The 69987-nt window shown below is 38.7% G+C and overlaps 8 protein-coding genes and 1 long non-coding RNA gene across 13 annotated transcripts; 6 read left to right on the plus strand and 3 right to left on the minus strand.

Moving 5' to 3' along the window:
• Positions 1-5421: 5421 nt before the first annotated feature.
• LOC129742524 (uncharacterized protein K02A2.6-like) lies at positions 5422-9576 on the minus strand. The gene has a single exon (XM_055734431.1). The coding sequence runs from the start codon at positions 9574-9576 to the stop codon at positions 5422-5424; it is 4155 nt and encodes a 1384-aa protein (XP_055590406.1).
• A 1857-nt stretch (positions 9577-11433) lies between these two features.
• Positions 11434-12128, plus strand: LOC129747964 (39S ribosomal protein L14, mitochondrial). Its single transcript, XM_055742396.1, has 2 exons — positions 11434-11567; positions 11626-12128. The coding sequence occupies exon 2, from the start codon at positions 11631-11633 to the stop codon at positions 12102-12104; it is 474 nt and encodes a 157-aa protein (XP_055598371.1). The 5' UTR covers positions 11434-11567; positions 11626-11630; the 3' UTR covers positions 12105-12128.
• A 1588-nt stretch (positions 12129-13716) lies between these two features.
• Positions 13717-15976, minus strand: LOC129745649 (probable ATP-dependent RNA helicase DDX56). The gene is made up of 6 exons (XM_055738869.1): positions 15808-15976; positions 14989-15737; positions 14680-14779; positions 14239-14579; positions 14038-14179; positions 13717-13983 (listed from the first exon to the last, which is right to left on the minus strand). The coding sequence occupies exons 1-6, from the start codon at positions 15895-15897 to the stop codon at positions 13735-13737; spliced, it is 1671 nt and encodes a 556-aa protein (XP_055594844.1). The 5' UTR covers positions 15898-15976; the 3' UTR covers positions 13717-13734.
• A 4396-nt stretch (positions 15977-20372) lies between these two features.
• Positions 20373-21604, plus strand: LOC129746422 (uncharacterized). Its single transcript, XM_055740071.1, has 2 exons — positions 20373-20800; positions 20863-21604. Exons 1-2 carry the CDS (start codon positions 20393-20395, stop codon positions 21580-21582), a joined length of 1128 nt encoding a protein of 375 aa, XP_055596046.1. The 5' UTR covers positions 20373-20392; the 3' UTR covers positions 21583-21604.
• A 1809-nt stretch (positions 21605-23413) lies between these two features.
• LOC129742525 (uncharacterized) lies at positions 23414-27484 on the plus strand. Its single transcript, XM_055734432.1, has 4 exons — positions 23414-24463; positions 24731-25334; positions 25683-25847; positions 27060-27484. Exons 1-4 carry the CDS (start codon positions 23414-23416, stop codon positions 27482-27484), a joined length of 2244 nt encoding a protein of 747 aa, XP_055590407.1.
• A 1716-nt stretch (positions 27485-29200) lies between these two features.
• LOC129746196 (putative pre-mRNA-splicing factor ATP-dependent RNA helicase PRP1) lies at positions 29201-32711 on the plus strand. Its single transcript, XM_055739744.1, has 8 exons — positions 29201-29387; positions 29500-29943; positions 30120-30940; positions 31002-31265; positions 31587-31709; positions 31773-31963; positions 32089-32251; positions 32317-32711. Exons 1-8 carry the CDS (start codon positions 29338-29340, stop codon positions 32442-32444), a joined length of 2184 nt encoding a protein of 727 aa, XP_055595719.1. The 5' UTR covers positions 29201-29337; the 3' UTR covers positions 32445-32711.
• On the minus strand, positions 32703-34758 carry LOC129746197 (grpE protein homolog, mitochondrial). The gene is made up of 5 exons (XM_055739746.1): positions 34558-34758; positions 34272-34461; positions 34049-34210; positions 33832-33987; positions 32703-33064 (listed from the first exon to the last, which is right to left on the minus strand). Exons 1-5 carry the CDS (start codon positions 34629-34631, stop codon positions 32957-32959), a joined length of 690 nt encoding a protein of 229 aa, XP_055595721.1. The 5' UTR covers positions 34632-34758; the 3' UTR covers positions 32703-32956.
• Positions 34759-34911: 153 nt separating this feature from the next.
• LOC129746198 (uncharacterized) lies at positions 34912-35673 on the plus strand. Its single transcript, XR_008737263.1, has 2 exons — positions 34912-35442; positions 35545-35673. It is a non-coding gene; the product is annotated as an uncharacterized LOC129746198 (long non-coding RNA).
• Positions 35674-36451: 778 nt separating this feature from the next.
• Positions 36452-46745, plus strand: LOC129746717 (1-phosphatidylinositol 4,5-bisphosphate phosphodiesterase gamma-1). 5 transcript variants are annotated; one of them, XM_055740571.1, is made up of 14 exons: positions 36452-36850; positions 38786-39228; positions 39288-39592; positions 39841-40042; positions 41134-41636; positions 42935-43635; positions 43756-44013; positions 44092-44206; positions 44282-44463; positions 44568-44751; positions 44808-45861; positions 45939-46078; positions 46139-46246; positions 46319-46743. In XM_055740571.1, the coding sequence occupies exons 3-14, from the start codon at positions 39446-39448 to the stop codon at positions 46352-46354; spliced, it is 3630 nt and encodes a 1209-aa protein (XP_055596546.1). In that variant the 5' UTR covers positions 36452-36850; positions 38786-39228; positions 39288-39445; the 3' UTR covers positions 46355-46743. The 5 variants fall into 5 exon arrangements, with proteins under 5 accessions (XP_055596546.1, XP_055596545.1, XP_055596544.1 ...); XM_055740572.1 differs by lacking the exon at positions 38786-39228 and having other exon boundaries at positions 36482-36590; positions 36665-36850; XM_055740570.1 differs by having other exon boundaries at positions 38786-39592.
• The last annotated feature ends 23242 nt before the right edge of the window (positions 46746-69987 follow it).

The following is a 69987-nucleotide window of genomic DNA, read 5'->3' on the forward strand; positions in this document are numbered from 1 at the left end:
CCTCAGTTTTAGAAACCACCTAGATCAAATAAGGAAGAATACTAAAAACAAAATCAAAATCCTCCGTATTCTCAGTAAAATTCCTAGCCTAGCCAATCGAGACTCCCTTCTACGATTTGTACACGGCTGGCTGCTTCCGTCCGTTCTCTACGGCCTAGGGTTCGTGAGTCGGGCTGGACCTCTGCTCCACCAAAAACTAGAACCTTTATACAATCGGTGCATTAGAACTGTCAGTTCCGCTTTTGTTACCAGTCCAATTTTGTCCCTGATGGCCGAAAGTGGTCAAATCCCCTTCCCACATCTGATTGCCAAACAACTCACTACCAAAACACTGCGCTGGCTTGCCATTGGCGGCAAGAGGGACTCTCCTATGGTAAACCGCCACGAAAAGCTTCTACACGACCTAGGCAACATTATTATCATACCTACCATCTGCGAAAGGAGAAGTTCTGCCTTCCGGTATTGGACCGAAAAAGTCCCTAACGTTGACTTCTCACTCTCTCAAAAAGTCAAAGCCGGCCAGCACTCAACAACAGTCTTACCCTATTATCATGACTTGATTGAGAACAAATACCCCACCCATCCCCACATTTTTACCGACGGCTCTAAATCCATCAATGGTTGCGTCGGATGCGGTATCTACAGCTCATTCGAAAATCGAAGTTTGGCCTTACCTCCCCAATGCTCCGTCTTTAGTGCTGAAGCTTTTGCCATCCTAACTGCCCTACAAAACCTACACACCACAACACCCCCAATTATTTTTTCCGACTCTGCAAGTGTCCTGAAAGCCGTTACTGGTGGTAATATCAAACATCCCTGGATCTCATCCATATCTGAAGAAGCCTTAAACCGTAAAGCCACCCTCGTATGGATTCCAGGACATGCCGGCATCGCAGGCAACGAGGCCGCCGATCGTCTGGCCAACAACGGCTCTACTACGACCCCACTGTGCATTCCGATCCCCCAACAAGACGCCCTCCGAGAAATTAAAAAAGAACTGGTCTATGCCTGGGAAAGGGAATGGGAATCTAATCGATCCGCAAAATTGCGTGAAATCAAAAATAGCCCTATTAAGTGGATTGATCGTAGCAACCCCCATGAAAGAACTGTTCTAACCAGACTCAGAATTGAGCATACCAGACTAACCCACTCATTTCTCCTCGACAAAGACAACCCTCCCACATGCCCCTCTTGTCACAGCACTATTACAGTCCGTCATATATTAATTGATTGCCCAATATACTCTGCTGTAAGATCAGCCTGTGGACTGGGAGATAGCCTTCGTCTAGTTCTCTCGAACTGTCCTTCAGAAGAAAGAAAGCTAATTAATTTCCTGAAAATGGCTAAATTATTTAAGGACATCCCGCATAATCAAATATCATACACCTTATCGTTGATATTATTCTGTTCTGATTACATGAATAGTGACTATTCGAGTAATCGTTCTAAAATCTTAAAACTTTTGAATAAATTTTCCTTTTTTTATGTGTCCTTGCTAGAAATGATACGAAAATATTTTTGAAAGATACCAGTAATAATCCTTAAAACAAAACTCAGAATGTATCAGAGTGTGTCTTCGCTGCCAACAAAGCAAATAAAAATGGCGCGTGTTTTGGTTTTGCTAAGCGCAAACGGCGGAATCTCTGTTTAATTTAGAAAATCCCCAGCTAATATGTAAGTTTCAAGCAGTATTGTTTTACATAAACTATTTTTTAACTGTTCCAATTATTTTTCAGTAATAAATAACCCTAAAATCCTGAGGTGCATCGTTTGATGGTCCGGAAGAGGAATTCGTCGGTCGAGACATTAGCGGCAACAGCAGCACCAAATGCAGCATCAGACTGCCGCCAGAAGCGTTCCTTGCATCACCACCCGCTTTCCGGTGGAAGAGGCCATCATCACGCAACGTTTACATCGAAACAAATATATGCGGAATCAATCGTTTCATTCACGGGAGATCCGAATCTCCGCAGGATCACAGAGAACGAATCGCATCTTGGACGAGAATTCCCCGACGTGAAATGATCCTAAGAATCGTGTCGGATAGAACGGGCTCCGAAAGCTGTATATAGAATTGGTAAGAGTTTAAATTTTTATATTATGGTTTGTGCTTATTTTGTTTTATTTAAGGAAAAGATCCAAAACATATCCGAAGGTTCTCACAACCTCGTCAATGGCATCGCTACCGCTGCCTGCTGGGATCCGGAGGTCCCCTCTAGTGTGGCTGGTGGAGAAATCGATGAATGGTGAAAAATGGCCAGGGGGCGATCGAAGCATTCGATAGCTACTATTCCGATAGCCAGCCCCCTGGAAGGTAGTGATCTGTCCACTTGTGGATTGACCCAGCCGAAGCGTCCAGTGTCAACAACAAAATCAAGCAAAACGACGCAGCGAGTAAAGATTCGGGCAATGAACGTGATGAGAACAAGAGCAAGGCAGAGAAACAAAATCACGCGTTTGGAGCATCCTGATAAGGAACCACTGGCAGAAGATGATGGTGCAATGATCGACTTGAATCATTCATCCGTGACGTTGCGCTTGTCCTGTATCTAGGTACAACCGAGGACACGGCCGCAGCATTCACGCATGAAAGGAATACCCTTGAAAGCTCGTACGTGGCAGCCACAAGTGCGGCAAAGTGCCTCTACGTGTGCTCCAAGTATGAGTAGAACGACACTTTTGAGTAATTGGGCTCGTTTTCCGACTCCCTTCATCCGTCTCACAAAGCTGCGAAGCAGTTCACGGGGCTGCTGAAATTTTTTCGGCTCGAACTGCTGAGATATAAACTTTCAATCTAGCAAAGGAATATTCACCGCAAGCTTACAGATAGCAGAACAAATACCTTTCGCCGCGTAAGTCGTACTAGGCAAACAAAACAAAGGATCTGGGTATGAATGCTTCTTGTTATTTATATTTTCAACTGAAAATAACGACATTTTTGTTTTCCAGGAAATTTTCGATGACCAAACGTACGGAAGCGGTGATGGATGGAAAACTTTGGAACATCGTTTCAATTTTCGTCGCAAGGAGCCTGCATGCGGAAACCAAGAAGCTTCAGAATCGGGAGTGTGATGAAGATTGTAGCGTTCAATTCATCGTCCTCATCGAAGGTGTCGAATCTGATTCAAGATTATTTCAACTTCCTGTCCAATGCCGTTGGTTTGGCCGTCTTGCCGGAGTTCCACAGACTCTGCTGGCGCCGATCTAATTCTTGGGAGTCAGCCTCCGAGCTTTATTCACCCGATCCTGCTGCTGCTACTGCGATCGATGCTTCAACTTTACGTCGCTGTAACACTCCGTTGTTCAAGCCGCTTGAGTAGGGCCATAACTATAATCATAACTTTATAATCAATTATTTCTTGAAACCAAGATCAAAACAATTTGGTTATTTGAACCAAAAATATCAAACAGAATCGAGCTGTGTGTTTACAATTGTTTGCTTGAGTTAAGATCATCACTTTTGAAGAGAACAGGAAATAGATAGGGGAATATGAACATAAAAAGAATTACTACAGCCAAAGAACAAAAGCTTTAAGGAAAAGTTATATTTCGAACATGTAGTCCAAATCCATCACAGCAAACACATCGCTCACTGGAATATTCTATTTATGTTATGTAGACCTAATCGAGCACATATGTATTATGTTTAATAATCATTTACAAATCTTGTAATCAAATCTGTAATGTAATAATGTAGTAATCGAATGTCATATGTTAGGAAATATAATTATCTGTAATAAATTATTACACGTTTTCTTTTATTTTGAGAATCGTAAAAAGATCTTTTAAAGATACGTAGTATCGTCTTAAAACTTCAAAAAAATGATAAGATAACGATTACATCTATCGTTCAGGTGCTCTCAGCTTAATTTTAATTTAGAAAAAAGCAAAAAAATGAATCGTTTATTTACTTAACAACCCGTTCCCTGTATCGTTATTTGTGTCTAAACGATTCCATTTGATGAAAAAACGATTAGTATAATCGTTCATTTATAATCCAAAAACCTTAAAGGGAATCTTTTGAGTGTCTTGTGAAGAAGATAATGGTGATCGTTATTGTATGATACTGCTCCATGCGGGATATAGCCACATATAGCCTCAATTGGTTGTCTTTCACAAATATCTGTCTCTTTCCTTCCTCGCCCTACTAATCCATAAACCTTCACTCTTCATTTTCATATACTAACAATATTATAAAAAAAAAAAAAAAAAAAAAAAAAAAAAAAAAAAAAAAAAAAAAAAAAAAACAGAAACAGCAGGAATAGGAAACAATGACAGCATGCTGTTAAACTCCCGGAAAAAAAAAGAAGAGCTCAGTCTGCAGAGGACCGGCGAACGGTCCAGATCGGGATTATCACATTGGCGACTGTGACAGGAGTGCTGCTCTCCCTTGGGAGAGATAGTGAAGAAACGTTGGCGAGAGCACGAAGACGTGTTTAGAGCGATGGTGCGAGGGCGATGACGCGAGAGCTATGGTGCGAGGAAGATGGAGCGAAGACGATGGTTCTAGGTGTGAGGGCGATGGCAATGGTTCGAAGATGACGCGATACGATACTATCAGGAACAGGACGAGATGCATTGCGGAGCTGTCCCAAAGCTTGCGTGGTGGAATGTTGGTGATGAGGGGCTCAAAGCGCTACAATACCCAAGATATTGCTGTGCCAAATGCTGGATGATGGGGTAACCAAGATGCCGTCGTCCGTTAAGTGCTGCGATGAGACGAGTTTTTAAAATGGTGAAGATCGCTTACAAACGTATTGACGGCGTTAAATTTAGAAAACCAGTGAGCAAATAAATTAAGTTTGCTCAAAAAAATTTACCACTAGTCCGAGTAAAGCTCATGGCAGTGAGTATTTATAATTGCAGTCGGGTCAAGTCCAAGGCGCAATTGATTGAAAGTACTATCCTGAATCCGAGTATCAACTCAAGATCAGGTAGATACAGCAAAATCCTGAATCTGAGTATTGGCTCAAGGTCAGGTAAACCAAATATTGACAAAATCCTGCATCCGAGTATAAGCTCATGGCCAGGTGAAGAATGAAAAACAAAGAAAGCTTAGTTCTGACTTGAGAGTACGTTCATGGTCAGGTGCAGTGATATAAAGTGTTGTGGAAGTGGCCGTAGGTTGGCCGCAATGTGGGTCACTAGGGAACGTCTGGAAGGCAGCAATGAAAACACGAGAACTTTTCAGAGGCTAAACGCGTGTATATTCTTTGCTCGGTTTTCTCTGACTAACGGAAGTACAAAAAGCGTGGGGCAGTTTGACAGCTGATAGCAAGATGTATATAATGCAAGGTGTGGCAAATCAAGGAATGTAATTTAAGGTGAAGCAATCTAAATTTATAACAGCTCTTCCCTCCTAACAAATGGAATTCAAATACATTTCAAAGTAATAAGTAAGCTAGGGTACAAATATCTCTTTCACAAATCCAGCTTCTTCGGTGGTCGGATGACCCGTCCCGAACGTCTTGGTGATTGGTGATCGTGGCTACGACCAGTGTTGGCAGCAGCTTCTCTTGGACCCAAGGCGACTTCGGTGACTTGATTCTCTGTAGACCTAGCTGGCATGGATGGTGGCTTGGTAGGAGACTTCGGACCCGACGGCAGTACTCTTGGAGTCACAGGTGTGTTCATGGTAGTTCGCTCGATGGCCACAGGTACTGTTGTCTCGGTAACAGGATCGTTCTCAATCAACACAGGTGTAGGTTGATCGTTTTTGTTCGGCAGATGTTGTCCTACTTCTCGGATTTGGTCTATGTGGCGTTTCCAGGTTCTCCCATCATCGAGTCGAATATGATAGTGCAGTTTTCCAAGTTTTTCAGAAACCACACCGTATTTCCATTTCTCCTTGTTGAGGTAATCTCTGGCCGCAACTCTCGCCCCCTCAGCGATGTCGCGCACCTTACCATCGATCTTCTTGGCTTCGGTTGTTGAATTTGGAATCAGCAAATCCAAACGAGATCGTATCTGTCGGTTGAACAGCATCATCGAAGGCGATTTACCAGTTGCTGGGTGTATCGTCTTCCGGTAGGCCAGCAAAATCTTGCACAACTCAGCATGTATCGATGATCTGTCACACTGCAAACTCTTCAACTTCGCTTTGAATGTCTGAACGAATCTTTCGACTTGACCGTTCGTCGCAGGATGATACGGTGCACCCATCTTGTGATAGACTCCATTCATTTTCAAAAACCTTTGAAACTCCTCGGACGTGAATTGAACTCCACGGTCGCTCACCAGGACGGATGGAATTCCGTACGTTGCGAAGTATTCACGACAGATTTGGATGGTAGTAGCAGTAGTAATGTTATTCAGTATACGCACCTCAGGCCATTTCGTGTAGGCGTCCACAAGCACAATAAAGTATGTGTTCATGAACGGACCAGCAAAATCGACGTGAACTCGTTCGAATGGTGCAGTCGGTGTTTCCCAGCAGTGCGTCGGCGCTTTGGTGGGTTCAGCCCTGGTGGACTGACAGTAGTTGCAGTTGCGCACGATCTCCTCGATGTCTTGGTCGATCTTTTCCCACCACACGTATCCTCGAGCGAGAGCCTTCAATCGATTTGTGCCGAAGTGTGTAGAGTGTAGTTCGGCAAGCACTTTCACTCGCAAGCACGGAGGAATGTAAACTCGAATCCCTCGCATGACGCAGCCTTTCTGCACCGTGAACTCCTGTTGATCTACGCCGAAACGGTCTCTAGGTTCGACGGTCTTCCCATTCCGCAAACCTTCCAGCAGTACTTTCACAGACTGGTCCGTAGCAGTAGCTTTAGCGAGCTCCTCTACGGTCAGTGGTAATGTTTCGATCATGTTGATTTCCAGGTAGTCCGTCTCTTCGATGACATTCTCCGGAGTTTTCTCCTTCAGCGGTAGACGTGAGAAAGCATCGGCATTGTAGTGTTGTCCGGTAGGCCTGAACTTGATTTCGTAGTTGAATGACTGAAGAAATGTAGCATAATGCTGCATTCTCAGGGCAGACATTTTCGGGAGACCTTTCGCGTCGGAGAAGATCTGCTTCAATGGCTGGTTATCTGTTAGCAGAGTAAATCTCCTCCCGTACAGGTACTGGTAAAACTTGCGAACTCCAAAAATGATTCCGTATGCCTCTCGGTCAACTTGCTTGTAGGCCTGTTGCGTAGCATTGAGCGTTTGAGACGCGTATTGGATTGGTCTTTCCGAACCATCGGAATAGACGTGGCTCAGTACCGCACCGACACCATAGGGTGAGGCATCAGTAGCGAGAACTAGCGGCAGGGTTGGGTCGTAGTGAACAAGGAACTTGTCGGACTGCATTTCTTGCTTGACTTTGCTGAATGCTTCTTCGCATTGCTTCGACCACTCGAAACGGACGTCATTCTTCAACAGGTTATTCAGCGGGTAAAGAGTCGTACTAAGGTTTGGGAAGAACCTTCCATAATAATTCACAAGTCCAACGAACGAGCGAATCTGTTCCTTATTCTCCGGTCTGGGCATGTTCTGAATGGCAGCGATCTTCTTGTCAACCTTGTGGATACCGTCTTTGTCGATTCTGTATCCACAGTATTCAATCTCGTTCGCGAAGAAATGGCACTTCTCCAGGTTGATGCGCATGTTGTACGAACTGAGGCGCTTCAGAACTTCTTCAAGCCGTTGCAAATGTACATGATCATTCGGACCAGTAACCCGAATATCGTCCAGGAACACGGTAACACCAGGTATTCCATTCAGTATTTGCTCGATCAATCTTTGCCAAATCGCAGGTGCAGACGCAATGCCGTACATCAGGCGCGTCGGCCGGTATAGACCCTTGTGTGTATTAAGAGTCAGCACTTCTCGATCATCCGGATCAACTTCCAGTTGCAGGTACGCTTGCGTCAAGTCGATCTTCGTGAACTTCTCGCCTCCAGCAACATTGGCGAAAAGCTCCTCAATTGTCGGCAGCGGATGATCGTCAACTACCAGATTTGGATTGACAGTAATCTTGTAGTCACCGCAGAGTCGCACTTTATTATTGGCCTTTGGGACTGGAACCACGGGAGTCGCCCATGCACTGTGGTTCACTTTTTCGAGCACTCCATCACTCACCAACTTGTCGAGCTCCTTCTCAACAGCACCACGTAAGGAGAAAGGCACTGTTCTGGCTTTGATGTAGACCGGATTCGTATTTGGCTTCAGGCATAGCTTGACGGACAACCCTTTTATCTTTCCAATCGACTCGTCGTAGAGAACAGCATACCTCTCAACAAGCGATTTCACAGCAGCAGGCGTTGTTTTCAGCGGCACAGCAGCAGCAGCAATCGTATGGACATCGTGGTAGGCGATCTTGTTCAAATCAACTCGCATCACCGACAACCACTGACGTCCCAGCAGCGGATGTTTCTTCACGTTCGAAACGTACAACGGCAACAGCATCGATTTTTCTTTGTAATTTACACTCACTTTCAGCATTCCTCGGATTTTAATTTTCGTATCACAAAAACTCACTAACTCCAAGTTAGACGGTAGCATCGCATTCTCAGGAAAGTACATTTCTTTGTCTTTCACACTTATTATTGTTACTGGAGCACCAGTGTCCACTTCAAACCGTATCGTAGCACTATTTACGTTCACATCCAACCAATACTTTGGGGATGGTGACACGGTGACACCGTCTAACTTGCACACTTCATCCAAGGATATAACCTCACTTGCACTTTCTTGTGATTCTTCGAGCAAATTTGCATCCGATTTTACGCTCTTGGCGTCACTTTTCGCGTTCTTCTTCATCTTTAGGCACACTTTTTGTAGATGTCCGGATACTTTGCAATGCCTGCACACCGCATTCTGGTACGGACACTTGTTTGCGAAATGATCTGGACTTCCGCAACGAAAACATTCACCTTTCTTCTTCCCGGCATCCATATTTTCACTTTTCTTCTTCTTGATTGTATTCGACCGGGTGGCTTTCGCAGAGCGAGAATGGTCCACGAAATTCATTTCACTTCTTCCTTGTTTCAATTGGATCTCTCTTCCGCCTTTGTTGGAGAGCTCCATTGAAACCGCAGTATCCCGGGCACGATCCAGAGTGAGATCCCGCACTTCAAGCAGCCGCGCTTGAATGGCACGATCCTTCAAACCAAAGACGAACTGGTTCCGCAAAGCAGTGTTGAGATAGTCGCCGAAATTGCATGTGATAGCAAGCTTTCGAAGTGCTACCAAGTACTCGTCGATTGTCTCTTCCGGTCGTTCATCTCCTTGTTTGCGGCACTTGAAGCGGAAATTTTCCAAAATCTCCAACGGCACAGGATTAAAATGCGCCTCCAGCAGGGCCACAATTTGAGCATACGTCTGCTCTTGCGGTCTTCGGGGTGATAATTTGTCACAAACGATATCGTAATTTTCTCCCCCCATATAGTGCAGCAACATAAACAATCGGAAATCCCCCCGAATGCCGAACAAGGTGAACGAAAATTCTAGTCGGTCCACCCATCTTGACCACTTCATTCGATTTCGGTCGAATGGTTCAATTGTGAAAGATGGCGGCACGGCAACTGGAACAGCAGCGGCAGCTGGGGCAGCAGCAACAGCACGATTAGCAGGCGGATCGTCCCGAAACATCCTTTCCAGCGTCCAAAACCACTCGTCGCCAAATTAACTGTTGTGGAAGTGGCCGTAGGTTGGCCGCAATGTGGGTCACTAGGGAACGTCTGGAAGGCAGCAATGAAAACACGAGAACTTTTCAGAGGCTAAACGCGTGTATATTCTTTGCTCGGTTTTCTCTGACTAACGGAAGTACAAAAAGCGTGGGGCAGTTTGACAGCTGATAGCAAGATGTATATAATGCAAGGTGTGGCAAATCAAGGAATGTAATTTAAGGTGAAGCAATCTAAATTTATAACATAAAGATTGAAAAATGAAATGTGGAATGAGATATGGTATAAAGATATCAGTAATTTGGATGGATATCAAAACGATGATGTATAAAAAAATATTTATATAATGATCTGAGAGAAGAGACAAAGAAAAGATGAGAGTATGGTGAAGGTAAAAAAAAGAATGAAAAAAATTGGAAGAAAAGAGAAAGTTAATGTAAATATACATTAAAGAGAAAGATGATGGATAGGAAGGTAATGCAAAAAGGAATATGACGGGAAGAGGAAGATGTTGGAGAAAAATATAAGATTATGGAAGTAGAAAGATAGCGAAAATCACCATGGAAAACTGGAGTAATGACTGAATGAGATAGTCGTTTACCTACAATAGAAAAAATAAATATAAAGAGAAAAAAATATACAATAACAACGGCTCTTAAGAAAGCAACTAAAAATTGCAGATGTGACGAAATATCTAGAAAATTTAAGTTGTAGAGAATAATGAAAATCAGATGGATACATTAAGAGGAGACGAAAAGAACTGATTGAATTTAGAAATTGGCTAAATATGGATTTACAAAAATGCCTGAATGCCATGATGCAGCTTTTTGTGCAACCGGAGGATGTGGTATCCTGACGCACGATGTAAACTGCCCGAGTATAAATGATTATAAAAGCAAGCATACTCGAGAGAAGAGCTCAGTTGTAGGGAAGAATGACAGCATGCTGTTAAACTCCCGGAAAAAAAAAGAAGAGCTCAGTCTGCAGAGGACCGGCGAACGGTCCAGATCGGGATTATCACAGGTTTCTCTATCTGGGCCTTTTTTTTTATTTATTTATCAATTATCATAAGATTACCTTCATTTCCTTCATAGAAAGTATTTATTTCGATAAAGCGAATGGTTTTTGAGATACACGCATTCGTAACTGTTCCATTTTTAAAAGAGCTAAGCATTAGTGATCGATACGTTTTAAATACAAGTTTTGTTAAAGCTTATGACAAACATTTCATCCGGAATTGTACCTTGATTAGAGTTCTAATAAAACAAAGATACAATGGTTTGAATATTACCTGAAATTTTAAGCGTTGACTCATCAAGTATGCAATATGTGTAATACGAAAATGTGCGCCTGAAAGACGCAATAAAAATACGAATATGAAACAATTTGTTCAATACGAACAAACAATTTGTTCCACAACACATTTTTTATGTCACATCGTTTCAACTGTTTTAAGTTCTTTATTTCTCAGACGATTTTAATTCTGTGAAACCCAAAATTATTAGAAATGAGCTTCAAACGCTTTGATATCCTGAAAGCAGTTGACAAGTCCAATTTGATTTTTTCGAAATGCAAAACAAAACTGAAGAATATACCCTGTGATATACCTTCGAATGGTGTACATGAATTCTACGAATATGAATAATTTAAAATTACTTTGAGGTTGACAGGCGCGTGGAATGGGTCCGGAATTTAAACGCCTCAATTTATGCTGGCCTGTACCGAAAATAATTATAGTTGCTAACTATTTTTGAAATGAGTACAAAATTGAAGCATTTTTAAAAATTAGTAAGGAATACTCACGGAGTCTTCAAGAAATAAGTAAACCTGGCACCGCTGGCGTCAAAGAAAAAATGTAAACAAATAGAAAAGGGCCAAGAAAATTTCAGCTTGTTTTTTATTCGATTTTAAAATGTGTTGTTGAATTTCCAATAGCAATTTTCTGATTCAACTAAGGTATTTTTTTAATTCTTAACTGAAAATTGTAAAACCAATCCTTATATTTGATTTTCAGCAAATATGTTTCCGCACAATCTGCTGCGCGCTATGCACCGTGTTCCACTGGTTACTTATGTAACCCAAAGTCAACAGCTACACACAACGCCGGCATGCAATGAAATCCGGAAGCTGGCTCGGCTCCGTGTTGTTGATAACAGTGAAATCGGTAAAAGGGCCATGGCGGAAGGCAAACCACCAAAATGCATACATGTCTACAACAAACAAATGGTGGGCAAAATTGGCGACAAGGTGTTGGTAGCCATCAAGGGTCAGAAGAAGAAAGCAATTCTGGTTGGATGTCGGCAGCGCCAGCAGCCCAAGATTCCCAAGTTCGACAGCAACAATATTGTGCTCATCGATGACAACGGCACTCCGCTTGGGACACGTATTCATGTTCCTATTCCGACTCTTCTAAGAACAATCCTGAAAGAGAAAACTCAGGCGAAGGGTGCAGATTACACTAAACTGTTGGGAATTGCCAGTAGATTTGTCTAACAGAAAATATACAATGTTTAATTAGTTTTTTATTTTATTTAATCCATAAATCATTTCAATAAGGAATTGCACATAGCAATCAGGTATAACCGTCTTATTTACGCTATATTTTAGTTGTTGTTTTTCAGGAATTTAAGCCCAATGAATTAATTCATCCCAATTAAGCTGTATTGTAGGAATCCACTAAAGATTTATTATATGTAGCGTTGTTTTCCTCCTATTTCTAAATTAACTATTTGTTAATTCAGTATGATGCACGATGAAGATGCTTAAATAATTTGGGTTAACTCAACCTGCAACAGGAAACTACTTCTTTTTTCTTTTTTGATAGGAGTTTAAACCGTTAGAGTCATTCTTCCTCGAACAGGAAACTACCACAAATGAACTATTTCAAAATTTCACAAGCAATCGACAGCATTTGTGATTTAACTGTTGAACGCAAAACTTTGGCCCTTATTCTGCGCCTCGAGTGACGTGACGATAGTCGAGTCACCCAAGTCACTCTATTCTAGCAGTCGGTTTAGGTGAGAAACGTCACTTCGGATGAACGTTGTGAGTTCTTACCCTATTCTCGTAGTCACCTTGAGTGAGAATCGTCGCATTTGCGTGACCATTTTAGGTGACAATTGTCGGTACCTTTTCAGGTGGTGACGAGATAGAAATTTAAAAGAAATTTTATTGAAAACGGAGAAGTTAGGCTGTAAATACCGAATTTCACTACAGTATGATGGTTTAAGAATCAATTAAGAAAAAATCACTTTCATATTTGTATTTTTAAATTTATTCATACAGCGAAACATTTTTTTTACAAGACGTTATTAATAAAAAGCATATAAAATTGGGCGACGGTTAACTTTATTTCACTGTTAATATTCAACATGAAGAAAAAAACACACTTATATAGCACTTCACTCCATTTTATTCGATTCCCGTCGCTGGAGGAAAATTTCCCTTGCACCGAGTAGTGGTTATTTCGGACAAATTTAAGGTTCGGCTTCGAAGTCCTGCCCTAAACTATTCTTCCTCACTCGCAGTATCCCACGTCTTTCGCCATGTCCCGCGATGAAATCCGCCTTTTGTGACCTGGCTGGTTGAAGCAGCAGCCATCAATTGTTGTGCTTTTTTTTGTTCTATTCGATGCGAATTCCGGATTCATCGTTTTCACTTAGGGCGCACAATAATGCCCGTTTTTTTTCTTTTGTTGCTTGCTGTCACCTTACGACCCGTTGATGGCCAGTTACGAACCGAAATTATCACAAAAAACTTGGAAAATCAGCTCGGAAAATTCGAATTGCGAGCCAAAAAAAAACAATACAGAACAAATTCTACCATTTTGACAGATGCGTTCATTCGGCCACTCACCCAGAATGAACCTCTGTCACTTTACCCACGTCGACTACGGGAATAAGGTGACAAATCTCACGGTGACTTCGAGGTGAGGTGACAATCATCACGTCACGCGCGGCGCAGAATAAGGGCCTTTATTTTTTTCTCCCGGGGTAAAATGGCAAGATTATCAGATTCAATTTTTTTTATCAAACTGGTTGAGGATATGGTTGTTTAATTCTGATTTCAATCAAGATAACTTAAATACAAAGAAAACTACAGCTCATTTATTTTAAACAATTTATTACACACGCCTTTGTTTGCCGTAGTCCATTCCTTCGACCATCAGTGGATTATCGGCTTTACTATCCGATTTACGTTTTCGCGGAACGAAGGACTTCTTTTTCTTTGTAACTATTCCGGTGACGTGCTTTAAAGAATACGGTACAATGTATTCGGGAACATCGGCTAGATGTTCTTGTAATTTGACGGTGTGCAGGGTACGATCATGCCGAAGAGCCTGCAAATCTCTGGGGTTTTCCTCGAAGAAACCCTGTAAGTTAAACGTTAGTGTATATTAAAGGGGAAATATTTTCTTTATTCCTACCTTGAGTTTTTCTGAGTTGAACATTTCCATTTTTATTTCCTTTATTCGAGCTTCTCGAATAGATAGTTTTGTGACTGCCCGCCATGCATCGCGTGCTCTGTATCTGAAAGGCTCAACTTCTTCCATTTTGAACTGATAGTTCCTGTAAAAGAGGCGAATAAAATTATATTTTGTCATCAATGAAGAACATCAAAGACTTACTTGAGAACTTTTTCATCGCTTTCTGATCCTATGCTCAAATGCTCATTCACACAGTCCATGAGTTCTTTCTCCTCCATGCTTACAAACGACAACACGCTACCGGTATTGTTACCTCGAGCTGTCCGCCCAGCACGGTGAATGTAAGAATTTATGTCTTTTGGAAAGTCAAAATTTATCACATTAGAAACATGTTGGAAATCAATGCCACGGGCCACTCCGGATTCCGATTCAATTTGTTTACTAAGCTGTTTGAGTTGTTTCTTTTTGTTGGCGCGTTTCTCGATAACTGTGGGATCCAGCACATGTAACTCGTCCGATGCGATGATAATATCATACAAGCCCTGGATTCAAACATAAATAGAGAAAGTTTAGTTAATCGTAATTCATTTTTGTTGAAAAAATGGGTTTTTATTAAACAGTAATTTATAAAACGCCATCTACCTGATTAAACTGGTTTACGGTGTGGCACCGGATCTTGGCGGGGAGTTCTGAATTAAGAATGCATGATCGTATACTGAATTGTTCTAAGAACAATTTCAACCTACAAAAAATGACAAAGTTTAGTAACGTGTTATAGTTTTAATAAATAGCTTTCGTAGAACAACGTTCAGAGAGAAGATTAGATGTTGTTCATGCTCAAGCCAGAAAATAATCTTCAGAGAAGATCATTTAATGCCTGATCAATTTGATATGAAATTCATCATGGGTATGTTATGTTCTATTTACTCAGTGTTTTTTAGTATTCATTACCTGTAACACCGATCGATGGAATTTACAAAAACGATGCTTTTTCCTTTGATGAGCAGCAATTTGAACAATGTATATAAAACGGCAGCTTTATCTGCTTCTTCTGCGAGAATGTGAAAGTGGGCCAGCTGTGAGGCAGGGGCCATTTCTGGTTCTTCCAATTTCAAAATAACAGGATTGTGGAGGACTATTTTCTTTAGCTCCACTACATCTTTTTCAAGTGTGGCTGATGCGAGGATCGATTGATGTACGCTAGGTAAAAAATCGAGCACCGTCTTCAAGTCGTTTTCAAACCCAAATGAGAACATTAAATCCGCTTCATCAATTATCAAAGTTTTTAAACTATCCTTCACGTTCAGCGTTCCTTCTCGAAGCTGTGCTAGCAATTTTGCAGGAGTCGAAACCACAATATCGGGTCTTTCAGCTAGCATGTGTTTAAGGGCTGCTTTTTCAACTTTGGTCGATAGATCCACACACCGTACCAGTCGGCCACATTTCACTGTCAAGTTCTCGATTACTTTAGTAATCTGATGACACAAATCTTTGCTGGGAGCCAATATAATTACCGATGTTTGCTGCTCCTCAGCAGCCTGTTTTCCGGTTAGAATCTTCTGTATTATTGGAACTGAAAAAGCAGCTGTTTTCCCAGAACCGGTGCGGGCTCGGACCAATACATCTTTTCCTTCCAGCAGAAGGGGAATAGCTTTTTCTTGAATTAGAGTTGGCTGTAGCCATCCAAGCTTTGCGATTGCCTGCAATTGTTTAAGGTTAGGAAAATAAAATAATGTTTCCGTTTCTCATTTACGTTTAAAGCAATTTTACCTTTAATATCCGATCGTCTAATTCCATCTGATGGAAATTGAGTGTTTTATTTTCGTCACTGTTAGGCATATTTGATAAATCTTTTAACATTTAATTTATAAAATAATAAATTGACTCGATACTTCAGTAGAACCACATGCAGAATTTCTTGTGATGAAAATAAGCCCAGTAGGAATCGAGGTGTACTGTATATCGACAATGTACCATTTAGTAGGCTACACGCTAAGTTTTAACTATCGGGAACCCTTTGAATGTAGGTTCTCTCTCATATTTCACATTCGAGTTTATTACGCAAAATAAATAATCTGAAGAAAAAATTTCACTTCTAGAAAAAATACAAAAGTGTCTGAACACATTTTTTGAATTTTGCATCAATTTTTTTTTACGAGTTTCCACTGAGGGGATTAACTGTTCTCGAAGCAGCTGCAAGACCATAAAGCGGATTTATTATCGGGAATGAATTTTTAGGGTTGAATGGATTAAAATTTTTAGATCTTCATATAGATATTTACACGGCTGATTCACACACATCACCCCCATGGTGCCCATGATGGTATTACCAAATATTTCTGTGCTATCTTAAATTATTAATAGTATCTAAGTAGGTTTTGAGAAGAGGTTTGAGGAAAATATAGATTACATTATACAGCTGACAAGTAAAGCTGTGTTTTCTTCATCCGGAAATTGAGGGCAAGTTACCACATCTGGCGACGAGGATAAACCGGAAAATCCGGAAACTGGTAAGAAATAAGTTTTTCTAAAATATAAAAAAAGAAAACGAAAAAGTCTGCTATTAGCAGAGATTGGCGTAAGAGCCTGATTGGCGTAAGAGCCTGATAGGCGTAAGAGCCTGGTTGGTGTAAGAACCTGATTGGCGTAAGAGCCTGATAGGCGTTAGAGCCTGGTTGGTGTAAGAACCTGATTGGCGTAATAGCCTGATTCAAAGATCCACTGCTTTATGCAGAATAATCCGCTGCTTTGCAGGGAAATGGCGTAAAAGCCTGAATTATTTAAATAACTAAAACCTGTAGCCAAAATTTCAGAAGTTGTTAGTGAAAAATAACAACATGTTTGGTTGGCAACTGTTACCATGATACATTTTTCTTTCAGAACGAAGAAAATGGAAGGATGGAACATAAACCCGTTTAAATTCGGCCATCTTCCAGAAACACTAATCCGGAAAGAATGGATAAGATGGAAGAGAAACTTCGAAGTGATTATTGCGGCAAGTGAGGAGAAAAATACAACCAAACTAAAAAACATTCTCTTGGCGAAAGGGGGTTTAGAGTTGCAAGATTTGTTTTATTCCATTGAAGGAGCTGATGTAGAGAACGAATCGAATGTCGACCCGTACAAATTAGCTATCGAAAAATTGGATCAATACTTTTCCCCAAAACAGCATGAGAGTTTCGAACGGAACGAGTTTTGCAAGTTATCTCCTACAACTGTTCAGGATGGTTCAGCAGAAACTTTATCTAAATTTCTTATGCGTTGCTCAGAACAGGCAAAACGTTGCGATTTTGGAAATTCGAATGCAGAAAGCCGGGAACTAAGAATAATCGATAAAGTTATCTACTTTGCACCGACGGAATTAAAGGAGAAACTATCCCAAGTAACAATTTTAGTTTTATACTTATCTGCAAGCCCGCTTGAAAACTTCGTTATAAAACATCGTCAAGCTTTATAAACTGCATTAAAACATCTATAAAACACTTATCAGTGTAAAAAGGCCCACCTACAGGAGGTTCTGAAGAACACATTTGAAGTACCTTATAAAACCTCGTAAGAGCAATTCAAGATGTCATTTTTTTTTTTTTGAGTGAACAATTGTTTGCGTGTATGTTTTATTTTTGATCAGCGGTTTTAAAATGGAATTGATCCAGAAAAAATATTCTGACCGAATGACATATACACCCTTATTCTCGTTTTCGATCGAATGACATTCGTTCGAAAGTTAAGCAATTTCGTATTCTTGTTTTCGTTCGAACGAATGAGAACAGTTCGATCTTTCGAACATCGTTCGTTCGAACAAAACTTTGCATTCTCGTTTTCGTTCGAACGTTTTTCCTCTATGGGCCGACAAACGCGAGTATGATGCTGCGAACAGGGTGCGTTTGTGAAGCTGAGTTCAGTTTTGAATCAAAATTAATGATATGTTGTGAGGTAAAATACTTTATTTTAAGTATCAAAAAGTAAAATTGTGTGGTTTGAAATAAAAAACAAATAGTTTGATTCAAAATGCACAACTTTATTTGTAAATTAACCTCGTCAGAACTATGCGCTTTTCAATCCTTTCAATCAGAGGCAAATCTACAAAGCAATAAAATAAAACGCAAGTCAAATGCTGCGAACGGCTTGCGTTTTAAACCAAAATAACGAATATTTTTCAAGAGCAAGAAGAAACTTCAAAATTGGGAGAAATGAAAAAAAGAGAGCCGGGGTTGAACGAACCATACAAAAATGGAGCAAATTTTAAATTTTACAGGGTTTGTTTTCAAAATTTTATATTTCCAAGTTTTTGGTGACTGAAAATTTCATCCTACATGTTAAATTTTGCTTTCAAATTCAGTCGTCATGTTTTCCTTCGTTTCTGAGGGGCTAAGATTTTTGGCAGCAGTAGTAGCGGCAACAACGACAGCAGCACCCACTGGCTCCGGCTCGTTCTGGGATTCTCATGCCATGATTTTACCCTTTTCCTCTTGTCGAGTAGATTTTTAGTATCGGGCAGCCTTTTTATCGTCTGACATCGCGCACAGCATTTTGTATCCGGCAACCTCCACTCCTGCTGTTTTCTATTACTGCTGCTGCTGCTGACTGTGGAATCGTCGACGGACCTGATTCGTTTCCTGGTGTTCTTGGCTTCTAGCACCTACCGGATATCGAATCAATCTTAGCACCACCTATCACCTAGGGAAGAAAGAAAAGATGTTCACCATGGTCTGGATGATTCTCAGTCGTTTTCCGAAAGAATGAAAATCGAAATATCTAAAACTTACCGGTATACCTCTGGTGAAAACAAAACCAAAACAGCTGATGTTCACATTTATTTTGCTGCGAGAAATGTCATTTGGTGTTCGAAAATTTGGGAGTTCATCAGGTAACACTAAAATCGAAAGTATCGCATTCGTTCGAAAACAAGAATACCTTTTTCGAATTCGTTCGAAAGTATCCGTTCGAACGAATGTTCGATACGCCGTAAACAAGAATAAGGGTGATAAAATAAAATGGTTAGATCTGGCCAAGAGTAAAAATGTTCACAAGACCAATCATACAATCAAACCAAAGAAAAATTCATGATCTAGTATTCTTTTAAGCACAAATTTTATGCGCTTCAAAAATTATCTGCTGATTTTTCGAGAAACTCGTATAAAATACGTGGGCCAGTCTAGTTTTGCAAAATAGAAGACCTAAATTCTGAAATTTATATTCATTTCCATCCCAAAATATATTTCATTTTCTTCATAGATGCTCATGTTGTATATTTATGTGTATTTTAAGCAATGTTTGTGCGCAATTCTAAATTTTTATGCAAAACAATGCTTTATGCATATAAATTTCAAGCGATTTTTTTTAAATTACAGCAGAAAATGGCGCTTTATACCGAACACCTATTTGACTTTCAGAAATTGTTTAAACACTTTCAGCTTGTCTCGAGGAATGGAGGAATAGGAAAATAATGAACTTTTCACGGAAAACCAATACGAGACAATTTTTCTTTTAAAAATTCAGATTCTATCAAATAATAATGAAAAAAAAAAATATTTGATTCACTTTTTATTGGTAATCAATTCATAAGGCTCACTTATTGAGAATCATTGTAGATTCTCTTTGCGGGATTGTGTGTAGGTGGACAATTTCGGTTTTCATCTTCACAGCTACGCAGCAGCTCCCACACCTAATTCGATGTTCCTTCCGGGTATTTTGATCGACAAAAGAACCATCTTCCGGTACCCAGCCACTGCTACAACACCCAATTAGACGGCACAAGCGGTTTTCCGGTGGATTGCACCTTCGATTCATGGAAAATCCTTGACATTGTTTAATTTTCTCATGTAACATCAAGGCTTCCGTTGGCCAGGCTAGGCAAGGGATGCACGTCTGCAAATTTCTGGAAATCATCTTCTGAAAGTTAAAAAAAAATGTATTAACTACAAGATACGGATTTTCAAGAGATGAAAAATTTACCTTTCGATAGTAGAAATCGAACGAAAAATTCTATTTTTTTTCTTCTTTTCTTTCTTCTTCTTCAAATGAGCTAGTTGACATTTGACGTTTTATGGCATTCTGACAGGGTTTTATAGCGAGGTTTTAAAATTGCTTTATAGCGGCTTCCAAAACCGCTATATACACGGAAGATAAAATTTCCTTAAAATCGGTTTTGATTTTTTAAACAGGTTTTATAATTGTCGTGTAGATATCCTAAAGCTAGTTTTTATAATGGTCCTGTCGAAATAATGTTCACGGCTATTCATTCTTGAGCAATTTCGTTATAAAACTTCCAAATTTTCCTATAAAACCAACAGGAGTTTAAAATGTTGCTTGGGTATTACAACAGGAAAAGCTTACTCTACCACAGCTTACAAGAATGGTCAACTCATTTGAATCCATAAAACAGCAGGCAAAAGCAATCACGGAAACTTCTTCTGATCGTATCAACAGACTTAATAATCCACTTAAACAAAATCTTAAGCTATGTTATCGCTGTGGGTTATCGGGTCATTTTGCAACCGACCTTGAATGTCCAGCTCGTAAAGAAAAATGTGAGAAGTGTCACAAATTGGGTCATTATGCGAAAGTATGTCAATCGAGATTGAATACCAAACGACGTTACGGAAGTCCAGCCGCGCATCATCCTGCTAAGAAATATAGGTATGGAAATGTACGCGCTATTGTGTCGAAAGAAAATGGTCACACTGAACCAGATAGTTTTATCTTCAACATCGGTGACGGTGACGAGTTTTTATGGACGAAAATTGGCGGAGTTTTAGTCCAGGTTTTGATTTACTTCATTCTAATTTTAGTTGAAGGGAAATATTCTACAACCACTTTTTCCAGGTTTTGATCGACTCTGGTAGTTCAAAAAACATAATTGACGATACTACCTGGGAGTATATGAGAAGACAAGATGTTAAAAGTTGGATTCCACGATATGTTCCCAATACTACACTGCGAGGGTACGGACGCGAAGCCAAACCTCTAAAAATTATACATGTGTTTGAAGCAATAATTTCAGTAGAATCTGGTACGAATAATTGCAAAACAACAGCTATGTTTTATGTTGTGGAAGGTGGATTACAGTCACTGCTAGGAAAGGAAACAGCGATTCGCCTGGGAGTGTTGAAACTCGGATTGGCCAATTTGGAAAACTCTATCAACGCAGTGGCACCGGAGTTAAAACGACCATTTCCAAAAATTAAGAACGTTCAAGTTAGGATTCCAGTAAATGTAAATATTCCTCCAGTTGTACAACGTGTACGTCGTCCTCCAATCGCTTTACTTAGTCGGATTGAAGAGAAATTAGAGCAACTTCTGACAACCGATATAATCGAACCTGTATCAGGACCATCACCTTGGGTTTCACCACTGGTAACTATTGTAAAAGATAACGGTGATTTGCGCCTTTGCGTAGATATGCGACGAGCTAATCAGGCCATCTTGAGAGAGCATCATATGATGCCTACATTCGAGGACTTCTTGCCACTTTTCAAATCATCTCGATACTTTAGCCGATTAGATATTAAAGATGCTTTTCATCAGGTAAGCAATCTAAAATAAAAATAAATGTAATTAGTAGACATTCCAATTTTTAAAAAAAAGTTTCAAATGTTTAGTTAAATAATGCTCCTAAACGAATTTATTTGATTTCTGTTCCTCTAGATTGAGTTAGAGGAATCATCCCGCTATATAACAACCTTCATTTGTCACAAAGGATTGTTCCGTTACAAACGTTTGATGTTTGGAATTTCTTGCGCTCCTGAAATGTTTCAAAAGATTTTAGAACATATTTTGGTTGATTGCAACAATGTTGTCAATTACTTGGACGACATAATTGTCTCGGGAGATAGTGAGGAAGAACATGATTTGGCATTGAAAAAAGTTCTTAAGGTTTTGGAAACCAGAAACATTCTGTTGAATAAGGACAAATGTATTTTTAAAGTCAAGCAACTTGAATTCCTTGGTCATCAGATTTCATCGGAAGGCATCAAGCCCACTGTGAGCAAAATTGAATCTCTTCAAAAATTTCGTGAACCAAAAACTCCTGAAGAAGTCAGAAGTTTCCTCGGTTTGGTTACTTACGTAGGAAAATTTATTCCAGACCTTGCTACAATAACTGAACCATTACGTCAACTTATTTGCAAAGACAATAGGTTCAAATGGGAAAACAAGCATCAGAAAAGTTTTGATCTTTTAAAAAGAATGATAGCTAATGTTGAAACCCTTTCGTTCTTCAACAATTCTCTGAGAACTCGGGTCGTTGCAGATGCCTCTCCGGTTGCCCTAGGAGCAGTTTTAATTCAATTTGAAGGAAAATCTGATGCTGATCCTCAGATAATAAGCTACGCGAGTAAAAGCCTTACGACCACAGAAAAACGATATTGCCAGACAGAAAAAGAGGCGCTGGCTTTGGTATGGGCAGTCGAGAGATTTGCTATATATTTGATTGGTAGAGAATTCGAATTAGAAACAGATCACAAACCGTTAGAAATTATATTCTCTCCGACTTCTACTCCATGCGCTCGGATAGAACGGTGGGTGTTAAGACTCCAATCTTTTAAATTTACTGTTAAATATCGGAAAGGAACCGGCAACATTGCGGACTCTTTGTCCCGGCTAGTATCATTGGAAGAACCTGTCGAATTTGAAACAGATAACCACTTTTTAGTCCTTGCAGTTCAAGAATCAGTAGCAGTTGATGTTACAGAAATTGAGACTGCTTCTAAAAGGGATCCTGAACTGAAAGCACTCAAAGATTCACTTATAAGTGGAAACTGGAATAATCCATTGGTAAAATTGTACGAGCCTTTTCGAAATGAGTTGGGCTTGATTGATGATACGATTGTGAGAGGAAATAAATTAGTTGTACCCCAAGAATTACGTTCACGTATGCTTCAATTAGCTCATGAAGGTCATCCGGGAGAATCGATCATGAAAAGACGATTACGGGATCGAGCTTGGTGGCCGTCTATGGACCGTGAAGCTAAAGCGCATGTTTCAAAATGTGAAGGTTGCCAACTTATTGGATTACCAAGCAAACCAATACCGATGAGTAGACGGGAGCTACCCACAAAACCGTGGGTTGATGTTGCAATTGACTTTTTGGGGCCACTTCCATCAGGAGAGTGTCATATCTACCGATTTGGCAGCACGGCCATCTTCATCACTCCTTTTGCAACAACAAACAAGAAAGCCACGTTTATATTTTCACTCCGTTTGTTAGTTTAAAATAAAGTAGTAAATCGTCTTGTAAACCTTCGGATATCTTTACTTCCATCCGGAAACTGTTCTTCTGACTCGGTCATAACAGTTTGGCGACGAGGACGGACGAAAACCTGCAGCTTACCGGAACCTTCTCCGAGATTAATAAAGCTAACCTCAAACTTTCGTCATGGGTCCCCCTACTGCCGGTACATCTTCTGCTGCTGCGGTGCCGGCAAGCTTTACATTCGAGCCGTTCAATGCCGCAACATCCAAATTCGATCGATGGTTGGAGCGGCTTGAGATTTCTTTCCGGATTTTCAAGGTGCAAGACAACGACCGGCGCGACTATTTGCTACATTATATGGGAGCTGCTACCTACGACATCCTTTGTAGCAAGCTCAAAACCGAAGCTGCCGAAACGAAAAGCTACAAGCAGATTGGAGACCTGCTGAAACGCCATTTCAATCCGGAACCATTGGAAATTCTGGAAAATTTCAAGTTCAGCCGTCGGAATCAGCACGACCAGGAATCACTTAGTGACTTCCTGACGGACCTCGAGAAGCTGGCCCAAACTTGCAACTTTGGGGATCATCTGGATACTGCTCTTCGCAACCAGTTCGTTTTCGGGTTGTCCAACCGGGTAATCCAGTCACGTCTTCTGGAAGTCCGTGACCTTACGCTTGCCAAAGCTAAAGACATTGCTTTTGGCATGGAAATGTCCCAACGGGGAACCAACGAGATGAAGGGTTTGGTTCCAACTTCTGCTGTCCAACAAATCGAGCACGGGAAGAGGAAATTCAAAAAGTCAAATGTTCCTCGCCAGCCGGTTTCCCCAACAACATCCAAGGACAAACCGTCAGCCAGCCTAGAAGGAGGTGCCAAATGCTACCGTTGTGGCGATTCGAAACATTTCGCCAACACTTGCAAATATCAGTCCACCAAATGTAGAGCTTGCGGCAAGAAGGGACACTTGGCCAAGGTGTGTCAATCATCGAAGCAAAGTTCCAGTAGAACCAAGACGGATGCACACCACATCGAAGAAACTGTGTTGGTTAAAGATATTCTCCACCTGCGAAGTACTCTGGGTTTCGCTGATAAGTTTCTGCTGGATCTGCTGGTCAACGGGAGGAAGTTGACATTCGAGTTGGACACTGGTTCACCTGTTTCTTTGATTAGTGCCCGGGATAAGAGATGTTATTTCAAGGACGTGACGCTACAACCGACAGATACTAAATTGGTGAGTTATTGCGATTCCGATATTAAGATTTTAGGAAAAATTGTTGTAAATACTATTTCGAACGGTGATGAGCTCACACTACCCCTCCATGTTGCCAATTCAAATCGACATCCACTAATGGGGCGCGATTGGATTCTTAAATTGAATCTAGATTTAAACAGCATTTGCAAGTCCAATTTACATTCTGTATCCTATGCTTCTAGTTTCAAACAGCCATCTCTTACTGCATTAAAAAACTTACTCGAAAAGCACCAATGTGTGTTCCAGGACGGTATCGGGAAAATTGTCGGAGTTCAAGCGTCGCTTAACATTCGTCCTGATTCAAGTGCAGTCTACATGAAGGCGCGTCCGGTTGCGTTCGCGGTACGTGATGCAATTGATCGAGAAATTGATAGGCTAGTAGCAGATGGGGTTTGGGAGAAAGTTGAGCGTTCCGAGTGGGCAACACCTGTTGTACCAGTACTCAAGACAGGTGGTAGAGTTAGACTTTGCGGTGATTATAAAATCACAATTAATCCTTGCTTATTGGTCGACGACCATCCGTTACCAACAGTAGAAGAACTGTTTGCTTCTGTAGCAGGAGGAGAAAAGTTTTCTAAGTTAGATTTATCACAAGCATACTTGCAGTTGGAGGTTCGCCCCGAGGATCGGGAACTTCTTACTCTTTCTACTCACAGGGGATTATTCCGCCCAACGCGTTTAATGTACGGTGTGGCCTCCGCGCCTGCTGTATTCCAAAGATTAATGGAGCAAATATTGCAAGGAATTCCGGGGGTGACCGTGTTTATTGATGATGTTCGCATTAGTGGTCCTGACGACAAAACGCATCTACTTAGATTGGGAGAAGTTCTTCAGCGTATTGAAAAGCATGGTATGCGTGTCAATCGTGACAAGTGCGATTTCTTTTCAGATAGGATTGAATATTGCGGTTATATGGTGGATAAGCACGGAGTGCATAAATTGCGTAAAAAGGTAGAGGCTATACAAAATATGCCAATTCCTAAGGACAAAGACCAAATTCGTAGTTTCGTAGGCCTAGTGGGATACTATGGCAGATTCTTTCCTAATTTGAGTACGGTTTTGTTTCCTTTAAATAATCTTTTGAAAAATGATGTTCCTTTCGTATGGTCGAAGGAGTGCGATAAATCGTTTAATCTCGTGAAAAAAGAAATGCAATCGGATAGATTTCTTGTACACTACGATCCTTCATTACCGCTAGTTTTAGCTACTGATGCATCGCCATACGGGGTCGGTGCGGTTCTCAGTCATCAGTTTCCTGATGGGACTGAGCGACCACTGCAATACGCGTCACAAACACTTACGCAAACACAACAGCGATACTCTCAAGTGGACAAGGAGGCGTATGCTATCATATTTGGCATTCGTAAGTTTTATCAATACGTTTTCGGTCGGAAATTTACCCTTATCACAGACAATAAACCGGTTAGTCAGATATTTTCAGAGAATAAGGGTTTACCAACAATGTCTGCCATGCGCATGCAGCATTATGCTGCATTCTTACAGTCGTTCGATTACAATATTCGTCACCGTCGTTCTTCGGATCATTGTAACGCGGATGCTTTATCTCGTTTGCCGGTTAGTATGACAAATCCTGATAATGAAATCGAGGAACCAGACGCGGTAGAAGTAAATATGATCCAAACGTTACCCTTGACTGTTGATGAGTTAGGAACCGCTACACTTTCGGATAGTAATGTTAAAATATTGCTTAACGGTTTAAAAGCTGGAAGAGTTGTCGAACCTAAGTTTCGTTTCGGAATCGGACAAGAAGAATTTACATTACAGAAAGATTGCCTTATGAGGGGAATACGCGTTTACATTCCACCTTCTTTACGTTCGAAGGTAATAGATGAGCTCCATTCAAGCCATTTCGGTGTTTCGCGAATGAAATCTCTCGCAAGATCCTACTGCTGGTGGGAAGGGATTGACAAAGACATCGAACGTCTTGTCAATGATTGCAGCTCGTGTCAGGCGACTAAGGCTAATCCCCCTAAAATATCTTTCCATTGTTGGGAGACTCCATCGGAACCGTTCCAAAGAGTACACGCAGATTATGCTGGTCCGTTTCTTGGACAGTATTTCCTTATTTTGATAGATGCTTATTCAAAGTGGCCCGATGTTCGCGTAGTAAATAATATGACCACTGATACCACCATTCGCGTTTGCAGGGAATTTTTTGCTACATACGGAATTCCGTCGGTGTTCGTTACGGATAACGGTACACAGTTTACCTCTGCAGAGTTCGGGAAATTTTTAAAGTTGAATGGAGTCATTCATAAATTTACCGCGCCTTATCACCCTGCTACGAACGGTCAAGCAGAGCGATTCGTACAAACAATGAAAAACAAGTTGAAAGCTTTAAATTGCAATCGTTCCGAAGTCCATGCTGAGTTGTGTTCGATACTACTCTCTTATCGAAAGATGATACATCCTGCGACAGGAAAATCTCCGTCTATGTTAGTCTTCGGAAGGCAGATTCGCTCGCGCTTAGATCTCATGATACCCTCAGACGATCCAAAGGGGAACGATATTCAAAGAAAAATCAGAGAACTTCAGGTAAATTCGCGTGTTTCAGCTAGGGAATACGTTAACGCGAACAAGTGGGAATTCGGTAGAATTATGCAACGTTTAGGCAAGCTACATTACTTAGTTGAGTTGGACGACGGTCGTAAATGGAAACGTCACATAGATCAGTTACGCAGCGTTGGTTCAGGGGTACAGAGCTCTTCAACGAACGAATTTTTTGATCGCGGTGAAAATGTTGATGATAATGTCGCAATAACAACCCATGCTAGTAAAAATGACCTTTATGACATTCCTGATCTTGATAATAACGTTGCTCATCCTGGACAATTTAGTAGTTCTGCAGCTGAACCAGTGACCGATCCGGGTGAACATACTGAGTCCAAGCGACTGGTGTTTCCTGCAGGTGCTTCAGCGGGCGAAGGATTGCGACGTTCGGTGAGGACTATCAAACCACCACAGCGACTGGATCTCTAGCGCCGAGGAGCAACTATTTTGAGCGGCGGGAGAGCTGTCATATCTACCGATTTGGCAGCACGGCCATCTTCATCACTCCTTTTGCAACAACAAACAAGAAAGCCACGTTTATATTTTCACTCCGTTTGTTAGTTTAAAATAAAGTAGTAAATCGTCTTGTAAACCTTCGGATATCTTTACTTCCATCCGGAAACTGTTCTTCTGACTCGGTCATAACAGAGAGTATTTGCTTGTTATTGTGGATTACTTCAGCAGATACAAAGAAGTTGAAATCATGGCAAGAATCAGTGCTCGGGACACTGTTGAAAGACTCACAAAAATATTTACTAGATTGGGTTATCCTCGAACTATTACACTTGACAACGCCAAACAGTTTGTTGGCAAAGAATTCGGTGAGTTTTGTAAAGTTCATGGCGTGGTTCTGAATCATACAGCACCATATTGGCCACAGGAGAATGGCCTAGTAGAACGGCAAAATAGGTCTCTTTTAAAAAGACTTCAAATAAGTAATGCATTAAACCGTGACTGGAAGAAAGATTTGAACGAATATTTGATAATGTATTATACAACACCTCATTCTACGACTGGGAAAACTCCAACAGAATTATGCCTAGGACGTACTATACGTTCAAAGTTACCGTCAATCGAAGATATTGAAACGACGCCGCAATCATCTGATTTTCGTGATCTTGATCGAATAAATAAACAAAAAGGAAAAGAAAGAGAGGATCGTAGAAGACATGCGCAGGAGTCCAATATCGAAACAGGTGATACTGTATTGATGGAAAATCTTCTACCATCCAACAAGCTTGCAACTACTTTCAACAAAACTAAATATAAAGTCGTTGATCGAACAGGACCTAGAGCGACAGTGGAAGATCCAGAGACAGGCCGAACAATTGAGAGAAATATCGCACACTTCAAAAAAATAAGACAAGATTCGCAACCAGATGCGTCTTTGGACGAGAGAAATTCTAGAGAAGATTCAACTAACAGTTCTGATATTCCTGTATTCCAACAACCTGCAAATTCAACAGATCCCAATAACTCATCAATTGAAGCCGAAGACATTTTCCGTGGTTTTGAAGACGAACAAGTAACTAATAATCAACGAACTAGAAGATTACCTCAAAGATTTAATGATTTCGTTTTGTAAATGTAATTGTACCATAATTTTAAAAAAATCTATTCAATTTTAAAAATTATACAAAAAACGAGATGTGCTATCTTAAATTATTAATAGTATCTAAGTAGGTTTTGAGAAGAGGTTTGAGGAAAATATAGATTACATTATACAGCTGACAAGTAAAGTTGTGTTTTCTTCATCCGGAAATTGAGGGCAAGTTACCACAATTTCTAATAGCGTATTTGTTTATGCCGAGTGATGCACTAGTGTTGCACTGGTGTACCACTAGGTGCTGTCAAACTGTTTGTTTATTCGGACGGTGTTGCACTGGTTTTGACCTGGTGGAGTTTTGCTTACGGACGGTGGCCCACCGATAATTTTGCCAGTGTTGCGAGGGAGCGTGTGAGTGAGTGAGGTAGCAATACACTGGCGACGAGTTGTGTTTGTTTTTGTCGGGTACGGTGGAACACTGATCGAGGGGAGAAAACAAATACGGTATAAATAAAGCTATATTTTTCGAAAGAAATTTGATGACGTTTAGAAAAATCTCTCGAATTGGCAACTCTGACAATAAATGACATTGCCAGAAAAAAATTAATTCGGATCGCAGTTTCAGGTAACGGGAAAACGCGTGTAAAGTTGCTTCTCGAATTATTTTTTGGTGGTTAAACAGTGAACTGTTGTTAATTTCCTGTTTCTAATATTTTCTAAACCTTCGGTTGTCCAAATGTCGAAGCGTCGAATCGAAGTTATGGACCCTTTCATCAAGAAAAGAAGGTAATTACTAATCGTTTTTACTGGAGAAAATTTTCGCTACCAATATGGCGACCAAGCTCAATGAAAAAATGTTTTTTTTTCTCTTGTTTTCAAATTTACTTGTATTTTGCAGACAGGAAAAAGGAATGCTGGACGCCGGTGCTTCTACGAGTGGTGCCGGCACCAGTGGATCAACGGGATCTAGCGCAGCTGCTTCGGGAAAAGTTAACCCCCTCAATGGAGTTCCTTATTCACAGAACTACTACAATTTGTATAAGAAACGGATCACACTTCCGGTGTTTGAATATCGAACAGATTTCATGAGACTGCTTTCTGATCATCAATGCATTGTACTGGTCGGTGAAACAGGATCCGGTAAAACAACACAAATTCCCCAATGGTGTGTCGATTATGCCCGTTCAGTCGGAGCGAAAGGAGTGGCCTGTACCCAACCCCGTCGAGTAGCCGCAATGTCCGTGGCTCAGCGCGTTTCGGAAGAAATGGATTGCGTGCTTGGTCAAGAAGTTGGTTACAGTATTCGTTTTGAAGATTGCTCTTCACCACGAACAATTTTAAAGTGAGTAATTGTAATAATCATAATAATAATAGTTTAAAAAAATTAGTTTTAAAAGTGATTGAACTTTCTGATATGAAACTTAGGTATAGAGCTTAACACTATCAATATTATAAACGGGAAAACTTCTGTAGTCAACTGTAGTCAACGTTTCGTTTTCATTTTGTGTTATTTTACAGGTACATGACAGATGGTATGTTGCTGCGCGAAGGTATGAGCGATCCCATGCTTGAGGCTTACCAGGTGATTTTACTCGACGAAGCTCACGAACGCACATTAGCAACGGATCTTTTAATGGGTGTCCTGAAAGAAGTTATCCGTCAACGCAAAGATCTGAAGTTGGTTATTATGTCTGCAACATTGGATGCTGGAAAGTTTCAGCAGTACTTCGACAATGCACCGTTGATGAATGTACCGGGTCGAACGCATCCAGTAGAAATATTCTACACCCCGGAGCCGGAGCGGGATTATCTGGAGGCGGCTATACGTACCGTCGTCCAAATTCACATGTGCGAAGAAGTTGAGGGCGACGTATTGATGTTCCTCACTGGTCAGGAAGAAATTGAAGAAGCATGCAAACGCGTAAAGCGTGACATTGACAATTTAGGACCAGATGTGGGTGAACTAAAATGCATTCCTTTGTACTCTACACTGCCACCCAACATGCAGCAAAAAATTTTCGAACCGGCTCCACCAAAGAAGGCAAACGGTGCCATCGGTCGAAAAGTTGTTATCTCGACCAACATTGCTGAAACATCACTAACTATTGACGGAGTGGTATTTGTGATCGATCCTGGATTTTCTAAGCAGAAGGTCTATAACCCTCGCATCAGAGTAGAAAGTTTATTAGTTTCTCCTATTAGTAAGGCTTCTGCCCAACAACGCGCTGGTCGTGCAGGACGTACTAGACCAGGTAAATGTTTCCGCCTGTACACTGAAAAAGCATATAAAACCGAAATGCAGGACAATACTTATCCCGAAATTTTAAGATCGAACCTAGGTATGTAAACCCTTTATCAGTGGTAAATGTTGTAGTCATCAATCTATTTTGTTTTGTGTAGGAACTGTTGTACTTCAGCTCAAAAAGCTAGGAATCGACGATTTGGTTCATTTTGATTTCATGGATCCCCCGGCTCCGGAAACACTAATGAGGGCTTTGGAACTTCTCAACTATTTGGCTGCGTTAGACGACGATGGAAATTTAACTGATTTGGGTGCAATTATGGCAGAATTTCCACTGGATCCACAGCTAGCCAAAATGTTGATTGCCAGTTGCCAGCACAACTGTTCTAACGAGATCCTATCCATCACTGCTATGTTGTCGGGTGAGATATACCGGGGTGTTTTTTTGGTTTATTTCGGTTCAGTTGTAGATAATTATTACTGGCGGAAAGGGGAATATTATCCAATCTATGCGAGTTGAATCCTTAACTAGACTGCCTCTAACAATTCAATTGAATAATTCAATTCATCTAATATTTATTTTATCACTGAGCCAACATTTATGAGGATTCAAGTCGCATAATTACCAACTAAATACTTAAAGTCTTAGGTTAATCGATTCATTGCCCAATGCAACTATATTTGATGGGACGCGCGCTCGGGATTTTCTTGTGGTGTGCCTCCCAAACCCTACTTGTGTTTAGTCCCGCAGTGTTTCGTACGTCCAAACGAGATGAAAAAGGCCGCCGATGATGCTAAAAAGCGCTTTGCCCATTTGGACGGAGACCATCTGACGCTGTTGAACGTCTATCATGCCTTCAAGCAGAGTAAGTAGTATCGGAAGTATATACGGATGACAATTTGATTCTCCTTTGTTTTTTAATTTTCAGATAATGAAGACCCAAGCTGGTGTTATGATAATTTCATCAACTATCGTTCGCTGAAATCTGCCGACAATGTACGTCAACAGTTGGCTCGTATCATGGATCGATTCAGTCTCAAACGCTCTAGCACAGACTTCAACACCAGCAATTACTACTTTAACATTCGTAAGGCACTTGTACAGGGTTTCTTTATGCAGGTGAGCATCTTAAGCAATATGTAATTGAAATTCACACTGATACGATAGCTTCGTAAAACTTATCAAGCAACAAACATAAGCCAAAGAACCAATGAAAAAGATATATTGATTTAATTTATTCATAGGTTGCATATTTGGAACAAACGAAGCATTATGTTACCATCAAGGATAACCAGATAGTGCAATTGCACCCTTCGACTTGTTTGAGCCACCGCCCTCAATGGGTCATGTACAATGAGTTTGTGCTCACAACAAAAAATTATATTCGTACAGTAACAGACGTCAAACGTAAGATAACTGTATAGATGGAAATGGATTAGGATATTAAGCAGCTGTCTCTTTTGTCTTTTCAGCTGAGTGGTTATTGACAATTGCACCACAATACTACGATATGAATAATTTCCCCGATTGTGAAGCCAGAAATCAATTGCAGCTGATGTCGAAGAAAATAGAAACCAAGCAGTTCCAGCAAGGATTTTAAAAACGGGAGTTGTCTTTCACTTATTCAATGTACCTTTCACACCTTTTTTCCGCTACAGAAACCTTTTTCTGTTTTTGTAAACCCGGATTCCACCTTCGCACTATCCGATAGTTGCTACAGATAGCTAAATAGTAGAAAAGTGAAAACAATACATACATATGTCAGAGAGTAACAGGTAACAGTTCTTCAAAGGATAACAGCTAGCTTGACAACATCAATCTTTAACAATAAATCATTGAAATAAAATAATCACTTTGGACAAACCTAGATGCATTTCTTTTTATTAGCTCAGAAAAGAAAAATGGATACAGTTTGGTTTTATTGATAACTATTATACACGTTTGAGAAACACATCTCTAACACTACGTTTGATAACGGTCCCTTTCTCTAAATTTGCACCGTTCATCAATGGAATATTGTTCAAGCTTTCGTCCAGCAAAAAGAAAACATTAACCGCAGTTTCATATAATAAATTTATGAGGGTGCATACTGTCTATAAGATACTGCTAAATTTATCCCTTAGACACTCCCACTAAAGCCGGTCGTATGCAGCGGTCGTGCAATTTGTATCCAATTTTACTGACCACAACGACCGTATTGGGCTCGACGTTTTGGACCTCCTGTAAAGTTTAAACAAAGTTGAGTCAGATATTTCTTCATTTCAGATTTCTGAAATCAATTCGAGAATTTTAAGTGGAAAAATGGCATTAACAACTGTTTAAGTTAGGGTTGGTACGAGAAATTAATAAAATAATGAGAGATATAATTTGGAATCACTACTCAATTAACTTTTTATGAGAACATACCAATATCGATTTTATTAAATGCGCCAACATCGATGTTTAGAAAACATCGCGTTTAAAGTTAAGTTTTGTTTTCTTAATAATTCGAAAACAAAACATTCTGATAGATGTGTTGAATAAAAATGTAGTCTTTAGATTGTTCAATTTACTTCTGCCAATAACACGATTCAAAAATCGATACCCAATATTCAAACTTAAACATCCTGTCATAAAAAAAATCGAAAAGCATAATATTAATTGTCCCAACATTTGAATTGAAATTTGATTATGTTTGAATAATTAAAGTGAAAAAATAAAGATCATGCATTCTTTATCTTTATAATTGAATCGTTCAATTAATTTGTAATTTTTTTCCAATTAAAAAAAAATAGGAATTCATGTATTTCACTAAAAACCAATATTTAGTGTAATCTCCAGACTTTTCAAGAAGAAGAATACGACCAGTGTAATACTAGCTAAATGGAGAGTGTGGTGATAAAATGTTCCCGAATACTCATTTTTCCTAATTCAGAGTTTCCAACGATATTCCCAAACCCAATGATCTCGTTCTTTACAGTAGTTATTAAGTAAAATGTTCTAAGTACCTGCTGGAAAAGTGCTTCATGTAAATTGGGATTGAACTTCTCGTTCAACGGATTGACTTGCTCCAAGCCATGCCGCTTGAAAACCTGACCCAGCTGGGCTTTCGTCATAGTCAATCCTTCGTAAAGATTTTTCAGATGGGGATTTTTATCGGAAATCTGGAAGAGAAAATTAGATTGATATTGTTTTTTTCAGAAACTTTCTATCAACTGTTCAAACCTCTTCTTTAGGGACGGCCTCGGTTGCATGGCCCAGTATATCAGCTACTTCCAAAAGATCTTTGCAGAAACCTTGAATAGCAAACAATTTAGCGTCCTCAATCTGTTTCGTCAGTCTTCGTCGAAGATTTTCTCCATCCGCGAGAGCACGTTTGTATTTGTCCTAAAGCGATATTTGAGTTCTTCAATTTAGTAAAAAATAGAGTAATATCGTTAAATGTTACATCTAGTTCTTTCGACTTCTCCAGTAATGAAGCGGACTCCTTTTTCAATCCTTCAATTTCAGCCACAAGTTTTCGCTCGTTTTCAGTATAATCTTCATCCTTTTTGGGGATAGCTTCTTCATTTGAATAGAATCGTCGTACATTGAACGTGGTGCTTTTAGGAGAAGTGGAAACCACTCCGGCTAGTGGACTACAGCAAGAAAAAAAACATTAATTTACAGTGCTGTTTCAAGGATTTCCTTTTTGAGGTTAACAATTACATCATACAGTGCGGTTGTATACTTACTTCAGAGAGTTTTTACCAACAAGTGAGGTCAATTTTACAAATCTGTTCAACATTTGTAGGTTGTTTATTGCCATCTTTAGCTTTTATGGTTACCGTTTATAGATTTAAAACAAGATTTTATAGAAAATATTAAAAAATTCGAAACTGACAAACACGAGCACTTCGCTACGAAAGAGATAAATAACAATGACAGATGCATAAACTCGAATGAATATTCCGTCAGCCTCGTGCTCAAAAAGGTCATGCATGGTTCAGACTAGTCCTGTTCAATGACTTGATTAATGAATGATTTTCCTTATTTTTTTATGGTTAAATAAATTTGAAGAAAGAAGAAAAAGAATTGGGTATGGTTTCAACAAAACGTTTTGTTATTTAATTTTGTATTTTAAAAGCAGATTTTTGAATAGCTTTCACAAAAAATTGGAATATAGATAATCGAAAAATTTTGTTATTTTCACACACTCATTTTTTATAACATGAAATTAAAATTTGTTTTTTTTAAAACCAATAATGAGTTTATGCGATAAATGTGTAACTGAAAAACGATAAGTAAAAAAAGTGTTGAAGTTTCAACACGTCACTGGCGAATTGACACTCAAGCCAAAACCCAGCAACAACAACAACATTTCTGCGTGTCTGCAGCTGGCGGAGCTCCGTTGGAAAAATTTAAATTCTATCACTAAAAGTATTAGTTTGATTGGTTTGAATTGTGCTTAAAATTGTTCCGGAACAGAAGGACAAGATCTGTGGCATTGAGGATGGAAATTTCAGCATGTCCGAACAAAACTTCATTGGAAAAAATCATCGGGATGACTCAGGCGAAGAATTTACGCCAACAGCAGCATTCTCATCAAAGATCAGCCAGCAAGGCTAGCAGCTTTCAAGGTAGGTGTTAAAGTTTCGGACTAGCCGGAAAACTGCTCAAACCCGGCTGGGGAAATAAAATTATTGTGAGCATACTTGTTTCATTTTATTTTTCAATTTTAGATGCAACGCCCCAAATTGTGCCGCCATTCTTTCGGGAATAAATTTAACTTCACTGTTATGTGTTGTGAGCCTATATTTTAAGGTTTTGTGAATCTTTCAATTGTTTGAGAATAAAGAAAACAACTAATAGATGATTATTTTAATAAATCCGAAAATCCTTTAAATAAAAATTTGAATTTGAAATTTCAAAATAAATATTTTCAGCACAAAGTTTAATTATTTTGAACACCTCCATGATTCATTTTTCCAAAAAAAAACAATTTTGTAATTCTCAATCAAATTTCGTTTTATTGTTTTGACAGAAATTTCGATTCATTTTTAAAAAAGGTGTATTTTAGTTTCCATCAAACGATAAGTTTAAATCGAATCGATATTTTTTATCAAGGTTATCATAAATATATTTGTGCTTTTTCCCAACCAAAATTTTTATTATTTTCGGCCCAAATCTTATTATTTCTAAAATAAATTTTTCTGCGTGTACATAAACTACTATAGTGTCTTTATTCGAATGTATTATTATTATGTATTTCGCTAAACTATTAACTAGATTTGTTAACATTTTGCGCATTCGCCTTGTTCAAAATTCATCGACGATATATCATTACGTTTTTCGGCTTTGATGACTTTGAAGATTTTCGTTTTTTATTGAATATTGATAAGTACGAGTAAAATATATATTTTTTAACTTGAATTACAATCGGCTTAAACCTGCCATAATTTTGATAAGTTAATTTCTCAGTAGTAGTAAATAGTTCATAATATGGTTTGATATAGAATTAAATTTCCAAAATTTCATACTTTAAATTGAAACAATAGTATTTCTTGAATACGACTTATTGGAATTTGATGTTCGTGAATGTAATTCATCTGATGAACTTGTTGCAGCATGAAGCGCATGAAGTTCTGTTTCGTACGTTTCGTCGGATCAGTTCGATACGCGTAACCTACGGAAGTTTTTCGGAAAAATTGTATCGCCTATAAATCTATGCAAACTGCGCCAAAATCGCCAATATAAACATTAATCAAAAGATAAACGTGTTTGTCAAGTAATGAAATAGAATGTGATCAAGTGGATTAACCATAAGAGTGAAAAAATCGATCGTTTTTTTTGTTTCCGCAGTGCAATCTGGTAGAGAACGTTTTCACTTTTTTTTTTCCTTTTTCTTCTACTCTTCGCACAACACGTGTGGGTGTATTCGTAATCTTCGTAATATGGTTGAATGAATCCTTCGAATTCATCGTGTTTGTTTGTGTTCATTTTTGGAAACACTGGAGAAGCCCAAGCCGAAAATAAACGTTCATCAGGGTAAGTGCTCGTTTTGTTGCACGGAAAATAATAAAAAGGTAAAATTTACCGAGACAGCAAAGGTGAATGCTCGCAAAAGCCAAAAAGGTAACTTCTACCTATTCGAGGTGAAACTCACCTCACAGCGAGGTAAAATATACCTGAAACGAAGAATGAAAAAAGGTACAATTCACCGAGAAAAAATGTGAATCCAAAAAAGGTAAATTTCACCTCGTAGCGAGGTGAAGTTCACCTGAATTGAGCTGAATCAAAAAGTATAATCCACCTAGAAAGAAAGGTAAATCCAAATAAGGTAAAACTTACCTCGTAGCGAGGTGAAGTTGACCTGGATTGATCTAAACGAAACGGTACAAATCATCTCGAAAAAAAGTAAATATTTGAGCTGAGGTTAAGCTGTTTTGCCGTTTAGGAACAAGTTCTGCTTCGTGCACAATATGTGAAACTCGGAACAAAATGGTAAGTGTTTTCTTAGATTTCATTTAGTTGTGCTGGTTCTCTTCACAATACTTTGCTTTTGTTTCAGATCGGCCCACAGAGCTTCGTGTTGTATTCCCGTCAGTATTCAGATATTATTCCGGACAAGCCGGACCTGACAAGCTTGGCGAACAAAGGACTTGCCTCAACAATTTTTAAAGAACACGGTGATATATCTCAAAAATAAATATAAGGTAACAGCACAGATGAACAGATGTACAAGCTCGAACAAAAAATCTTCAGAAACTTGTGTAAAATTTCCAGTGCTCTATTTTAAAGAAGCCGTTAAAAAATGACGAAAAACAGTGCCATCTATTGCTAGATTTCTAACTTTTGAACGGCGCAATAGATGGCACTGTTTCTAGATAGCTCTTTTAAATGTAACAATTTTTCGAAAGGACGCAATGGTATTTGAATTCAAAAATGAATAAATTTAAATACAATAAGACGAATTATTCTATACAATTAGATTAACCACGAATAATTTTAAGCTGGGGAAAATAGCATTATCATATTTTTTTTTCACTACAGAGATTGCCGAAATAACAAACAGATGTACAAGCTTGAATTATTATATTCGTATATGATCTCGTATATAATCTCAAAAATTGATAAATTAACATCGTAGTAGAATGGACGGCTTCAATATATTCACAGCAAGGTAAATTTGCCTGTTTCATTTTATCTTCATTCTTTTTACTAAAAAAGACTAACTAAGAACTTCGGACAAGCCAGACGAAAATTAAAAATCTCATGAAACAATACCGATTCTAGGCTATTCTGAGCGAGCATTTTATCGTATCATATCTGTTTCTAATTAGTGCTTCATGCTAGTTTGAAACAATTAGAAAAACAGCTTTAAGCTAATAAATTCCCATTACGCAAATCATAAATGTGTTGCGAATCTTCAAAACTCGTCAAATAGTAATTCGACATATTCATAACTGACTAATAGTTTGTTATTTTGTTTTGTTTACATTTCACTTTCTTCTTGACAGTTCTCTCTGGTGTCCTTGGAGACATCTGGTGGCTCAACCAAAACACATAAAATTGATTGAAAACGGTCGTTGGAACTTTACACACGTTTCAAGGCTTAGCTTGTACATCAGTTCATCAGTGGTAACAGTCCCTATTTATTTCAAATAAATGCCAATTTTTTCATGAATTGTGTTTTTTTTAAATTAATTATTATTGAAGAAACCAATCAGACAAACAAGCATTTACCTTTTAAATCAGTGAATGGGAAAACGGTATTATTTACTATTTTGCTAGGTGAATGAGAAAATGGTAAAATCTACCTTTTTGCTAGGTGAATGAAAAAAAGGTAAAATTTACCTCGAAAGAGGGGTGGAAAAAATTCACCTCGCAAAAAGGTACATTTTACCTTTTTTTTATTTTCCGTGTGAATTTAATTTAATAGTTAGCCGAAATTAATTTCAAAATCCCAAACATTTTATTCAGCCATTAAAGTCATTATTACAATTAATAACGAGCCAAGAAGAGCATAACAGGAGAAAAAAAACAAAGAAAATGGTTTAATCGTTTTTAAATACTCAGATAACTGCAAAGTCAATGATAGCGTTTTCGTTTATAGTACTGGACAAGTGGCACTTTTTCTTAATAAACAAACAAAATCGACACCCGATGCAAATATATGATTGCTACCCTCGCCCCACACTGGCAACTTTCTAGGGTTGCAACCATTGCAACCGCTTGCTGGAGGTTCAAAACTCGGGCAAAACTGGTGTACTTTATAAATGAATATACAATGACAACAGTTGAGGCAAAACTCTTGGAGAACTAGGTTGGCTTTGCTCATAAACAAAAAATGTTACTTCGTTATTTTGAAGTTATACGTAACTTATATAGGAGCGTTCACCTTTTTACAATTCAATATCCGATGAGTGAGCTCTATACAACTAAACAAACACCAACTGTTATCACATCACACTCTTTTCGACAGGAAAAATACCATCACTCTCAGTTGAGCTGTTAGTTGGATCGCACGCACGAAATCACTGCGAGTAGCATAACTTGATATCATTTGATCACCGCTTTGAATCTGGGCAGAGGGCCCATAGCTTTTTTTGTATCAGCAAATCACCATTGCCCACAACAGTGATGAGTTTCAGCAGCATCAGCCTTCCCGGGCTGGGTGAGATGGAGCAAATCATTTGCAGTCTGGAACGTGGCACTTTAATCCAGAAGTTCTATCCTCGTCGGAAACCGGAAAAGAAGACTCTTATGTTACGACGAGAAACGCGACAGGTGAGTGTTTAGCTTAGGCTGGTTTTACGTTGTATAATATTGAACACACAACTGTGTAATAATTGAAGCTTTCAGTGATCTATAGAGGGAGCGCGTGTAAGCGCATAATAAATTCTACACTTCCGCTAATTTATTCAATCTCTGTTTTGTGCCTATCTTCGCACGACCGGGTCCGTTTTTATTTTCCCTGCGTTTAGTACCAGGTATATAAATCTATTTATAATCGAATCGGAAATTTTCCTTTCCAGATAACATGGTCTTCTCCGTCGCAGAACAACCGGGCCAATTTTGAAGGAGCATTGGAGTTGCGAGAGGTTAAAGAAATACGTACCGGAAAAGGTTCGAAAGATTTCGAGAAATGGCCAGAGGAAATAAAAAAGATCGAGCAACGGAAATGTTTTGTCGTTTTCTACGGAAACGAATTCAAGTTGCGGTCACTGTCGGTCGTTGGTAAGTCTGAGAAAATCATATGTTTTTTCACAGCGTTATGAACAAAACACAAAATTTTGCAAAAATTTGCTCATTCAGTAATAAAATAAGCAGGAAGGAGTGCCTTTTCATAAGGAACGCTCGTCATATTAATAAGTAGTCTTTTTTCAATATTTTAAATACTTCATCAATGTTTCAATTTCTGTTACTTTTAGTCTTTGTTTTCTTTAATGTTGGTGCCTATTTTTTAAACGTGTATTTATCTAGATATTTTTTTTTTTCAAACAGATTCTTATTAATTTAATTATTTTGTTTCTCGTAGAATCATGGTACACTATCATTAGTATTATCTCAGACATATCATCACAATAAACAAGAGAGGACTTTCAAGTCAACCGTGGTATCTTCATCGTCATCATCGGCAATGCCATATCATTGTAAGCTCCTCACTTTTAGAATGACTTGACCATCGCTTCAAGTTACCACACTTTTCTTTAAAGTGTGCCCTTGCAATGTTTGCCCACACGTTTGTAAAAAGGTGGCTGCTATATTCGACATCATCCATATTATTAACATATCATCATATCGTACATCACATTTTCCTATAAGATCTAAAAGATCTAAATTTCCAAATTTATTGTTCCCAAAAGAATTTCGATCAAAACTTTGTAAAAACGATCAACTTTGTAGATGGAGTGAGAAAAATTCCATTGAACCAAAAACACTGATTATCAGTCAATACCTCTCGATAACATCAATTTTATAGTGTTGTAGGTATACTTTAACCGGCAAATCCCAGCGATAGCATGGTTCAAATCGAGGCTTAATTTGCACAGCGGGTTACCTGAGATAACTCAAAATATTTCCATTGTCAGACTCAACCTCCAGATGGGAAAAGACACTTCAGTTCGAAAATGAGTTTTGAAAATTATCCAAAGTTGACTTGGACAGGAGTGCCTACTGGCTGGAGTCAGATGAAATGAAACCCAGTATACTAAACGTGGCAGGGTTGATAGGAATAGGGTTGCAAAAATTGTGTTCTAACAATGTATTGTTTATATTATTTTGTATTTAACTTCATTGATACACAACTTTTTTTTTCATACTTCTAGCTTTATCGGAAAAAGAATGCGACATGTGGATCAAAGGGTTGAGATACATGGTATCGGACACAATCAACGCACCGTATTGGCTCCAGGTTGAACGGTGGTTGCGAAAAGAATTTTATGCAATGGAAAATCCCCGAGAGACTGTAACTCTTAAAGAGGTGAAATCTTTCCTGCCCAAAGTCAATTGTAAAATAACCACAGCCAAGCTGAACGAAACCTTCCACGACGTCGATTGTCGGCGTCGAAACGAGCTAGGTTTCGACGATTTTTCTCGTTTATATCAAAAACTGATGACGTCACCTAGCACTATTCAGGATTACTTTGACGGATCGATGCCTTATTCTAAAAATGGACAAACCGTTACCCTGAAGGAGTTTGAAAAATTTCTCCATGATGTACAGAATGATCCCATGGGAAACGATGATAATGCTGTCTCTAATTTCATACGAGAGTATGTTCAAGATCCTATTCGAGACGTACAAGAACCTTATCTGAAAATACAGGAGGTAAGTACAAACTGACCGACAAGAGTCCAGATAACGTTCAGAATTCTTCCACTGAGATAGTGTAATGATTCATAATTTCAAAAAAAAAAAAATCTTCTGATACTCTCTCCATAGCTCGATCGATATCGTTATCAGTTCAATTGAAGCACCAAGATACGAATTTGGCTAATAGCTTAGCTTGAAATGTGGTTAATTGATGCGAGTTAATGGCACACTTAGCTTCGCGTCTGTCTTCGTCAACTTGAAAGCATCAAGAGGAACAGTGTTGTCACCAAAATTCGGAAACCCTATACATAAAAAATATGAATCAAAAGCAAAACCTATTAACAGTTCAACATTAAAAAATCCGTTATTTCGTAACCGGTAAAATATGCACAAAAAATAGTTTTTTCTTGTTTTTTTTTATTAACAAATAGTTCTATTAGGGCATTTAACTCATGTTTTGTTGTGCCGAGTATTCAATTCACTTGTGTTGTGTTAGTAAGAAGGGGAGCTGTAATCGTCGGGGCGATTCAACTGTAAGCTACCGCAGGTATCGCTTTCCTGGTCAGCCTTTTTCCGGTATTATCGAACCGGTCGGAAGAGAGGTTGTTCTAATAAATAGACGAAACAATTTTTTTCTTGTATGTTGTATTATTTTCAACAAAAGATTGATAAATGTTGATTCCAGTTATTTGAACAGTAAACAAGCGCGCTTCAGCAGACACTAATAATTTTCTTTCTGCTAAACCAGAATTTTGAAGCACGTAATATAATTTTTGGATTAACGTTTTTTTTAAACACTTAACACTGATTTAGACATTGCCGTATTTTTTTTACACATTTATTCAATTCCAAAGAAAAATTGTCTAGCTTCGTTTATGACCACCTATAAATACGTGCGCTTTATTAATTAACGAAATGGAAAGTGATTACCCCATCCACCTTGACCTGTTTGGATTTAATATCTATCAACAGCGTTCTTTCTTGATTATGCCTAGCATGGAAGGTAGAAAAATTGTAGAAATCTACCCTACACCAACGCAGAAATAATTACCCCTCGATTTGGCATCCTTTTTAGCTGTAGGTATAAAAGTTTTTGCCACACGTGTGAACTCTCGTGTCTTTCAAATGAATCCGTTCAAAGAGTAATAAATGTATGCTTTTATTTTTGATTATTCAAATCCATTAAAAATATATAGACAGTGGTAAAGTGTTATAAAAAAAAGAAAAAACTTTAAAAATTAAAGACATTACACTATCCAGTAATAAATGTAATCATTTATCGATTTCGTTTTTAAACCTGTTATCTCTTTCAGTTCATAGATTTTTTATTTTCTCGGCAAAACGAGATATGGAATCGCAGTTTTGATACCGTGTATCAGGACATGAATCGACCCCTTGCTCACTATTGGATATCGTCGTCGCATAATACATATCTCACGGGAGATCAATTTTCTAGTGAATCGTCTGTAGAAGCTTACGCTCGGGCTTTGCGCATGGGTTGCCGCTGCATCGAGTTGGATTGTTGGGATGGGCCAGACAATATGCCTCTCATCTTCCACGGACACACTTTTACTACCAAGATAAAGTTTATGGACGTCATCCGGACGATCAAGGAGCATGCCTTCGTAACTTCTGAATATCCGGTCATATTGTCAATTGAACAAAATTGCTCATTGGCTCAGCAAAGAAAAATGGCAAATGCAATGGTAGATGTATTTGGCGATATGTTATTAACCCAGCAAGTTGAAAAGAATGAAGTACAATTGCCATCGCCTTATCAGTTGAGAAAAAAGATCATTTTGAAGCACAAAAAATTACCGGAAAACGGAGGGAAGTTAGACGAAGGTGTGATTCCAAACGACGGAGCTCTTATACGGTCCGATGACAACGAACTGGACATAAGGAATACCGTTAAAAATGGTATCCTTTTTCTAGAGGACCCCGTGGATAAAATATGGAATCCTCATTTTTTTGTATTGACCCAGCACAAACTGTTCTATACAGATAGCCAACGGTAAGTACACTTGGAAGCAACTCATTCAACAACAGTACTGCATTTGTAAATTTGATTCATTGTTTATGTTTGTTTATGCTATTGTTATCGCTGCTGATGTGTAAACTTTGCAATATTCAGTTCCGAACGGGAAGATGTTCGTGATGATGAATTCGAAAATACCTTTCCTAAAACGAAAGAAAGTGTTACCAATGACGAACTACACTTTGGGGAAAATTGGTTCCATGGGAAGCTCTCTGGGGGGAGAGAGGAAGCGGAAAAATTGCTGCGCCAGTACGCTCATCTTGGTGATGGGACATTTCTCGTGCGTGAGAGTGTCACTTTCGTTGGGGACTACTGTTTGTCCTTTTGGCGCCAAGGAAAACCAAATCATTGCAGGTGTGCATCCGTCATGCTTTATGTTTTTTTGTTGGTATCATTTTTAAGTTAACACTTCTTTTTCGGTGATATTTTTAGAATCAAACTGAAACAGGATAAAGGTGTTACAAAGTTTTACTTGATGGAAAACAATTTGTTTGACAGTCTATACAGTTTAATCATTCACTACAGACAAAATCCTTTGAGGAGCTCGGTAAGTTACAGTCGTAATGAAAGTAAGTAATCATCTGTTGATTGTTCTTTTTTTTGTTTTGCCAATCATTTTTAGGAATTTTATATAACGCTTAAAGAACCTGTCCCTCAGCCGAATAAACACGAAAGCAAAGAATGGTATCATCATAATACAACTCGTGAGCAGTCAGAGATAATTTTACACCAGATGCAACATGATGGTGCCTTTTTAGTAAGGCCTAGTGATAAAGGGCCAAATGCGTTCGTTATTTCGTTCAGGTATGTTTTCAAGCGTATATACTCATAGTAAGTTAGAGGATTTTTTTATTGACGGTTTTTTTTTTAAATTAAGAATTTGTTTAAAATTCATTTCTCTTTTCTAGGGCACACAAAAAGATAAAACACTGCCGCATAAAAGTGGAAGGCAGATTGTATGGCGTTGGTGGAATGGATTTCGAGAGCTTAATAGATCTGGTAAATTTTTATATGAAGCATCCGTTGTACAAAAAAGTGAAACTCACCCATCCCATACCAAAAGATATGCTTAAGAGAATAAACACAATGAACGTAAGTTTCAACAAAAACATTAGGGTATTCGACTGGTAAAAAAAGTTCTTTTTTAGGGTCCTGAAGACAACGGAGCATACAGTTATATGGATCCGTCAGCTATGAATGAAAAACTCACCGTGAAGGCTCTCTTTGATTACAAAGCGCAACGAGATGATGAGCTCTCGTTTTGTAAGCATGCAATAATCACAAACGTCGACAAGAAAAATAATGAGCTTTGGTGGACCGGAGATTATGGTGGTAAAAAGCAGCATTACTTTCCAGCGAATTACGTACAAGAAATCAGTACGTCTGACGGCAATAGCGATGACAGTGGAAGTGAGTCACACATGTTAGGTAGCCTTCAGAAAGGTTCCTTGGATGTACATGGTGCAGTAGTGGAACTGTGCTACGGACCACATCCAGAGTTGGAACGTATCCTCCGTATTCAAAATCCTTCAATGCAAAATGTTTTTGAAATAGGGGTACAAACTAAAGAACAAGCTATTGAATGGATGATTTCAATTAAGGAAACTGCCCAAAATGCTAGTGCTCTGGAAGACGAACGTCGACGGATGGAACGGAACTCTAGAGTAGCGAAAGAGATGTCCGACATAATAGTATACTGTAGAAGTGTACCTTTTAAAAACACAGGTTGGGTGTTTTATGAAATGTCTAGTTTTCCAGAAACGAAAGCGGAAAAATATTTTCTGCAGCAGGAAATGAAAATGTTTGTCCGATATCACCGCAACCAAATAAGTAGAGTGTATCCAAAAGGGCAAAGACTGGACTCTTCAAATTATCACCCCGTAGCGTTGTGGAACACGGGATCTCAAATGATCGCTCTCAACTATCAAACACCTGATAAACCAATGCAATTGAATCAAGCCAAATTCCGCGACAACGGAGCTTGTGGCTACATTTTAAAACCAGATTTTATGTTCCGAGACGAGTTTGATCCGAATGATCCAAACACTTTGATTGGTGTTGATGAAAAAATCATAAATATACGTGTTATCGGAGCTAGGCATCTCTGCAAAGGGGGGAGGAACATCGCCAGTCCACTTGTAGAAATTGAATTGCTTGGAGCCCAATTTGATGCTGGCATCAAACACAGAACACGAGCTGTAGGTAAGATCAGATATCATCGGCTTCCTATACCTATTCCAAATAATTTCACATTATTTTTTCCGCTATTCCCATTTCAGCTGACAATGGTTTCAACCCAATTTGGAACGAAATATGTGAATTTAGAGTTATAAACCCTTATTTTGCAATGCTCCGTTTTGAGGTGCAAGATGAAGATATGTTCGGCGAGCCGAATTTTATTGGTCAAGCAGTGTACCCAGTATGTTATTATTATATAAGTATTATTCCTGGATAACGTCGTGATATTGCCTTTTTTTAGATCAATTGTCTACGTACCGGTTACAGAAGCGTTCTGCTGAAAAATAAATATAGTGAAGAGCTGGAACTAGCCACTCTCCTTGTTAACATAAGTATTCGCACTGAACAGGTGAGTGAGGCGTAAAAAGAGTATTGTTGCTTACGCGTTTCAATATTGCACCCTTTTTTTATCTCTTTCCAGAACGGAAACAGTCGTTCTAATAATCATTTCAGTTAGCTGTAAGTCTACAAAAGTAGTCAATTTTGAAGACTAAGTTTTTATCACTAGTCGAATCTTTCGGATAACTTTAGATATCTATCCCATAATGGAGGACTTCTACAACAAAGTATTATTTATTTGAAACTAGAGTAAAGATGGAATGCATTTGAAACGCAACAACCAGCAAACATAAACCTGAAGTTTATAAGTGCCTAATTAACATAAGTATCAATCTTAATGATCAGGTGTGTTGAATGTTTAGTGAAAATAGGGTGAGTGTTAAAGATTTTTCTATATACTGTAGTTGAGTATTTGTTGTTAGGTGTTTGTTTTATCATTGTTGATTTATGACAAACTCTGGAAAAAGTGAAAAACATATTTATTATATTAATCCTTTCTACTTGGAAAACGTTGAAAAATATTTATTTTGAAAGAATATCCTTATAAGTATTAAAGTTGCAAATTATGTGAAATAAATATTACAGGAGTCGTTTTAGGCAACGCAAAAAGTGCTTTCATGTGTGTGTGTGTTTTTTTTTTCAAATTTCGTATAAGTATGGAGGGAAAATAATCTCTAGCATTGTACTTGTTGTTGGTTTGGATCGCTTGTAATTTGCGACTTAATATTTACCTACGATTTATCTACCAGTTTTTGGTTGGTTTCTAGTGGTATTTATTTATGGAAGGTAGGTAATTATAAAATTGAACATATATTTCAGAGAAATTTCAGATTTTATGTACTTTCGGAAGGAGACTCGGACACACTACATATATAGATTGCAGGATATTATAATGAGTGAATTCGCTATAAATATTTGTAAAATTATATTATTATTGAAAGAATGTGTTGGTTTTTAATAAAACTGAGCTATTCTTCCTATATTCACAATGTAAAGCATGATTTGTATTTTGTGGCAGTAATAATTATTATTGGCTGGCAAATGGTGGATAATATGCAACACGAGACCCCATAATGCAGGGTGGCCACCCATTCGGGAAAAGCGGGAAATGCGGGAAAAAGACGGGAATTGAAATCCAACGGGAAAATAGCGGGAAAAAGCCGGGAATTCTTTCGAAAAGTCGGGAATTTTTGGCTTAGTGAAAGTCTGTTCAATGAAGTTTGGTCGAAAAATGTCGAAACAAGTAGATAAGGATCGACAGTTTATTACTTTTTTTGCCAGGAAATTACCACTAGGTGGACAGTTGTTTACCAGTCTCTTTCCAATTGACTTCGATGAATTTTCGACTAAATAGTTTGAAATAGCTTCATTGAGCAACGGAAATAACCGTAACGAAATCGCAATGCAGTATGATCGCAATTCTCACTCGAGTTATGTCGAGTCCTTAAAAGCAAAAAACAGAGAACAATCTGAAAGAAACTATTGCAAAACGGAAGCGAGAGGCAGAAAATAAGGCAAAGGAACTGTAGGCGAGAAAATTGAAGGTGTTATCTGTCGCTCAGAGCTTGATTAACGAAAAAATTAAAATACTTAAAAATATATGAGAAACAAATACAGCGAAAAAACGATTGTCACACAAATTTTAATGAATATAAGGTCCACTGGGGTGAGTGTGGAAAGTTTCTCGTATAGTTCAACTTGAAAAAAAAACATTATAAAAAATCAGCAGTGGTTCAATTTTGATAAAATTACTTTCAATTTGATGCAAAACATGTTGTTTACAAACGCTGAAGAGATGAGCTTGATATACGCAAAGCTTTATGTGATAAGTGGGGACGGTAGATTTTCCCTTTGATTTCTCAGGAAATTTTCAACAAATTTTTGTTTTCTTGGTTTAATACGTTACTTTATTGCTCGGTCCGTCAAAAATTAAAAAAAAAGTTTATGGTACTATAAGTAAGATATCTTTCAACGATTATTATGAGTAATTTATGTTGCAACACAGGATTTTATCGAAAATATGTACTTATTCCAGAACAAATAAGTACTTTATAGAACTTTTCATGATCCGAATGCTAAATATAGCTAAATTGTATTGGATGAAAGCGAGAAAACTGAAAAAATGTGTTAACATCAAGTCTGTATAAAGCCCTCCCCACTTACTCCAGGTAGGGTTTGGAGACAAAATTTTAGTTTTTGTAAATAAACTCTTTTTTCTTCATTTTAATCCGCTGTTTCTTTTCCTCATTGGTTGTTTCAAATGTAAGGATTGTTTAAATTTAGAGTTTTTCGTCAAAAGCCAGCTAGTTTACGAGAAATTTGCCATTGGAAAAGATGCACATCTACTTGACATCGTAGTTGAAAATAAAAAAATTAACAAAAAGTCGCTGTAAATATCCGCTATTTTCAAAATCGAATATCTTTTATAGTTTTTGGATAGATTACAAGTAAATTTAACATTCTGCATTCAAAGTTTGAAAAAAAATAGAGCACAGTATTTTTCTAAACACCCCACACTTACCCCGTTGTACCTTATCCTTTTTTTTTCTTTTATGAACAACCATATTTCTTCAACATTTTCGACTCGAGTGACGTAGTTTTAAAAATAAAAAAAAAACCATGCGTATCAATCTAATGATTTGTAGTTCAATTAGTAAAAAATAACCGAAAAAATTCATTGATAGATCATTTACCACTGAAAATAAGAAATATTGAAAAATTTGGAATTTTCTTGGTTTTCTGTTTTACAAAATCGGGAATTTCGTGAGACCATGCGGGAAAAAGACGGGAAAAAAGCGGGAGATCAAAAATCGATTTTGAGTGGCCACCCTGCATAATGGTCATATCACCTCTTATTTACAACTCCTATCTCAAAATCCCCGTGGTACTGGCTGAGGTACGAGTAACCTAAGCGGAGATCGGGTACCCAACCCCGGTGGATGCTTTGGCCGCATGCAGACTGGGAAGGTGGCCGCACGCGTCTTTTCCCCAGGTCAGAGGCAGCGTGCAACAATAACCGAGCGTCTGTTCTCCAGGTCAGGGGCTGCTGAAACAGCGTCTATCTCGCAGCGAGCGGCTGAATTTATGAAATGTGGCTCCCGTTAGCTAAGTCTAAGATGGCAGCCCCATCGCGGGATAGGGACCTTAGGCTAACAACCTCAGTTTACACTCGGACGTTGATACGAACACACGTGTTTTGGCTTTACTCTCGGGTCAGCTATTGTTTGTTCACATTGTGTGAACTGTGTTTTTTTCGGAATTTTCTGCGTCGCTAATAATGGATAAGACTCGAAAACACACGTTGAAGATTGCTTTCTTGCCAAATGCTAAGGCTCCTGCATATCTGGATGTTCTACGGTTTGTTGAGAACACGCTCAAAGTATTGGTCGCGGATGTTCATTCGATATATAAGGACGAGAATGATCGGTGCTTTTATCTGAAATTTGTGGAAGAAACGGCTTTCAACACGTTTTCCAGCAACCTACAGGAGCAATATGACTTTACTTACGACGATGGAACGTTTACACCGGTCAAAATGGAGATTGCTAGTAGTATGTTTCGTTATGTTCGAATCTTTAATTTGCCCCCAGAAATCGAGGACAAAGACATCGCTTTGGCTTTGGGTCATTTTGGAACAGTCAGGAATCACGTGCGTGAAAAGTATCCGGCTGAATACGGTTTCCAAGTGTACAGCGGCATCAGAGGTGTGCACATGGAAATCGCTAAAGAGGTACCCGCAAACCTATTCATAGGACACTTTAAGGCACGGTTATATTATGAAGGACTTAAGAACAAGTGTTTCTATTGTAAAGGTGAGGGTCATTTGAAGGCAAATTGTCCCAAGCTGACCAAACTGAGTACAGTTCCGAGTGGTGCCTACAGTCAAGTAGTTGCCAATGGAATTATCGGAGCATCGCCGAGTGCAACAGTACTGAAGCCGAACATGACGTCACATCCGATCCCGAATACGAAGCGAACCGAAAAAGAACTTTCCGAACCTGACACACAAGGTTGACGCGTTGGAAAAAAAAACACTCAGAGCTCTCAGGTGGATTGTACAACCAATAGTCAAACGTTGGATAGTGTTGCTGTCGGCGACGATAAGATGGAAGCAGATCAACATACGCTAAAACGATCATCGGATACAATCTCAAGCACCGACTCGGATAGTTCGCCGAAAGAAAAATGAAAAGGCAAGAAGGAGAAGAAAATTGCGCTGAGTCCTATTGACGCTATCGGCACACGTAATATGGATGATGGAAAGAAATACAACGAAGACTACCGTCCACTATAGCATTAAAGTTTCTCCGTTTGATTATTCTTTGAATAATTTGCTATATAGTTTGTTGATTGTCTACATGTCTCTCAGGAAATAAATTTATCAGCGCTATTTTCTATGGAGATGACGTAAATATTATTATGAATGTTATACAAATCCAAATAATGTCAGCTATTTTAGTATTTCTTCTAAAATATAACTGAAATAATATTAAAATAATTATGAAAAATGTTATTTTTTATAAATAAAGATAAGTGTATAATTTTGTAAATTTTGCGAAATAAAGACAATTAAAGCAGAAAAAAAACAACCTACTGCTCCCGATTTATTAAATTGTTACGGAAACTGAGACAAGAAATAACCGAATTGGAACTTTGACAACGACTTTTAGCATGAAAACACGGACTAGAATTGGAACTTGGAATGTTTTGACCCTTGCTAAGCCAGGTAAGCTGGCCCAACTTGCTAGAGAAGCTAGCAGCCTCAAGCTAGAGTTAGTGGGACTGAGCGAAGTCCGTTGGCCTAACACTGTAGAACACAAGACACAGTCCGGGCAAGTACTGCTTTATTCTGGCATACGAGGAGAACACGCTACTCGGGGATGAGGAGTTGGTTTCCTATTAAGCCCGCGGCCCTAATAAGATGGGAACCGATTAACGAAAGAATAATCGCAACCAGATTCAGAACACGGGTTAGAAACCTTACAATGGTCCAGTGTTATGCGCCAACTGGTAACTGTAGCAACAACAACATGGTGATCGGTGGATCGCTCTCTCCCCATTGACCAGTACATAAGGTCACTTGGATATCCCGAGATAGCCGACCAGAAAATCAAATTGACCACATCTGCATCAGCCGAAAATGGAGCAGGAGCCTTCTTGATGTTCGCAACAAACGTAACGTCTGGCCATCACCACGTTCTTGATGAGATACTATTGAGAGTCGCGTGTGTCCAGCGGCGAGAGGAGACAGTCGGATGTCGATACGACGTCTGCCGATTGGAGAATCCAGATGAACTGCCGACAGACGGAAAAGTCGAAGAACATTGGTGTCGGCATGTACCGGGTCAGCCAAAGCAGCCACCCGTTTACGATATGCGGAGCTGGAAAAGGCATTTAAACGAACTTGTAGACGAGACAAGAGAGCCTGGACAAACTCCCTATCCGAAGAGAGAGAGAGAGAAGAGCCGCCGCCATTGGAGATATCCGATTATTTTATGACATTGCTCGCCGGATTAGTGGTGCAAGGACTAATGAATGAATGCCGCTGAAAGACCGAGCAGGTCAGCTGTTGACAGATCGAACAGATCAGCTCAAGCGTTGGACTGAGCATTTTAAACAAATCTTCCGAACAAACAGCGATGGCCAACAGAACCCGCAGCTCAAAGCGTCAACAATAAGTCGCATAAGTGGCGTCAACTCGGAAGCGCCCTTGCTGGCTGAAATAGAAGCGGTAATCAAAGACATGAAGTCCAACAAAGCGCCTGGAATCAATTGCATTTCTGCTGAGATGCTCAAAGCCGACCCTGCCTTGTCAGCACAAATGATGCACCGTCTTTTCGCTGACATTTGGGATACTGCAACATTCCCGGCCGACTGGATGCAGGGTATCCTTGTAAAGGTCCCGAAGTAAGGAGACCTGACCGAGTGCGGTAACTGGAGAGGCATAATTTTGATCTGTACAACTTGTAACGTTTTAACCCTCATCCGCATTAGATTTCATTACCCTAATCAGCACTAGGAGTGTCAATTTGACACTCCAAGCTAAAATCGTCATAACTCTTTTTATATCTAACCGATTACAATGAAATATCGGTTATATCACTAGAAACCTTGTAATGTCAGTAAAATATGTTCAGAACATTATATATAGCTAAAGCTTATAGTTTTCTCGTTATTCAGCATGAAAAAAAAAAATCCGAAAAAAAACATGTCTCAGGAAAAGTGCTGTAGTTCATATATTACACGTCCAAAAAATATTTGCTTTATGCATATGAATGCTGAAGTTTATGTCTACATCATGAAGCCAAGAAATATTTTTTTTTTAATTTTTTTTAATGAAATGGTCACAAAAAGTTAAAAGAGTGGTCTGAAAAACATACTTTTCATTAGATTGCTAGGTAAAACTGTTTGAGCGGTGGTAGAGCTTTTGAAAAAATATCATTACAAATTTTATTCTAATTCTGACATTTTGTTGTCTTTAGATTTTTGATGCAACAAAAATTGAATTAACGGGAATTTTTCAAAGTTGACTACTTTGCGCGATTTTTTTTACAAATTGAAATTTCATTTGTTTTTGTGGTCCACCGTCAGGTTGTACCCGGATTTTCAGTGCCTTTACTTTGTTTGGACCAATAAAAAGTGTATTCATTGAAAAGCAAATTTAATCTACATTCTAGTGAGGTGCAACAATTCACGTTATAAACGTAAAATCATTCCTGAATTTCTAGAACCACAAGCACCGCGTCCAGAAAAACGTGTTTGTTTGCTCTCCGAGTAGGTACGGTGGGTGGTGATTTGAGAAGAGAGCAAAGCCGAGAGCCGAAATAATGATGCGTGTAAGTTCAAACGAATTAAATAGATTTTACTTTTGGAGTGTCGAAATGACACTCTAAGTCGGAAAAGGGAGTTTTTTTTTGTCCAGGCTTCCAGGGTTCGTCCATAAATAAAGTAAAGATACAATATTAAAGAACTTTTGAATTCATTTAGGGTCCCCGAAGAATTTTTTTTTTTTTGAAGATTCTGAAAAAAGTTACAAGCATTCAAACTTGCTATAGTGTCAAAATGACACTCTAATGCGGATGAGGGTTAATGGGCTAAGAAAAAGTGAAAATCTTGAAACGCAAAATACAAAGAAAAAATACTGGCTTACGCGCCAATTTCCAGAAGGAATTTGCCAGCACTTCGTTACTTTTGCCCAGCGGCTAGCGGGAAGTCGTGGATCCGCAGCTTGTTATGAGGAAAATGGTTCAAAAAAGAAAAAGAACACTTTTTAGTTAACAATCTTGTATTGAAAGAAAAGCTAACAATCTATTTGGCCAATAAAACAATTCTTCACAAACGTGAGAGCTCTCACGGACCAGCAGGGCAGTTTCCCTCGGCTGAATCCGGATTCTTCCAGACGAAGACAGAGGGCAAAAGATAGGCCGATGGTGATTCTGGCGAAAACCAACGGCATTTAGGAACTTTTCACTTGTAGGTTTCGATTTTGGTAACTCTAAACTAAACTAAACTAAAAACTAAACTTACTCGGCCTTTCTGCTTGCGCGTACTCAGGCGTGTGAAAGCGATCTTCTTTCAGGTACTCTTTCAGAAATTTTTATGGTCGTGGAAACAACCGATTCCGCGCAATGCGGTTTCTAGCGGAATCAGCGTGTCCTGATCGCTCTCACGGTCCGTTCCGTGTTCCGTGCGTCCCAGCGTCCTGGTTGACAGTCGGTCTCCGAAAACTTCCCAGACGATTACCAGGAACCGCACAGCAAAATGTTCACCAACTGGTCACTTGGCACTTCAACTTACGCCACTGCAGCACTCGCTGCTGACCGAACGGGATAACGCCCAACAACTAAGTGAGTCGACCGCCGTCGGTGGTGCGCCTTATATTGATTCGCATCTGTTGGCGTGCGAAGAGTTTTCCTCTGCCGTCGATCCGTGTTTTCGGTGTTCTGCTTTGTCGTTTGTACCTCGCAAGGCGTGCGCTCGGGGTTAATTTCAAGTTTTGTTACTTCGAAAAGCTAGAGTGCACAATCCTGTCTGAACCATTGATTGAAATGCTACAAACTCTCAAAGTACTCTGAATAGTGATCCTAAACAGGATTCAGTGCAGTGCAAGGTCTTGCACGATGGTCTCGTGTCTGATCTAATCCCGGTAACTGCTGGAGTGAGACAAGGATGTATCTTATCACCGCTACTCTTTCTCATCGTAATGGATGAGATCTTGGCTGTAGACCGAACCGAGGGTTGCCGTGGAATCCTTCGACAATGGAGCAACTGAACGACCTTGACCAGGCTGACGATATTGTTTTGCTCGCCCAAAGACAACAAGACATGCAGAGCAAACTCGACGACCTCACCCAAAACTCCAAGGCAGCAGGTCCCAAAATCAATGTCGGAAAGACGAAGTCGATGGAAATCAACACAGAAAATCGTTACAATCTCGTGGTAGCTGGATAACAGGTTGAGAAAGTGGAGTGCTTTCAGTATTTTGGTAGCCAGAACGGAATACCTGGTGTTACCGTGTTCCTGGACGATGTTCGGGTTACTGGTTCAAATGATCGTGTACAATTGCAACGGCTTGAAGAAGTTCTGAAGCGTCTCAGTTCGTGCAACATGCGCATCAATTTTGAGAAGTGCAATTTCTTCGCGAACGAGATTGAGTAGGCTGTGGATACAGAATCGACAAAGACAGGTTGACAAGAAGATCGCTGCCATTCAGAACATGCTCAGACCGGAGAATAAGTAACAGATTCGTTTGTTCGTTGGACTTGTGAATTATTATGGAAAGTTCTTTCCAAACCTTAGTACGACACTTTACTCTCTAAATAACCTGTTGAAGAATGACGTCCGTTTCGAGTGGTGCGAAGAAGCATTCAGCAAAATCAAGCAAGAAATGCAATCCGAAAAGTTCCTTGTTCACTGCGACCCAACATTGCCGCTGGTTCTCGCTACTGATGCCTCACCCTATGGTGTCGGTGCGGTTTTGAGCAGCTTGCTGTGACCGTACAATCCGATGATGGCCATTTTCGAACCGAAATTCCAACCAGTTATACACAAACTTAATTCGGAAAATCCGAAGCGAAAGCAAAATCAAAACAGCACCAACTCGAATTCTGCCATTTTGACAGATGTTTTCATTCGGTCGCTCACCTAGAATGAACCTCTGTCACTTTACCCACATCGACTCCGGGAATAAGGTGACAAATCTCACGGTGACTCGAGGTGACGTGACAATCGTCGCGGCGCAGAATAAGGGCCACTGTCCAAGTCAGAGGGACCTCGACCAAAGAGCAATCCCCCCAGTTCTTGGTCTAGAGCCACGAGAACTGATCCGGGGTGGGCACTACATCGGCCTCTTTTTAGGCGACTTGACTGGCTCTCGACGGCAACGGAGGCCTTCGAGGATGGTCTTGGGCAAAAAAGGGACTTTCACTGGACCACAGAAAAATATCGGTCTTCCAATTTGGTAAATATATTGTTACAAACCTGTGTCAATGTATGGTGTGGGTGGTGTGTAAGCCGGCTGGTGCTGGAACGCTGCTACGATGGGACTAGGCCTGATTTATTGTGATGGCTGGATTAAAGATGGGCAACCTGGCAACTTCGACCAGGTGGTTTGGCTTAGTACCTTCGGTTGCGGCACTGGTGGTTGACGGTTGGAGGTATGGTAGGAAAAGATCGTTTAGGCGAACGAACAGGTGATTTGACTTGGCCGGCTTGGATGCACGATTTTGGATGGCTTGGATGATATGTGCACTTCTAAAGAAGCGTATGGGGTGGAGAAAGGACCCAAATGGACCTAAGGGACCATTACACAAAAAAAAGTATCCTGTGTAGGGACTAATGCATTTAAAGAAAAAGTAGTTTGCAGAAATATTGCATATTCAATAAATAGTATTAACCGTGTGGAGCTAAAGAAAAATAATCGTATCTTGACATAAACTGTGGTATACCAGGCTGAATGAAGTGAGACGGATACGTTCGACGGAAACGGTAAAAAAACTTCATCCTTGTTGCGCACATAGAACGGTATATACGTTAAGTTTTCCGGTAGAGCTGGTTTGAGTGTGTGAGAGAAATAACGATCATTCTCAAAACCAATGTTGAAGCGTACGGACGTCCTTTTTGAAATCGTGTTGTTTAGTTGGAAAAAGCAAGCAAGCAAGAAAAGTATATTTTTGGAATTAGTTTGTTTGATAGTCAAAAAGTTCAAGTGTTTTGAATTAAAGACATAGTTGAGTGCCTAAAATGGGTGTTTGAGCGAGGCGTGGTCCCGACATCCTGCAAGAGAAAGAATTAACCGAACATATAAAAATTTGAATTCCTTCAAGAATAGGGAACAAACTAAACGTGGTTTTTCCTCTCTCCGCTTAAACGATTAGGTAATCGATGTTTCTGACTTTGCTATGCTTGAACTTCAAAAGGAGTCTTGTGAAGTATTATTTGATCCACCGACTCTTGATGAAGTGATACAGCTCCTAGGGCAAATGAAGAATGAGAAAACTCCAGGCGTTATATCCATTCCTAGAAAATCACCGAAAGCAGTTCACGATTATCGTAGGATATGTATGAATAGTAGTGGGCTTATGGCTCATGGCTTATGCACCTTGGTTTTAACATCAGCTACAGGTCAATTATTACCTATAGGACTTCATCAGGTTGCATTTCTAACAGGACTAGGACGTTCCATCTTCGACCATCTACACGTACTACAACGCCTATAACAGGAATACTGGAATGGAAGGCAAAACCGTGTTTTAGTGTCATTTGATATGGCGAAGGCTTTTGATCATTAAACTCAATAAATTATTAATTTGAATTAAATTATTCATTATTCATTGAATTCCTTGCCAGAAATTCTGAGAAGTATATTTTTAGTTTTTACGTCAATATTAGACTACTTTCCAATGTTTCTATGCAAAGGTGTGAACAACAAAACAATTATTCGTGTCCTTAAATGACTCCGTGGTGAACGAGACCAAGGACTGTTGTCAAAAGCCACTTCTCGCCACCGCGGAATTATACAGCGATGTCTTCTTTCTATCTATTTACTTAAGGAAGCCGTTTTGGAGTCGGTTGAGGATGAAGTGCCATGTTTAAGGCTAAATCAGGAAGGCAAGTTAACCCTCCCCATGGTTCTCGCTTTTGCTGACGATTTAATAATCGTGGCGGAAGACCGTAGTGATATTGAGTTTTTTGGTCAAACTAAGGACATTTTTATCCTTTGTTGGCTTGAAATTGAATGAGGCTAAATATAACGATCTTATTAGAGATTATAAAAGGGGTGTTGTGGGGGAAGTTGAGATACTAGGCAAGAAGTATCCAGCATCAAAGCCCATGAAATAATTAGGAGTTTACCTAACGCCCCAGCTATCGCGTCCTATGACTACCCGTACCAGGTGTAAAGTGCGGTACTTATGTGTAGGAGTGTTCCTCATCTAAAAACGGCTGATAGTTTCGGCCTTTGGCAACCTTTGTCGATCCAAAAATACCGTGCCTTGTGAATGTTTTGCTGAAAAAGACGTGTAACGTGCCAAGATCAAGTGAGTTGGATCGATTTGACCCAACCCTGTTAGCTAACGACAGAGATAAGTTCCATGCTAAGTTAATGAAAATTTATAACACTGTTGAGTCCGATGATAGTGAGTGGGGTACGTACTTGTTATTGATCTTCTTAAATTTTTTATATGAATATGCGTATTTGAAATACAAAATACCCTTGACAGAGACCTAGCCAACAGGTATTTCCTCTATTGAATAAACGAGATGGATCTGTTTTGGGGCCGTTCAGATACCACGTGGACAGAAAAATGAGATTTTTGACCCCCTCCTCCCCCTCCGTGGACAAGCGTGGACATTTGGCAAACCCCTACCCCCTCCCCGGATTTCCACGTGGACAGATTTGAAATAGTTTTTTTTAAATACCTATAATTTGACAGTAAGAAAACCCCACTTTTTGCCTTTTTGTTATTGACATGGCTGAATTTGAAAAAAACTGAATAATAATTTCCTGATATCATATTTATCACTTGTAGCTACTTATTGTTCAAACTTTAACTGGGAAGCTTTGCAATTTTAAGATTTTGATTTAAACATCTTAATATTTATTCACCTTTAGAAAATATTTTGAAAGTAAGTATGTCCACGTGGACATGACCCAAACCCCTACCCCCCTCTCCGTGGACAAGCGTGGACATTTCCATACCCCCCTCCCCCCCCCCCCCCCCCCTAAGTTGTCCACGTGGTATGTGGACGGCCCCTTTGGGCAAGTTCGTATCGATCATTTCTATCAATTCAATTTAAATATTTTTTTTTTGTATGACAACACGAACATTCATTTTAAGGGAGCCTAGGGCCTTTCATTTCTAGAGTTTGTTTTGATTAGGTCGTATGAGCCACTTGACGTGTTTCGAGAAAATCGCTGTTGAAGTTTTGTTACACGTTTTTAATTCTTATATTTAAAATATCTTTCCAAATTGTCTAAAAATTTCGTATCCGATGCACAAAGGGATAAGAAATACTCTTGTGTATTAAATATAGGCATAGATTAAGTTGTTCAAGTAAACATGTACATACAACCTTTTACATTGCGTATGTGGTTGAAACGTCGTTTTGCAAGTTGATATGTTTTTTACATGAAACCTGGTTTCATTTGTCTTTAACTTCGTTGATTCCGACTAACTAGCTTCTAGTACTAAAGAACTGCGATTATTATTCTTATGCAGATCTGTATACAATAACTGGGATGCGATTTGAAGGAATTTTTGAAGTTGCAATTTTCAAGAACCTTTAAAATAAAGCATAAGAGAAAGAAAACTTACTTTTGAACACCTGGAGTGCTGTTTGGATCCCCACGGGTGATACGCGCTCTACAGAATAACCGGATTCTCCGAATTCAACAATTGATATGGACCGGGTCTTGCTGAAGTCTCTAAATCTGCTTCGTTCAAATAGCTCTGCTAGTGAAAAATCTCCTCTTCACCGCTGTAGCAGCCTGGAATCAATGCTGTGAGGGATTGCTTGCATCAGGAATTTATCAATCCGATCGGACAACTGGTTATTCTATTTGTGATTCCAAAAACTGCGGTAACTTCACCAATGCCACTGTAATGAAAAAAAATTTCAAGCAGACAAGTTTTCCAGCCTTAAAAGAAACGTGTCTTTATCTTACCTAGCAACAGCAACGAATTAATTTAGCTTAAAACACTCTAAATAACCATTTCCGTTCAAATTTCTAAGTTTTTCGACACTCGGTGATGCGCTTTCTGCGAAAATGCATAAGGTTGCAAAAACCACCTCAGCAAACAGCTATTTTGCGACCTTTGGTTGCACGGCAACGCAGTGCAACGCAAAACGTCGTTAAAACCAAATTGCACTCGAAAACTAGAAAGTCATTTTACGTCTTAAATTCAAATCAACTTATAAAAGTTACTCATTGTTCGAATAAAACCAAATTTTTACCTGACATAGAATAGATGTTTATCAATCGTTTAAAGCCAATAACTTAATTTTGTTTATATTGGTTTATACGACCTAATCAAAACAAACCCTAGATTTAAACTTAAGCCTTAGGCCAGATTGCGTTTACTTTATACTAAAAAGCCTATCTGTTGCTTTGCTATCCACTGGAGATGTACCGAATAGTGGTATTCGGCGAACGATCGAATTTGTGCCTTTTAATATTTCAAGTGAGTTCGCACGTCAGGCACAAAGTAAACTAGTCGGAAAATTATTCGGAAAGGAGTCGTTCAAAGGCGTAGTAGCTACAACAAAACTTCCAGAATCTTTTCAAGTTGTAGGTTTATAAGACGTGGAATGAAGAATGCTGATTAGTTTTCTCTCCACTACAGCAAGGTCATATTTTTCGCAGTGACTGATATCCAGAGAAAGTTTTGTCAATAAAAAACAAGTGTGCAGGTGTGCTGACCGAAAAATCATGATATTCCGGAACCATTCGAGGATGCTGATGACGCTGATCTGTAACAACTTATCGCTAGTAAAAACTCGAATAGATGAGCTGAATCAGATTAATGCGCATTTCATACATCAATATGGCGTTGCTTCGTTTTTAACCATTAAGAAGCATGAGCCGGATCTGCAACTGGTTTTTTTCAACTTAACGAATTTTACATCACAACTGTTTCAGATCTAGAATAAGAAATTCGCCACAACTTAGAAATCTGATTTTCTCGATAGAAAATTATACCATTTTAGTGATTATATCCTTTCTTCTTAGTTTATTTAACAAAAAAAATCCCTGAAAAAAAATTAATAAAAAAATCCTGGCTTATGGCAGCTCAATCCGTTGGCGAGTGTATTGGTATAAAATACATTTGATTTGTAAGGTCTAATTCTAATATTGTACTGCCTGCAAGTGCCTAGCCAAGCAATGGTACCTAGCTACAATAAAGCTACCTTTTGATCTGGCTAGCTTCATGGCAAGACCCAGGGCAGACCCATGTAACTTATCGAAAATTCTTTCTATATGCTGCTCCCTTCTGAGAAGGGGTATCATAACAGCAAATATAATTGAGTTTCTAGTATATCTGATAACAGGCGACTAAAATAGCTTGTACACCCTCCATGGGGGTCAATGGTTTGAGTATTCAACAACGTCAACGTCAAATAACATACAAAATTATCAAAGCAACCATTGTTCATATTCGCACTGTTGGTATCAATTTCAACATACTTGTTTTTATGAACAAAAAGATTCTCAATTGAGCATTCAATAGATGATTTTATTCTCGAACAGAGTAAAATTAGAAAAGCAGAGTTTCTGTTTGATTCAAATTCAAATCAATTTTTTTCCGAATGGCAATATATGGTTAATAATTCGTCCAAAAGGTCAACCAAAATATTTTTTTGCCATTTAAAGCATTGTAGATGGCTCTAAAGTACTCACTTCCAACAGATATACTTTTAAAGCAGATTTGTTTTTCCAAGACACACATTGGTTACCATGGCTAGATGCATGAATCTTGTGCCCGAACTCTTAAGGTGGCGTTGCGAACATCGAAAGTCCGTATAGAAGAATTATACCGTATTTGTTTATGCCGAGTGTTGCACTAGTGTTGCACTGGTGCACCACTAGGTGCTGTCAAACTGTTTGTTTATTCGGACGGTGTTGCACTGGTTTTGACCTGTCGGAGTTCTGCTTACGGACGGTGGCCCACCGAAAATTTTGCCAGTGTTACGAGAGAGCGTGTGAGTGAGTGAGGTAGCAATACACTGGCGACGATTTGTGTTTGTTTTTGTCGGGTACGGTGGAGCACTGATCGAGGGGAGAAAACAAATACGGTATTAATGTTCGTGGCAAAGCTCACTTCTTTATCTTGAAGTGACGGTATCTTTGCCCAGGGTGTCGACTACCTGGAAAAACCTGGAAAATCAGGGAATTCAATTTGCATCAGGGAAAATCAGGGAATTTTTACACCAATCAGGGAAAAAATAATGATCCTGATTTTATTTGACGAAGTTGAAATATCATAGTTTATATCTGCTTAAAAATTTACACAGTATTCCAAAAGTATCGTGTTTCCGTTAAAGTTTTGCGCTCACCGCTGGTTAGAAAATGTGAGCGTTGCTCAGCGAGCAATAGTAATCACTCCACACAAGAAAAAGTTTGTTGAAGGTGTTCAAAATGACAAGATAGAGTCGATATCCGATTCATATAGAGACGTTTTTGCATGTCTCTAGGATCTGCTTCTTCTGGTCAAATTGGCTTTCTTCGTATCCGTTGGAGGCGAAATGGAACCTTTCTTACGAGAATTTCAGTCGGACAGCCCGATGGTATCTTTTCTGTACAATTCGTTGAGTCAAATGGTTCGAGGAATAATGGAAAGATTTATGAAGGTTGAGCAGCTGAAGAATATTAACCAGGTTCGTTTAACATATATTATTATTAGAGTAGTGCCTTCTCTATTTGGGTACTACTTCTTCAATACAGTTAATTGGCGTGGGACAAAGAATTTAGTATGTGGTCAAGCTTCTATTTCAAATGCTCTTCGCTCTTTTCACCACCTTAGAATTTTCTTCTGATATTCTATCCGTCTTTCATTTCAACTCTTTAACCCTCACCGATAAAGCCGCAAATTCATTTCATATATATTATTATTTTTTCTGTAATACCGTAATCCGAGGTGAGATTGTTTTTTTTCTTTCCAAAACATCTGATTTTCTACATGTTTGACATTAAAACAAGTTTGGCCTTACCTAAACATTCAAAACGATTTTACGCAGTTAGGGAACTTGTCATAATATTAGATTTTGCCTATTTGATTATAAGATTTAACCTTGAATTTAAGCTGACGAATGCAAATAGAATTACTTTCAATTCTCAAGCCAATTCTTTTTGAAAACCTTAGCTTCCTTATTCTTTGTTAACATCTTCTAATCATAGCTCATCGTTTAGTACAGTTTTGATTTTTGAGCATAACTTGAAACTCGCCCATAACTTGCACTTCAATGATAAATGTTGACCAATTTTACCTCAGTTTCCAGCGATAATGGAACAACTCAAACTTACACATTTTTGTTGTTTAATTTAAGTTACAGTGGATGAAGTGAATGAAATAAAAAATCATCTACCATCGAAATACATTGTTCTCGGATGTGACACTAAGAATGCTATGAAAAAACATCCTAACCTCAGCGAAAAGCAAGTTCTGAAATTTCGTATCGAATGCAAGGGAATGCTGAAGGCAATTGTACTTAAGTTAATGAAGCGATCGCCATTAACTTATCCTCTGACCAAGGCCGCCTCTTGCCTTGATCCGGCAGTTATCAGCAGCGATGCCAAATTGGCCAAAAAACGACTTGAGAAGACTTTGACTATATTGACAGATACTGGACGCGTTAGTGGATCCTCGGCAGATTTAGCAGTACGGCAGAATTCCGGAGTGATTGCCAGAGGCGATAAATTTGATAATTATTACCGTAGCAAAGAAAGACTGGATCATTTTTGGAGTGAAGTGCTAGCAAATGCCAAGTGTCCAGAATTCTTCAACATCGTCAAAATGATCTGCTGTCTTTCACATGGCAACGCGAATGTTGAACGTGGTTTTTCAGTAAATTCCGAATGTCTCTTCGAAAATATGCGTGAAGAATCAGTGGTGGCTAAACGACAAATCTATGATGCGGTTTTTTATGCTGGAGGAATAAAATCAGTCCAAATTTCCAACAAACTTACTCAGAGAGTTTGAAATTCACATGCTCTATATTTGGAAGACAAAGAGAAGCGGAAGAAAAATCGCTTGAGGTGAAACGGAGGAAAATTTTGGAAGACGCACAGAAGATGGCTGATATCTTGCAAGAGAAAATTGTTATGCTGAAATCATCAGAATTTCTACAAGTGGATCCGAACTGGTTGACTTATTTTAAAATGTTTAATATCACAGATAATACTTCCATTAAAATTATCGTAATAAATTAGTATTCTCGTCTCAAAGCATTCTGTGCGTTTATTTTCGGGGGAAATATATTTTTTATAACTTTAAGTTGCTTCCTTAGGTTGTTTTTCAAACCTGGAATTTTCTGGAAAAACGACTGGAAAATCAGAGAATTTTATTACCAGATATGAGTCGACACCCTGAAGACCATTTTATTGCGATTTAGATTAGGGTTACCATACGTACTCTTTTAAGAGTACATGTACTCTTTTTCGATCGAGAAATGGGCGTACTCTTCTTTTTGTGAAATTTGACCAAATTACTCTTTTTTTTTGTTGAAGACATTAAATCAGAAAAACCAACGTATTTCTTCCATTTTATGAAGTTATTTCACATCTTATGCTAGACCTACGAAAGGAATACAGCTTACAACTAAATTACTATAACATTTTGTTTTAAAAAAACATGCATTTTTAGTCGTTCTAAACAGTGAGCGCAATAAGCGCCTTTGAGTATGCAAATAGTAATCAATATGCACAAAATTTAGGTATAGTACAAGAATATTTTAAAAGAAAATTTATAATTGTCTTGAAAGTCACATAACCTCCAAGACATTAACAGTATTTGATTACATTGAAATGTATCGGTGCCACCTCTGTCACCACGAAATATGTATTTACAGTAGAATCCCGCTCATCAAGGCTCCGGTTATCCAATCCTCCGCTTTATTCGAGCCACCATTTTTATCCAAAATTCTTGTAAAAATATGTTTCATTATCGCGTTATATTGTTAAGCTATTAAATTGACGTTTCTGGCTAGTTAAAAATCTAAATTTGCCAGAAACGTCGATTAATAAAAAATTTAAAATCCATGTAAGATCCTATCTATGCGCCTCGATGATAGGCGATGCCAGAGCAAAAGGGTTTGTCAATGTACTTCGTTTAATCCGAAGTTTCACTTATCTGAGGTGGTCCCTCCTTCGACTACCTCGGGTAAGAGGAGTTCTATGTGTACATCCTAGAGTGCCCCAAATGACCCGACTTTTGAAAAAGTTATACGCTGCGTTGAATCATCCTCTTCAAGAAACACAGAAAGTTTTTGTTGTAGGAGTTACCTGAAATTTTGACTCTCAGAACGCAAGTGTGTGGAATGTGTCTCTAAACTAAAAGAATGCCCTCAAACAGGGCATCATGCAACAGCAGGGTTAGATGCAACATTTGTATAAAGCATGGATCACCATGAATCTGGACGCACTGTTTATTATACCATTGCGCTCCTAGTTGTTGGATATGGAATGTTTTGACAGTACCTTGTTCGGAAATGTTTCCTCTATCAGTGCTGAAAATTTCATTACGATTCGTTTTGTTCCAAAAAAGTTACACGTGATGGAAGCCGCGAGACGAAAATAAATTTTGGACACTCACGTTAAAAACCGACGTGGTCGGGTTAAAAAAATCTCGAAATCGTTAAAAATGCTCAAATCAACCGTGTGCAGCGTTCTTAAACGTTTCCTTGAGATGCATACTATCGATCGGCAGGTTAATACCAAGCGTTATAGTGGACCTAAGAATCAGAAACTGCATTTGAAGGTGTTGAGAACGATCGAGGCAAACATAGGGTAGTCGGACTACGACATCGCCAAGAAATTCAACGTCGACCGGTACACCGTCAGAAGGATTAGCCTCCGCGAAGGAATACGATCCTATCGGGCCAGTAAGCAACCAAACCGGACATTGAAGCAGAATTTAGTAGCCAAAGGACGTGCCCGGAAGTTATACAACAAGATTCCAACGAAGTACGACGGATGCATCCTCATGGATGACGAAACGTACGCTAAGATGGATTTTGGGCAGCTTCCTGGCCAAAAATGTTATAAAGCCACTGCAGTGGTGCACTGCACTGGTCGGGGTGATGTCCCCGCCAAGTTCAAATTTGTTTTTGCCGATAAGTTGGCAAGAAAGTGTTTGATCTGGCAAGGTATTTGCAGCTGCGGACGAAAAACCCCGGTTTTTGTGAAAAACAAGACCATGGACTCCGAAATGTACAAGAGGAGTGCCTTAAACATGTTTTTTTTTCGTACAATAGATCTCACAAAAGACCAGTAAAGTTTTCGCCAGATTTGGCATGCTGCATTTGTATTCGGCCAACGGGTGGATTTTGTTGAAAAGAACATCAACCCACTCAACTGTTGATTTCCTTTCGTGAGGCAGACACATCACTAGTAAGCTGTCTTAAAATACTTATATGTTTGTTGTCCATGGGTAGAACTTGGGCAATGTACCAGAGTTTTGATAATATATATGTAAATCTTCAATCACTTTTATTTGTAGCGAACAATGACTACAATCGGAAACAACGTCTCAATGGTGTCGTTTCTCATCAAAGCCGTTCACAAGAGCGGAAAGTTCAAGTGAAATGACTGTCTGATGTTCGTGGTTTAATGGTGGTAGAAACGCCAAAGTGGCGAAAATTTTTCAATTGGAACAAGTGATGTGGTGTTTCTATTTGAAAGTTGAAATATTGAGAACAATACCGAGTTAGCGTTAGATATTCATTGGGAATTGTGTGGGAAGGGCACATGAAATCGAGTGAAAAGCGGATGATTTCGTTGTTGTTGTTGTTGTTGTTGTATTGTTGATTATGGCTTGAGGAGCGGGGTCTCATATCGCCAGTTATGGCTACTTTTTGTCATTTGACGGCTAGCGGATGATTTCGTTTTGAATGGCTTTACAGGCGGTCAGGTGTGAGCGAGAAGTCGGCTCTCCGTTCAGAATGGGAACATGGAGAATATACATCAGGAGGAAGGAGACAGAAGATAACTACTTTGGAAGGAACGAACGTGGAATTCGGTGAGATCATTCCAATTTAATCTCTTCATTTTTCCCCCATCTCCCTTGGCTCTCTCGCTCTAGATGAGATGTTAATTTTCGCTCATGCGATGTTTTTGAGTTTTGGTGGTGTGCGTTTGCGCCAGGAAAGATGTTAAGAAATTTTAAAGCACAACATGATGTAATGGCTTACAAAAGTTGAGATGTCTTGCGTTGCGTAAACAACAAGAAATATTATCGCCATGCTCCGATTGATCATTCCGTAACATATTTTTTTTTTTAGAAAAGTTTGATTCTCTCGTACAGATTGCAAAAAAATAGCTGTAGATTAGGAGGCTTATTGAATTTGAATATGTGATTGATAATTATGGAAAGTTTTTTTTTTTAAATTTTCAATTAGAAATTTAGATCAGTTAAAAAAAACAAATAGAAAAAGTTTGTTAAATTTGAAATGGAAAATGTGATAAAATTTAAGGTTTTGAGAAACTTGAAAGTTTGGAATCAGTGAAAATTGAAATAATTATAAATCATGCTAAAATTGAAAATGTTAATATGTTAATGTGTTTTTTAATTGAAACATTGGAAAATTGATAAAATGGATAAGAAAAATCTCAATATAGCCTTGACAAGATATTTCGTGATTCAGTGTAAAGAATGTCTGGAAATATTAAGCTTAATTATAAGAAATTTTAAAACATTGTGATGTTAAAAAAAATTATTTTGTTTAAAATGTTCCTTGAGTAAATTGAAAATCATTGAAACTTACGGAATTCGCCTTTTGAATAAATTTCAAAATTTGGCTTTTTAAAAAGAGATGTCACAAAATATGTTAGGCTGGACTTGTATTAGGAAAAATATTTCATAAAGTACTTTCAGAAACTTAATTCTAAATTTCTAAACAATTTTTTTTTTTACTTTTGAAACGTTGTAGATATTGAAACGATAATTATCATTGTAATACAGCAGTATTGAAATTGGTAAATTTTTCAATTGTTGAATATTTGGAAATCTGAAATTACTCGAATTTAAAAAATAGGATTCTCTGTAAATTTTAAAGTATGAAAGCAAAACGAAGGAATTAAATTTTAACTAATATTGATACGACTATTATGAACAAAAAACTTGGATTATCTTTTAAACTGTCTTCCAACAGATTCTATGTTCATAAACTATTGGATGAATTTCAAGTATATTTGAATGAATGGCACTTGATCCTAGAAAATGATTTCTGCAATTTGTTACGCATCATCTTACAAACGATCTCAACTTAAAACGATAAACAGTTCCACCACATTCAGGAATCATTAGAAATTTCAATAGGTGAAATCTAAATTTGTATTAAACATTTATTTTTCAACTGTATTTGCCAATCAAACTAAAAAATGAATCAACTGAAGCTTAAATTTTGTAGAACATTTATAATAACCATTTTATATTCAACATTTATGTGACAACTACAACATAAAAGCTACAGTATTTATGCATTACTATTATATTGTTTGAATATTTATTTTAATAATTATATGCCCTATTAATTTTTACCTTCCAGGTTTGTATCCTTTTATCAACAAAGATTTTTATTATGTAATATAACCATATATTTATATAAATACATATTTCTAATATTTTGAGTAATTTTCCTTACTGCCAGATATCAGATATTTATATTGTTATCTGTATTATTTTTATATTATTGGGTATTTTTTAGAAGGAATGCATCTGGGGATAACCCAAAGGAACTATTGCAAGCGGAGTGGGTTGCCAACCATTGCAGGTTTTTGAGGGTTGGATGCCTTCCTTCGACGAACCATCGGCCGTGGAAACCCTAGAAGAAATTCGAAGGCCAAGCCACACAGACATAGGCAGGACCTTGCTACCGATGGGGGAACCATACATACATACATACATACATACAAGAACATCAACCCACTCAACTGCCCTCAATTCCGCCCTATCGAAAAATTTTGGGCAATTGTCAAGCAGAAGATGAAGAAGAATGGTAGAACGACTCGGGAAGCAACAGAGATGAAGAGATTGTGGAACAAAATGACCGCTGAGGTCAGTGAATTGTGTGTCCAAACTTTGCTGAGTGGTTCTAGACGAAAAGTTCAAAATTTTATCAAAAAAACCTCGTAATATTTTTTTTATTATTTTTCCTTTGAAGTGCAATAAAAACCCTACATTTTGATTATAAAACATTTTATTTTCGTTTACATAGCTCCGAGATAGACCCGTTTTAACGCGTCCAGATTTGTAGTGATCCATGCTTTACCACAACACTTATTCAATTTTGATTTGAATATAATGTAATAACCCAAGCAACCAAAAGTTCGGATATCACTTAAGGATCGAACTTATGAGTTCACATAGAGCTGTACAAAAGTTTCTCACATCGCAAGATAGTGTTTTGAAGTTTTTGATTCTCATAGATAATTCCAAAAATCGAGTTATTGATGTAAAAAATTTAACACTCTACGGTGACGTTAACAAATTTACGAAGTATGACGAATTAGCTCAATGATAAAAATTTAATATTGCTCCTATCCTATACCAACACTGTTGCTTTAAAAATATTTTTCGGATTTGTTAAATATTTTTTTTTTATAATTCAGTTACCCGTCTGGGCTTAAAAGCATCAAAATGCAAATACAAGATTCCTCTCTAATCTCATTTCCATATGCTATAATATGATTGTTTTGCATCACGCGTTTATTAATTTATAAATTTTATCCATCCAAACATTAATTTTTATGATTTCAGCTAGAAGAACTTTTTGTAGTATTTTTTACCCCTGAATGTATGCAGCACTCTTATGCTTTTTCTTTAAAAATAAAATCTGCAATTGGTGCGTTATGCGTTATTAGGTATGATATTTTGAGTGAAAATATTGCGCTAAAATGGCAGTTAATTGGATGTGCTGAAAAATGTCATGAAAAATGAAGAAATGTGGTTTTAAGTTAAGAATGTACTTGTATTTACCAGTTCAGGTATTTCCATCAAACAACAATTTCAAAAATAGAATTTCAAAAATTAGATCACCATTGTCACCATTGTCACAGGGAGTAACTGTGTAACTGGTCTGCTCGGAACCTTGAGCAGCACTGATTGCCACTGATTTGCTTCTACATCTGACCGTAAGTTGCGGCAAACCCGAAGCAATCGACCATGTGCTCGCTCGGCTTAAATCCCGAGTCGATGGGTGGGGTTAGAGAAACAAGAGATATCAATAGCGGGAAAGATCACATGCGGGATATACATTGTGTTTTCGATAGAAGGTCCAGCAGTTGATCGGCAGAGCTCGATTGCTCGGGTTCGCCGGTTTCATCACGTTCACTGTGGTGGAATTGGCTAACGCGCCGTTGTACTGAAGCGGAGATTGCAGGTTCAAGTCCTGTCGGTGAGCCGTTGTATCTTTTTCGAAAAATTCATGATATTTACGGCTTATGTTCTTTCGTTCTTTGATAGCTTATGTTTCTTTAATTCTTTCCGTCATCTACGAAAATGTGATTATTTTCAGGTACAAAGATGTACCAAACGA

Source organism: Uranotaenia lowii, chromosome 2, assembly GCF_029784155.1.
Source record: "Uranotaenia lowii strain MFRU-FL chromosome 2, ASM2978415v1, whole genome shotgun sequence".
In the NCBI taxonomy this organism is placed as follows: domain Eukaryota; kingdom Metazoa; phylum Arthropoda; class Insecta; order Diptera; family Culicidae; genus Uranotaenia; species Uranotaenia lowii.

Coding starts and splice junctions, on each gene's coding strand:
- LOC129746197 (XM_055739746.1), bottom strand. CDS start 34,631: ATGGCAATAAACAACCTACAAATGTTGAACAGATTTGTAAAATTGACC. Junction 34,462..34,557: donor GTTGGTAAAAACTCTCTGAA/GTAAGTATACAA, acceptor TTCTTGCTGTAG/TCCACTAGCCGGAGTGGTTT. Junction 33,065..33,831: donor ATGAAGCACTTTTCCAGCAG/GTACTTAGAACA, acceptor TAAACTTTACAG/GAGGTCCAAAACGTCGAGCC.
- LOC129742524 (XM_055734431.1), bottom strand. CDS start 9,576: ATGTTTCGGGACGATCCGCCTGCTAATCGTGCTGTTGCTGCTGCCCCA.
- LOC129747964 (XM_055742396.1), top strand. CDS start 11,631: ATGTTTCCGCACAATCTGCTGCGCGCTATGCACCGTGTTCCACTGGTT.
- LOC129745649 (XM_055738869.1), bottom strand. CDS start 15,897: ATGTTAAAAGATTTATCAAATATGCCTAACAGTGACGAAAATAAAACA. Junction 15,738..15,807: donor TAGACGATCGGATATTAAAG/GTAAAATTGCTT, acceptor AAACAATTGCAG/GCAATCGCAAAGCTTGGATG. Junction 13,984..14,037: donor TCAACTCAGAAAAACTCAAG/GTAGGAATAAAG, acceptor TTTAACTTACAG/GGTTTCTTCGAGGAAAACCC.
- LOC129742525 (XM_055734432.1), top strand. CDS start 23,414: ATGGGTCCCCCTACTGCCGGTACATCTTCTGCTGCTGCGGTGCCGGCA. Junction 24,464..24,730: donor AACCGACAGATACTAAATTG/GTGAGTTATTGC, acceptor TGTGTGTTCCAG/GACGGTATCGGGAAAATTGT. Junction 25,335..25,682: donor TCAGCGTATTGAAAAGCATG/GTATGCGTGTCA, acceptor CATTACCGCTAG/TTTTAGCTACTGATGCATCG.
- LOC129746196 (XM_055739744.1), top strand. CDS start 29,338: ATGTCGAAGCGTCGAATCGAAGTTATGGACCCTTTCATCAAGAAAAGA. Junction 30,941..31,001: donor AATTTTAAGATCGAACCTAG/GTATGTAAACCC, acceptor TGTTTTGTGTAG/GAACTGTTGTACTTCAGCTC. Junction 32,252..32,316: donor TACAGTAACAGACGTCAAAC/GTAAGATAACTG, acceptor TTGTCTTTTCAG/CTGAGTGGTTATTGACAATT.
- LOC129746422 (XM_055740071.1), top strand. CDS start 20,393: ATGGTCAACTCATTTGAATCCATAAAACAGCAGGCAAAAGCAATCACG. Junction 20,801..20,862: donor TTGGCGGAGTTTTAGTCCAG/GTTTTGATTTAC, acceptor CACTTTTTCCAG/GTTTTGATCGACTCTGGTAG.
- LOC129746717 (XM_055740570.1), top strand. CDS start 39,446: ATGAGTTTCAGCAGCATCAGCCTTCCCGGGCTGGGTGAGATGGAGCAA. Junction 39,593..39,840: donor TACGACGAGAAACGCGACAG/GTGAGTGTTTAG, acceptor TTTCCTTTCCAG/ATAACATGGTCTTCTCCGTC. Junction 44,752..44,807: donor AGAGAATAAACACAATGAAC/GTAAGTTTCAAC, acceptor GTTCTTTTTTAG/GGTCCTGAAGACAACGGAGC.